This window comes from Atractosteus spatula, chromosome 3 (assembly GCF_055471065.1).
Source record: "Atractosteus spatula isolate fAtrSpa1 chromosome 3, fAtrSpa1.hap1, whole genome shotgun sequence".
Taxonomy (NCBI): domain Eukaryota; kingdom Metazoa; phylum Chordata; class Actinopteri; order Semionotiformes; family Lepisosteidae; genus Atractosteus; species Atractosteus spatula.
The window spans coordinates 48,030,983-48,103,071 of record NC_142708.1 but is presented as its reverse complement, the minus strand read 5'-3'; the positions used below and the strand labels follow the sequence as shown (position 1 = coordinate 48,103,071).

Below are 72,089 nucleotides of genomic sequence, written 5' to 3'. Positions count from 1 at the left end.
CTATGTGCATACTTTGATGTACTGATATCCCATCCAAGGTGTATTCTGCCATGTACCTGATGCTTGCAGATATAGGTACCAGCTCTGCCGTGACCTGGTACTGAATAAATCAGTTAAAAAATGGATAGAATTCAAACTATAAAAAATGATTTTGTATTTGTGAATGCAAAATCATTAGTAATAATAAAACTGTCATTAGAATGTTATTTTTTGCCATTGTAAATAATGAAAAATAGACCTCTTATAATTTGGCTCAGTATTTCATAATCAAGTTTATAGGATCTGGTGGCAGGTTGATTTACGGCAAGAAAGTGGTTACTCAGAAAAGAGAAATAATAGTGGAAAATTCAATTAAGATAATACAATATATCTTATTATTTAATACAGCATTAGCATTGGTAGTGATGCATTGCACATGTCCCCCTTTAAGTCTCTGGTCATTATGGGATAGTGTGAGAATTCTCAGCTTGTTCACTGCAGTAAAAGAACGAATAGTGTAAAATGAAAAGCTCCTTTATAAAAAAAGCCTGAAAGCCCTATATTCCACTAAAGAATTCCACTAAAGTCAGAATGAGACCTCCAGAAACATTCTACAGATTAATGGTTTAGGGGGCCCCTTTTCCCTGTAGAGTATGAAAAAGTAGATTAAACATTTGTGTATCAAAAAGGGGCCCACTGTTACATACATGAAAGCTCCAATCTGTTCTAAAGTTAAATCCTGCGCTTCATTTGGTGTGCAAAGTTTGGGAGACTTCTAAATGGGAATTGATGAGGTCATTAGAGGCTGTGTTCAATAAGGATTGAAAAAATATTGCAGGTTAAGATGATGCAGAGAATTACGTTGATCAACGTTACTTTTTCCAGTTACGTTGTTAGGAAAAAAAGAAGTATAGTAATTGTAATGCAAATTAATTATTTTTCACAAAGTGCAGCTGCATTTAAAGTTCAAGTGAATTCAACTTTATGGAGTATTGCCACAAACATGAATTGCTTTGTGACAACATGCAATACAGCAGGATAAGGCTTTTTAGAAAATATCACTTTACCTGAGGTTTGGCACACATTTAAACATCATGGGTGTTTATATTACATAACTGTTTAACGTTATGGTTGGGTATAAATGAAGCACCTTAAATTAGGACTGTACTGTACTCTATCTAGGGGGATTTCTGTCAAGGTTAATCACTATCACTTTGAAGATTTGCACTCCAAAGTTAGTGATCTTCATTGGGATAAAAATGAATTGACTCTTCTTCCACATGAAAATGATGCTTTGATTTAAAGCAAGCCTACATACAGTAATTCTGCTTCAAATTTGTTAGATACCTCAAAAATGACAAAGAAAAAAATATAGATATTGTATATACACAGGAGTATATATATATATTAAAACATTTTCTCTTCTGTATGTTTTCCTCCGTGCAGCATTTTGGCACCTGGTATTGTGAGATACACGGTTTGAATACTCTTAACTGCAAAAAAATGTTATTGCATCTTTTAAAATAATTCTTATTTGTGTGATGGTTATTGTCAGTCTTGATTGATGTTTGTTGTTGACAAACATTTTCCACATTAAATCTGTAAAGACATGATAGCAGCATGACAATGTAGGGGTGTTTTTAATACTGATTTGTAAAATATGTTTTGGCTAAAGTCACAACATCTAACATTTGGTTACCAAAATACTGTAAGTAGCGGTGAAGGGCAAAGCAGTGTTTATGTGGTTGTCACTATCATTCTTTTTATCTCTTTTCATTTTAAAATGAAATGAAAATCTAGAACTGCTTTTTCATTTTCTTTTATTGGCTGTATGACATCCTTAACATCCTAGCTTATGATGTTTAACCATGAATCTGAAAAGAAAGAAAACCATCCTGCCTCATCACTGTGTAGTACTACCATTAAATAGAAAAAAAGCAGAGAGTTAAGATTAAACACCATAAATCCCCTTTCTTTACTTTATCTTCTTTCCCCTCTCTAGTGTTTGCCTATGAAAAAGACTTATTTTTCCTTTGGTCGTAAACTTTCCATTTTTTCATTTGAAACAACACAACGATATTGTTTATAATATTCGTCATTCAAATTAAAGTGATGCGAGGAACCCAAAAATAGAAAAAGAAAAAAAAGAAAAAGAAAAGAAACTTTGCATATATCAGTTGAGGTCTATAGGAATTACAGCAAGAGAAAATAAAACTGAAATCAAGGCTGCTTTCATATTTTTCCACTGGGGAAATTGTGTATGTTTTTTAAACAGGGGAAAGCCCAGAAATAAAAAGAAGGAACTGAAAGGGTTCGGTACACGGATTCAGGGTACTGCTACTGTGTATCAGTGTAAGCACTCCAATGTGTCAAAAAGAGAACTTTAGAGCTGCATTGTGCAATGATCAAACACAATATAAATGAAAAAGATTGTGGCAGGATTATGATCATGCAACATTAAGGTTATAAAAGGCAAGAGACCAAAGACACTTTCTTTTGAAACAAAATGATCAGCTGCTTCATAAAATAGTCAAGTAATCTTCATGTTTTATGAAACTATTTTAAAATGAACTTTGTGAAAATTAATGAGTTATTTATTTTAAGATTTCCATATTTCACAAAAGACACTGGTTTATGGTTGACGTCTGTGTACACTTTATGTTTTAATATATTCCTATGCCAGCAGAAAAAAAAGAATAATTCCATAGCTAGGGTCTTCGTTGTGAAGAAAAAAGGAATTAAAATCCAGGGAGAAGGCATGATACAGTAAACTGTAGAGTGCCCTCTAAAAGTACTGAGACTGCAAAGTCACAACTGTTTTTTTTTGCTTTGCAGCCATAAATGTTGTATTTGTGATAATAAGATAAATATTACTGATACCTACAATATAATGTAGGTTATATTTTGGAGTATTTCACTGTATACATTTGTTCATATAAATGTCATGCTTGCCCAGGCTGCTGATCTGCAATGGCCTGGCAGCCAGCCTTTGCTCCACCCACCTTCCTCTCAGTTGTCTTGGACACCATCTGACAAGAGACCCTGATCATCTGGAGACAATTATCATCTCGCCTGTCCAAGTGGTTCGGGGGGGATATTTAAGGACTGCTCAGACTCTGCTCTGAGCTCCATTACAGAGTCCGGTCTCTGAGTCCCTCAAGTTTTGTACTCCCTAATAGCCAGCTTTTTGACTCCTGTACTTTGTTTTGGATTCCTGACCTTGCTTTGTCCTCTCAACCTCAATATCTCCTCTTGGACATCTCCCCGTGTACGACTCTGATTGCCCGACTCCTGAACCTCCAGTGAAGGACTTCTCGCCTGCCTCACCATCCCACTTGGTTTACTACAAGGTGCCTTCACTTGTTTTCCCCTCCGTGGCTTGGCTGCCAGCCGGTGATTTTGGCTTTGCCTCCTGCTACAGTTTCTCACCGGAGGAAACCCTGCCCACGTACCTATCCACAGTTCCCCCATGGTTTAATTCACCTTTTGCCATGCAAGTGGGATCCCGCCTACTGTATCAATCCCACAGCTTGGTGGATCTAGTTTCTGGAAGACTCAGCATTAATTCTGCTACAATCACTAATTAGATCATGAACAAGGACATCCAATTGCAGAGATGGTCATGAATATGTTACAAGTCTCATGCCTTGGCCAGTTACAGATGTTACTTCACCAACCCCACCCCCCACCCCACGAGCTAGTGTAAAATTCTGCCACGGCAGGAGACAACCAGTTCTCATGACTACTAGAATCAAACTCCAGCTATTGGACATGCCATGGTCAACCTGAAGGTGTCCAGCTGCATATCACCAAATTTTAATCCAAAAATGTAATTCATTTTCAATTTAGCAACTTGTGCCAATATTAAAATATTTTTGGAATGCAATTGAACTTCAAATATCACAGACCCCGTCAAAATCTTGAGTATGCATTGAAGAGAATAAAAACTGAACTTCTCCTCCAGACGTTTCAAATGCTGAGAATTCAATTTTGCCAGAAAACTGTTAATTGGATCTGTAGAGTTAGGAGCCTTTTTCATACAATTTGTATGAAAAAGAACTAGCTTAAATCACTGTATATCCATGCACTTTCTCAGTTCTAGAGAGAAGATTTTAATTTCATCCTTGCATTTTCTTGTCCAGACTGTTGAGGTGTCAGGAAACATCAGTCAGGTAAGCAAGCATTGTGCACCCTTCTGCATGATAAAGTAGACAGATTTATGCCAATTCCTCTCTCAGCATATACTGTATGGTATGAACATGATCAAACTTTTCCATGGGAAAGCAAGTGTACCTACATGTGCAGTAACAAATTTTAATGTCCCACTTCTCACACAAGGAGAAAAGATTACTTTTCAAAGGCACTGCTTTTATGTACTGTATAGTAGGTCACAATCATTATTCTTTCCAGGACTACAGAAAAGTCTTGTTTGACTTTGTTTGAATGTTTGAGCCACAGATGCCTCTCAGTGCAGGAAAGTGCGGTTCACTAGCACCTGTCTTTGCTTCCGAATTTTTTCAATTCCCCGTCATTGAAGTGACCTTGTCAATGTAAACAGTTTCCAGTGTATTTCTCCCAGATACACTGTACTGTAATACTTCTTGTGCATTCGATATTGTCTGTTGTCACCCTAACATTTCTTCTCCAATTGTTGTACCTGTCAGGTGTGTGGAAAATGTAAAATTCTCTATCATACAGTACTATTTATTTCATCAATGAACCTGACATCAATCAAAAGCTTTGCCTTTGGATTTTACTTTGTCTTGACCAACAGCTGTCATCAATGCAGTGATGTAACACGTCTGAAAAGTTTCTTTGCCTGCATGTGGATGTAACATTACTCTCTCAGCGCCTTTGCAAGCTGGTAAAATGAAAGGCTCTGCATTTGTTTGCGGCTTTCTTGTCTTCGCAGCCAGCTCAGCGACCAGGTAAATTGCTTCCAGCACTACATCAGACATTGTTATGCTGTCATTCATTGTTCACATGTACTTTTCGTTTTGATGCTTCAGATACTTGAAATAATCATTATTCTTGCTAGGAAGCAACGGGTACTTGGGTGTCAAATGTTGATTCAATTTATCATGGGATATTGTGGAAGCTTCTACTCGTACAAAAGACATAGTGAAAAGGGGCAAGACAATTCAACTGCAAATGAAAATCCATATAGCAAATAATTCTCCATTAGTACCTGTTTTATTTTTTGTCCTCATATTCAGCTTTGTCACTGCAACTGAGTTTCGAAGCTTCCAAATATTTTCTTTCAAAAAATGTGGTCATTTTCCTTCTTACTTTGCTATTTTAATGACCAGAGATGTTTCAAAGATAAGAAGACACTGAACATTGGCCCTTTTGGTCTGTAAATCATTTGTTTCTTTGTGTTTGTTTTTTATTTTAATTTCAGATTTGCTATAGCCATCAGCATTGACTAATACTATCAAAACTTTAAAAAAAATTATCCAATCTCCACCACACAGAAAGCAAACCCCTTTTGATGGAATGCCATTATTGGCTGTGTACTGGAGAGATGAAAAAAACTAATTTGCTGGATTTCACAGCACAATTCATCATTAGCATCACAAATGATATTAAAGAGATACATTGTTTCTCTTTAATAAGATGGCCTACAGCAGGGAATTTTAGCTATGTTGGAGATCTTGTAGAGGGGGGTTACTGAGGAGGCTTAGTTTTCTCAGTGTTTAACACCTGAGATTAACCTTCCTTTTTGGGAAATGCATTAAGTGCAATTATGATTTTTCCATCTAAGCCATTTGTGCTGCCATTTGCCAAGTTCTAGTACTCACCAATTAATTAGTTTTTTGGACCTCACAGACAGACATTAATCACTTTCATTAAAATACTTCAAACCTGAAGACTTAAACATCAGATCTTCACATGTACAATTAAGGTGTCATCCATCCATTTTCTAATCACTTTTCTAATACAGGGTCATGAGGAAGCCAGAGTCTGTCCCGACAATCAACGAATGCATGGCAGGATACACCCTGGAAGGGACACCCGTCTATCAGCAGGCACAAACAGACACTAAGACACATGCTCACACCAATGCACATTTTCCCAGAAATCAATTAACCTACCAGAGTGTCTTTGGAGTGTGGATGAAAACTCACATGGATGTGGAGAGAACATACAAACTCCATACAGATAACTCCCTGGTCCAAAACTGAACTCAGGGCTCCAGTGCTGTGTGGCCGCAATGCTGTAAGGTTATGATGCCCAATGAATTCATTTTCTATACGTATAAAGCACATATCCAGTGCTTGCAAAACTATTCAGATCCTTCCTATGGTATCCTGTTTTGTGAAATTACTAAATGATGCAAACACGTTTTTTCAACTTAATATTTTATCCAAATCCTGAAAACCTCTAAGGTTAAGCTTAGTATACAACCTATTAGCAAAAAACTAAAGTTAAAAAATTAAATACAATAGCTGCATAAGAATTCAATCAAAATGGTGGAAACACCTTTGGCAGTAATAAGTATTTTGGGGTAAAATTCTACTAACTTTGCACACGGGCTTGGGATAATTTTTTGTCTATTCTTTTATTTGCTCAATATCTCTCAGGTTAATTGGGATCTTTTATGGACAGCGGTTTTTAAGTATTTACATTCTGTATATTATGAATAACTTTCAAGTCAGGACTTTTATTCAGCCACTCAAGGATATCAAAGATATGCACTTTCATAATTCATATTTCTTATCTATTCACCCCAGCCTGACTTTGACCTTATGTGTTAAGTTATTTTCATGTAACGATGAATTGTTGCCTCTGAAACAGGTTTTTCCCTAGTATTTGCATACATTTTGCTCTCTTCAATCCTAACAAGCCTCCCAGTCCCTGCTGATGAGAAGCAGAACAATAATTCTGGCACATGTGATTCTGTCACCACCACGCTTGACAGTAGGGATGGTGTTGACTGTGTGATGTTGGGTTAACGTTATATGTAACTCTTTTCATTTCGACCTAAAGGTTCTACTTTTGTATTGCCTTTTTCTACATGTTTGCAGTATTACTTAAATGCTTTGCTGCAGGCTTAATAGGGGATTTGGTTTTCCACTCTGCCATACAGTCTTCAATACGAAAACCTCAGTTTTGTGGAGACTTTAGGATATTGGTGACTTATTCCCATTTTCTGCTATTACAGGCATTGAACTCTTTAGATCTTTCAAAGTCATCTTTGGTCTCGTAGTTTCATCCCTAACCAGTTTACTCCTTGCCTAGCTGCTCATTTAGAAGGGGAAACCAGATCTAGGCAGTGTCTGGGTGGTATGATTCACATTCCACTTCATAACAATCAGCTTCCCAGCACTCAAGTTTTGAAATTTTGGAAGAGTCTTTGTGAACAACCTCAGTCTGTCTTTGAGACTTTTGTGAAGACTCTTAGAGAGAGATTTGTATTTCAGAGACTAATGTATTGGAAGTCAGTAAGCAGCTTACTGCTCGGTGTATTTAGTAAGGGACTAAACAAGTCAGTAAGAGATTCCAAGAGGAGCTTAGGTTGTATTTAGTTTTTTTCCCTCACTGTAAAAAAGCACTGGTTCTCTCATACTTTATAGCTGCATATGTACCTCTTTTTCCTGGGCCCTACTGTTCGTAAAACAGGCACCCCAACCACTGAGTGTGTTTTTTTTTAGTATGACTAACTAAAATTAAATGTTTTTGGATTTGCATATTATTATTTATACTGTAATAATATGTATTGTATAATTATTGCTTAGACATACTTTGAGCTTTACCTTTCTTAGAACCAGTTTACCATTGTTTTATCATTTATAGTCAAAGACAACCACTGCATGACAAAAACAAATCATTAAAATCATTGAGGTATTGAGAGATTTCCCTTCTGTAATGGCCTGAGAGGTCAGGAGACAAGTAGAAAGGAAATGTTTGTGACGGGTTTATATAAAATTTTTACGATCGTTTTCCATCAAAGGCCTCATCACACCATGAAGAGCTCTGCTTAGACGCTGCCTGAAATTCAGTAGCCAAGGTAAATCTTCTAACTCGACTCCTTGAGTGGACAGATGCCTGGCTACACAGAAAAATTGGAAATTGCTTATTTCTCTTCAGCCTGCGCAGGTTGGTACTACAGCAGTAGAAAGATATAAAATGAGAACTACATAAAAACAATTGGTTACATTCCCTTTTGAGAAAAATAAATACAACAAAAGATGTTGATATCCTTCTTTGGACAAATGTAAATAACAGGTTAACTAATCTAAGACAGGTGTCTCTTTCCCAAAACCAACAAGGTAAGAATGAAGTTGAATTCCTTACTGGTAAAAAAAGGGAAAGTTCAGAGAAAGGACAAGAGGGCAAAAACAGAATGAATGATTCAGAGAGATAGGATAGTTTTACAGAAAGGTTTGTGTTTTTCCATTTTTTTACTGTTTGAATAACCTGCAGTATATGTGAATTACATAGTAATTTGTTTTGATAAAATTAGAAATATTATTTAAAGATCTTCATGTTTTATTCTAACATACTGATACTGCGAAGCAACAAAGTATTGGTTGTGCTTTTTATGTGGAGGGGAATAATGAAAAAGAGTTTTATTACTCAATCGGAATCGCATTGAAACAATGTATTAATAGTCTAGTCTCTCCACACAGAACAGGAGCACCATTCTTTTCTTTTTTGTTCCTCTTGTCTAGTTCCTGGTGAGGTTTGGTTCCTTACTTTTTTCAGTATCTGTTAACTCTGCATTTAGTGACTTCTATAGCCCATGGTAAATTCCCACATGTTTTACATTATATCAATGAGCAGTAGTTCTTATGTATAAAAATATGAATATGTGAATTTGCATTTTCATGCTTTTCATGTAACTGGGTACATTTAGATAAAAAAAACTTTAATAAATGTTGAATAATGTAAAAGAATGACTAAAATCCTAATGTGTCTTTTATTATGTGACAGCCTCTATTGCTTTATGATACATAGTCTTTCCACACCATATCTCTTGACAGAACCACTCCTTATATAAGAACCTGCTATTTGTAGTGTCCCTGAGGGTAAGTATTGGATGTAAGCCGGGATCAGTGTGCCAGCAGTACTAATAAGAGTGTTGATTGGCAGGAACAGCCACAATAGGTTTTTTCACTAAACGGACTACATTTTAAAAAGCTTACAGGGACATACTATACAAAGAAGAAGCATTTGTACAGTAAAAGAATTATTTTTAGTCCAACAGCTTTATTTTAGTTATCTTTTTTTAGGTATCTTTTTTTAATTGCAGTACCGTACTACACACGGAAGGAAATTTGTGATAATGTTAAGCCAATGCCATCGGCTATATTTTTGTAAAGTTCATAATTTTTTATTCATGAACCTTAGTTGTATTTTTAATTACATCTGAAATTCTCAGAGGAACTAATCAAGGATAAAGAGGCTTATTAACAGCAATCTTTACAAAATCCTGTAGCTCCTCTGTGACTTTTAAAGTGCCCCCTACAATAAAATAATACAGTCTGGATAGTCTGCTTACAGTATATGCTGCTGGTACAAACAGCCATCCATTATCAGGAAGGCAAACACACCGGGACAATTTGAAGACAGAGTTAAGCCAAAATGTTTTCAACTTGGAAAAAACCAAAGCACCCAGAGAATAACCACATGAACATAGTGAGAACATACCAACTCCACATAGATGGCACCCCATTCTGAACTTGAATGCACAACCCACAAACTGCAAGGAAGCACTACAGCTATGCTGCCATCCTTCACTGTTCAGTAGGAAGTACACCCGAAGGGAAATGCATTCTTTTTTAATCAAATTCCCATTTGAGACATTCATATTCTGGGTCATGGGGGAGCCTACAATACCTCAGCAGGCAATGGGCACTAAGGCAGGGTACACACTGATAAGGAAATAGGCATAAACACAGACACATTCAGGTTAGGGTCAATTTTCCCAGAAGCCAATTAACCTACCAGTATGACTGGAAATCAGAGCACCCACAGGAAACCACATGAACACAGGGAGACCATACAAACTCCACTCCAGGTCTGGAATTGAATGCAGGACCCCAACACTGCGAGGCAGCAATGCTAACCACTGTGCCACCATGCTGCCCTAATTTACTTTGATATCATTTTAAGTTTGAAAACTCTAGCAGCAGTGAAAAGCAGCTGCCAAGCTTCATTGCTATTATTGAAAGTAGAACTTTACAGAGTTTGGAAATAGTAATAATAACAATTATTAATAAATAACAATAAATGTTATATACAATTATTAATGTATCGATGATACATTACATATACAGTATAACAGATCATATAAGAGACATAAGATAATAATATCTTATAACAGCTATCTTCGCCTTCTTATTGGGTTCTTGCTTGTGATCGTAAATTATTATAATTTAGAGTGAAATAAGCAGATTCTAAAATGACCGAATGTTTTTAAACAATTGTTGACAGAAAAAAAGAAAAATTGTCAATTACTGCTCCTGAGTCTCATGATTGATTTAATGGATGTGATTAGTAAATGTGTGCATGAATTTAACTGAATTGAAGAACCCATACAGCCTGAAAGGGTTTATAATTCTGTTGTCTAGAGATGAAAGCCTTTGAATTATGTTTCATAGCACATAGCTGTTTACTGAATCTAAATTTAACTTGATGTAAAACAAAGCTAAATGTTACTTTTTACAATACATAAATGTAAAACAATTAATAACATTTTTCTATAATTTTGTGTGACTTGATTCACAGGCTGCAGTACTGGATTCCCAAACATATTTAAAAAATACCAAAAATAGAATGTTTAAAAAAAACAGTAGATTCATCAGAAATCATAGAATATACAGTATGTATCTGTTATTAGGACTGCTGACTATCGTGATTGATTTGATAATAAAGTGATATGAAATATAAATAAATAATCAGTAATATGCACATTCAAAAAGAATAGTACCTTTGACACCAGGTTACAAAAAGATAGGATAACTATCTTTTATTTTTATTTTTTATTGTATTTATATTTTATATGATATATTACACATATTATATATGTTTTATTTTAGAAAATGTGCCTAGTTGCTTGTGTTGCAAAGTACAATTCCTTTTTGTACACTGGTATGCGTCTCTGATATTTCCACTTTTAATGGTTGGGGTCTAATAGGATTTTATTTCAAAGTGTAGTTGTAGAAGAGAATGGAAAAAGAAAAATTCAAGCCCCACTGTCCCACAAGTTCAGAATACACCTCATCCCAAGTGCTCAATTTAAGATTATGCTTGACTCATAATAAAATTTGTGAACTAACAATTTTACTGTTGTTGTTGTTGTCGTTGTTGTTGTTGTTGTAAAACAAATGTAACAAATACATTTCTTGCTATCAAGCTTAACCACTTCTGGCTTCTTTTTATGATATTACATTGCAAAGCAGAACTAACTGAACATAAAAGAAACATGTGGCCCTTTTGGAACAGTTTACTGTACATTTTGTCCACTGTTGGCACATCTGTAGCCTGGTCAGGTTACTGTATGTTTGCCTTCACTGAAGTATTCCACCATTTCTGCTTTAACTTTAAAATTACTTTCAATTTACTGCTCTTTTATTATTCTAGTTATATCTCGTACTGTATATGTGTTCTTCGAAGTCCTAAAGTAAAGTCCTCTTCTCTGCAATGTTTGATTTTTATGACTGTGTTTAGAAAAAATTAACATATTCTCTAACATTTTATGTGAGTTCTCGCTGTAGTTTCAGAAGTGAAAATGGGGAGTGCTTTATCAGTGCCTCCAGCCATCAGCAGTCAGATGATTGAGATACAGATAAAAAGTCTTGCTACCACATGTTCCATGATACACAAAGTTTTCATCCGCATATGCCAGATGTGCTTAAGATAAACACATTTCACTTAGCAGTGAAATAGGTTTTGTGATTGAGAAGCAAACTGTTAATTGTGTGATGGATGGACTTTTTCTTAAAGAAGCTCATCCTTTCATTATACCGCACTAATTAAATTGATTTTACTTTTGTTTTAAATTACATGTTTCTTGACTGTGTTTCTGAAAAGGTTTCATATATTACTTTGAATGTAAAATCATCAAATAGTTTTCCTCTACTTTTCCGCATGCAGTGTAGTCACAAATTGTTATTCAGCTCACTTTATTTCTGCACGCCTACATCAATCTAAAACACCCTCTTGCATATTCCAAAATATGTTGACTAGCAGGTCTTTCTTGCACGCAGAAGAAAATAAAAGGATTCCACCTTATCAGCTGGAGAGTAGATAGTTTCATTTTACAGTACACTTTGATTTGATTTTACACAAGCACCTACGTAGTCTGTACTGCATTTCTTCAGTAAAAACTGTTGAGTAACTGCTTGAGTATGTAGATTGTTGGCAATGATCATAAGTCAAATTAAAGTTTCCTGCACTTTCACACATGCTGACACCCAGTTCATATGAATTTGTATGCATGTGAACTATCTGCTCATTAGTACTTACCACTTGTTCCGTACTAGACGGTCAGCAAACTACTTAACGATATCTAATAATGCAAACTTTGTACAGTATTTAAAAAAATACTTCTGTTATTTGCAAACATTGCATTTGAAATTTTAGTTCTGACATGCCATGCTTGGTAATAGTTATTCTAGTTGTCCTAATTGTCAGTGGGTTGCCTGGGCCAGTGACAATGTGCTATGTCAATATGATGATGTTTCAGACTAATAGTTGCAGCTCCAGTGTGAATTAAAGAGAAAATTATGGTGGAAATCAGTGTTTACATAGAGGTGTACAGTGACAAAGGTGACCTTTACAAGACTCCCCCTCTTACAATGTACTTACAATGTACAATGTACCCCTGTAATGTTTCCTGACTTTTCCTGACTTGACTTCTGGAAACACCTACCACATCAGACAGTCTTAAAGACATCCTGGTACCTTCTTCATGCCTGTGTACCCTGTCCAGCATAAGTCTCAGTGCCAAAACCTGAGTGAATGACCACAATATAATGTGTTACTACATAAGCTACCAACATACAGTATAATATATACATTACAGTATATATCCACTTTTTCCTTTCTTTTCTTTACTTCCAATACTGTGTGTCATGAGTTTGATATAAATTGTTACAGCTATTGGCAGTGAAAACATTTTCAGCTTCAAAGCAAAGGGGATGTATGCTGAGATGTAGGGGTTCCAGATTCAGTGATCAAAGCAATCATAAAGTTTACCTTAATTTAAAGTTAATTAAGTTCTTGGTAAAAGATTAAGTGTCAAGTGTCTATCACCAGTCCATTACGACCCCATAAAAGAACATGAAGGATGGGGCAAGAGAGATCTGAAGTGAGAGTTCCTTGTTCGAGATCATGCGGGAAGGCAATATTGAGGCTAAGTATTTGAATCTTGTTAAGAGAGCTTACTATTCTGTAGTTTCTAGGGATTTTCTGTGAAGAATCCCTTAGTTAAAAATGGCCTCTCCTGGTTATTGAGTGCATTTGAGAATAGGGATATAGGTCAGAACATAGGTACTATTTAAAAACTCTTATATTCCCGATGGAAGGCCCATCTCAATTTTAATTTTCTACATTTATAAATTAGATTAGAAATCTAATCTCCATCAAAAAATGTTATTGTATTAAGTATGTACTTGCTGAATATAACTTGGGCTATTAATATATAATATTTAAATTATTTACTATCTTCCAATCTTAAAATATTAAAATACTCATGAAATACTGTGTACAGTTATATTTTAAGATGGGAAACCCATTTAAGAAATAACCCAAACCCTGTCTGAGTTTAGGCTGACAAAGTTCAAAGGCTCAAATGCATGAGAGCTAAATCCGTTTTATTCATCCCAAACTCAGTATGAATCCATATTTGCACTCTCTCACAGTATGTTGAATGAATACTCTAAAGCTATGCAGCACAGAACAAATTTAGCACAGATGAAACTCCAGGCTGCTTTATGCTTAACATCTCTGAGATTACAGCCATTCTTATATTGACAGAAAAAAATCCATTTAACATGGAACAGTTTGTCCGTGGACACTTTTTAATACACTTCATCAAATTTATCACCCTTCTGCTGAGAAGATCCAGGCCAAATTGGCTAACAAAATTCTGCTACAGGGAATATCTTAACTATGTTTATGCCAAGTCAGCAGATGGGTTATGGCACTCTGACCCGCAATTTAACTGAAGGCCCAGTATAGGGATTATATGGTCTAATGGTTCAGTCACAGCTTTTCATCACACAAATATAGGTTCACACTCCATTTCTTCATTTCTATTCTAGTAATGAGCTCTAATTGATGGATCTCTGCTTTAAAAGATGACAAAATAATAAATATGATAAAATAGTAGATCTCCAAACAAAAATAAAGTAGGGAGCTAAAAAGGGATTTAGTGAATATTTTAAATGTGAATATCCAGTAATGCTTAGCCGCTTTCCAAGTTTATTGCAGAGTAACTAAAAACAAAAGAAATACGGTGATACAAGTCTGTATCTCATGCATGAAATATGTAGTATCAAATAATTATTCCTTGTTCGTGAGCTGGTAATGGAAACTTTTCAGTTTGTACACAGATACTGTTGCTATTTTGTAACATCTTCAGAAAAGCACTTTGAAGAAAAGCTTCCTTTTCCTTTAAAATATTTTTGAATCAGTTGTCAGATACATATTTCAGTCTTTCATCAGATCTTGGGAAATGAGCCAATCCTTTATTATAAAAATTACAGAATAATGTTAATCATCCCATAATACTTTACATTTTCGTGTGGATGGACTAAGGTAATAAACTTAATAATACTTATTCATGGTTGTTTAAAAAAACCCAAATAATATTGATATTCATAATTTCTACATAGCAAATTCTGTACATCTTTACATTGTATATGATATTTGATTTTCTTGGAGCTCTGCTGAGATAGGATGGTTTTACAAAAACACTAGCAACCCCAGACAACTTATCTTTATGTGAATACTAGAACGTTCTGTAATCAGGTATTGCATCATAATCTAGATGATGCAATACAGAAGATCTCTAGACATTTCAACTGACAGTTTTGGAAACCAAATAAATGACAGTACATTCTTTTTTAAAGGTATGTCCTAGGATTTATGCTGAATCAAAATACAATTAGCTAGGATTGAAGAAATTGGTAATATAAATGCCTTCAAAACTAATCAAGAGTGAAGCATACAGTTACAATGCACCAGTAGTTTTGCAAAACTGAAATACGTAGACTCTCGCATCCATTGTTACAATTTGGTTTCACAACATATACAATCATTTCATACTCTATATTATAATATTCTTATATATTTATAATTATATGCCGCCTTTGACTTACATGCAGACAAAAGTACTGTAAATTGTGCATTAAAGAATGAAACAAAACCTGACAAAATGATTTCTATAATGGTTTTATCCAACAATTGAAATCTGAGATTCAGTTTTAGAACAAAACAGGAAAATCATACACAATATATTATATTATGAATATATTCTTAGCAACTTTCAACCACCACAGATAAAAGGTCTGAAAAGCATTGCGTAAAAGTCATTGTCTTTTACTGTGGTGTGGTATTATCATTATTCAATGTATCTACCCAAGCTCTAACAGGATGTTTTTGTGACCTCACAAATTTCAATCTATTGTTCATCAGTGACAGAAAGATCAAGATCACTTCTGTATCAGGGATGATATTGTAACTATTGTAGCTACATCTTTCTTATATGTGTATGTTTATACTGGAAATCCATTAATTAGGTCCCTCTATAATGTGAAAAACTTCCACATGAGTTGTTCTGCGACAGTCTTTCTTGGTGTCCACTTTCATACAGTACCTTGTTACATAGCTAAGAAAATACATTTATTTAGAAGTCCTATAAAGTGTTTTGATGCTTAGTTCTGTTTCCTCATAGCTCCTGTGTTCAATGTCAGCCAGGAACATCTCTTTCTGTGGAGCTTGCATGTTTTCAAGATGTTTGTTTTATGCTCTGGTTTCCTCCCACCTCTCAAAAGCATGTGGCTCATCAATCCACTACCGCTTCTTTAAACTGCCCATTTTATGAGGAAGGGAGTTGAACACACTACATGATTACTTGGCCATGATTACTCTGATGTCTTTCTGCATTATGCTCAGACCTGAGTATGGGTAAAAGAAACATATAATGTATAAATAAAATGAAAAGCAATTGTTAGATACGGCTGTTTATCTAATTTAGACTCATTTAGTCTGAGATTTGGCCATTTTAGTTTATCTAATTTAGCCATTTTCACGAGCCTTTAGTGTTCACATTTTTTAGACCAATGTATAATTGGTTAATTTTATTTTACACACTAAAGGCATTGATTGACTAATTTGGGGAAAAATGAACTGTTAATTACTGGTCAGAGCAAACATTTCAGTGACATAGTCGCACACTATTTTGTACAGTTTGAACTGCATTAATGATACAATTTGTATTATACCAGACAGCATTTCTCTCTCCTTGAGACTTCTGACAAAGGAAAAAAATCATGCTGTGACAAAAATGGTAAAACTTGTTTTGGTTTTTGAACGTTAACCGATCCACTGTTTCTTTCACATATTTTGATGCAGATTTTGACTGCATTTAAATGAAAAATCCTCATGTACAGTTCAGCTATAGAAATAACAAATCATGATGTTACAAGCCCCATGTTAAACAGCAAGCACTAGATTTTTTTTATTATTAAAGGCTGTGCTGGATTTCCTGTAAATATATCATTGCTGGGAAAAAATAGTTTTGTCTTGACAGTTGTACCTAGGAAAACTGTTCATTGTTCAAAATAAGTAATCACTAGTTTTTCACATCTGCTAATTACAGAATCTTCTAGCTTATCTCTTCACAACTGTGTGTGTTGATTGAAAGTTTCCTTAGACTTTTTAAATATTTCGTTTTTCTCTTTTTTCTATGACATTTTTCCATGAAATTCTGCAAAAAATTGGCACAAGACTTGAAAGAAAAATCTCAAGTTTTAGAAGCTGTTCAGGCTTGTAGTTGGTTAATAGTGTACTAGACCCATGTCAACCTTCTTCTAAATCTAAATCTAGGATTTAGGCTAGGACTAAGCAAAAGCCAGTCCAATATCTACATATTTATGTGCCAGCAATTTGTCAGGGAAAGCTGCGATGTGTGCTTAGCATTATTGTACTATAAATCAAGACTATCAGATAATGACAAAATGAGTATTTCAACACTATTTGTGATACCTCTACTCTGTCCTTGATCTTCATTCTGAAAGATGTCAGTTGCACACAGTGTAACAGAGAGATGGTATCTCACGCCATAATGGCAGGTCTTCTTCAGTGGTCTATTTCTATAACACAGGCAACATTAAGATGTTGCATATGTTGTCTTCATTCTAATGACATTAGGTTACCTTATACCTACATGTTACCAGACGCTGGTGCTGTATGTATTAAGAGACTCTAAAATCTGATGTGTTCTTAGGTGCAGCACAGGCTAGTAGAAACTAAACACAAATAAAAGCAGGAATGGGTGTGATCTTGCCACAGTGAGCACCTATCTCAGGTGATGTAAAATGGTGCTTATTCATTGATAACAATATACTTTCAATACATATTCAATAAACAGTAGAAAAACTGCGGAATGATTAACTCTAACAGCTCTGTTTAACTGCAAAGTATTAATTCTCTCCTTGTCTTTCCTAAATCTCTTTCAAGGTCTTCAAAACAGAAATGAGGCGAGGACCCTGGTTTTTAAAAAGTTGGTTAAAGGTCACTAGTAGTAAAACTAGATTCAATCAGATTTACCAATTTTTGCAGTATGCAAAATGCAGTGGTCAGTAAGGAGGAAAAGCAACAAATCTAGGCTATGCACTTGGACTCCAATCACTATCATTAACATACTTCTGAGTACCCAGTCTGTACAGTTCAAGCTGTCCCAGTTGTGGCATAGCGCACCACACCCTCTAAGCCTACAGACTATGGCATCCCACAACAACCAGCCAGTATAAATAAACAATACAACATTGTAAAAGAGCTGACCACATAATGCCATTAACTATGCATAAGTTTACTGTATCTCCATAAATCCTATAATTGTCTCATTCATGATACTCAGTCAGAACTTTCTATGTCAGTGACGTATCCAGTCTCAGTACCATTTCAAAGATCATGGATCATAGAAGGGTTTGCAGTGATCATAGTGCAGTGTTGGAAGGGAATCAAATAAGAAATTATTGCACAGCATTTTGATGTATTTCAGGTTTTAAGAGCTTCAAGCTGTGGTGTTGTGAAGCAGGTGTTATCTGTCTTGAGTAGATTTGCACATACAGATGTGAGCTTAAGCATTAGATTCATATCATATATGTTTTTGTTTTTTGATTGGGAATATGGTTTGGGGTTAGAAATTGTCATATACTGTCCAGAAACGATCATTCCAAGTAAAATAAATTAAAAATAAATATTTATTAATTCTATAAAGGATATAGTATCTTAAAATAATAAAGTTATTAAGTTCTAGTAGGTCCTTTTGGATCTAACATTAAACATACAGCTGAACTGAACCTCCATTCATTTTCTAGCCACTTCATCCAATTCAGGGTTGCAGGGGAGCAGGAACAATAATAGGCGTGAGGCAGGATACACCCTGGATGAGACACCAACCCATTGCAGGGCAGACACACAGACACAAACACACACATTCACACCAGGGCCAATATTTCCAGAAGCCAATTAACCTACCACCATGTTTCTGCACTGCAGGAGAAAACCAGAACATCCAGAGGAAACCTGCAGAAACACAGGGAAAATATACTGTATAAACTTCACACAGCTAGCATTCCAGGTCTGGAATTAAACCCCGGGCCCCAGCACTGTGAGGCGGCAATGCTAACCATTGCACCACTGTGTTGCCCTGAATTGCTTGAATCAGATAGAAGAGAAAAATGTATTAAATTGGTGCATTGCTCTTGTCAGTTCCCAGACCTTAATGCCTATGAAATGCTATGGGCAGGGTTTGACAGACTGAAAAAGATTGTGATTAGCATACTGTTAAGAGACAGTTGGAGATTATTAGGAGGATGGAAAATATGCAGGGACCATTTTGTCCCAGGATCCACAGAACATGTTTTTTTAACACTAAAAGAAAAGCGCACAGTTCCCTCAGCATGCCCTTCTCAGAAGTAAATTAAGTTAATTTATCAGCAAGGACACACCCTCCCCAGTAATACAGCTTCCCCAGTAGAGACTGCAATTACTCTTATTACACAACTTCCTCATCATTTTCTGTAGTGCTGTTTACTTTTAAGTAAGAGCTACTCTAGATGTGTCCCTCTTAATTTATTCCCCTACCTAACTTTGTTATTGCCTTCACCGTGATTTGGATGTTTGTTTTGCTCATTATCTCTTAAATACTTTAGGAACTGATTGTTATAACATTTCCCAGTGCAGTGCTTTGGAAATGCCAGAAGTTAAATATGGAAGTCTCCTTCAGGAATACAAAAATATTCTTAATGTGATAGCAGCAGTACTATCTTAAAGCCCGATCTTTCTTCAAAAGCTTAAAAAAGTTGGGCCTGATTTGAACTGTAATAGGAAATCAGGTTTCTGCTGTGTGTGACGTGGGCATTCTTTTCTCAGGACCTGAATATCCAGCTCAATACCTGAGTACTGTGACTTGGGATGCTTTAGCTGAGATGTTAAACTGTGGTCCTGACTACTTGGTCATTAACAAAGTCCCCTGAATTGGGCTGTTACCTGGCATTTAGGCTGATTTCCACTTTGTGCATGCACAATCTGGTCAATCTCAATTTCTGATTTAATTCAATTAGTGAAGTGATTTCCCACTTCTCAGTCTGACCGGTGGTGTTTTGTGGCTGTGTATCACCCAGGTGGTTGCTACACTTCATTGGCTAATGTGGAAAATGCTATGTAATGTTTTAAAAGGTGCTATTGAAATGCAAAGACTGACTTATTAGTGGTTATCATTGCTGCCTTACAGCTCTGCGGCCCTGGGTTCAATTCCATGTTTCTGTGGGTTTCCTCCTATAGTCCAAAGACATACAAGTAGGTTAATTGGCTTCTGGGAAAAAAAAAACGTGTGAGTCTAAGTGTGAATCTGTGCATGTTTGTGTCTCTGTGCCTGCCCTGCGATAGACTGGTGTCCCATCTAGGGTGTATCCTGCCTTGTGCCCATCGCTTGCTGGAATTGAATTATAGTTATTAATCCATGACTGAAAGGGAATTTAAATATAAATCATAGTCCTTACCCCCTGACATTCTATAAAACATTTACAATTATGAACCCTAACTCCAAGACTTTCACAGTTAACATCAAAATACATAAGGTATAACTAATAGTCGTCTTCCAGGTCTAAGACCTTTGCATGAAAAGAGCTTCTTATCTTCTATGCAATCCTTGTAGTCAGCAATTCATAAGAGGGATATAAGAAGGTTATTTTAGTGTTGCCCAAAGAACGGGTTAAATACGGGTGTTTGCTGCAGTTCAGCTATAAAGGAGTCCAGAATAGTGTCCTTTTCAAGAGCTGTGCAGCGGGGGCTGGGTCTGTTTGGCACGAATGTGCCACCGCTGCTCCCACACGAGAGGCTGGCTGGATTCGTGCTGGCGTGCGACATCTCTGCTGAAGAAAGGCGGAGCTCAGGCTGCCATGTAGGCGCGGCCTCAAGCGGGCTGATGCTGACGGTGTTTGATGGACGTGTCTCATTGTGCTCGCCTCTAGGTTGAGGAAGTTGGGCTCTGGGCGGATAATTCTGGTACTGGCCGTGTGTTTGCCGAAGGGTTTACCAAGCGACGGCGACGTTTCGGTCGTCTGTCTTTTTTTAAAAATAAAAGACACCTTCAGCTCACGTTCTTGAGAACTACAAGGGGAACTGCAACCGGTTAGTCGCTTTTAGTTTTTCGGTGGAGTCTTCAGGTTTTACTCCGTGGCGATCTTATTTTTATGTGGAGCTGCAAGTTGAAATCGTGGCACTGTATCGCTTTACGGGAAGGAAGGAACATTCCGCTGGTCCCGGGGCTGCTGCGTGCGAGTGAGTTTCAATGTGGTGTCCCTGTCTTTCCGACTGTTGCCAACCGAAAGAGCGGTTTAAAACCATAATGAGTCGAGTCGATATCATTTCCCCCTGTTTTTCTCTTAAATGTGTGTAATTCTCTCACCTGTAGTGACCGATGGCAGTTCATGAATGTTATTTTTGTGAAGCTGTTGGTTAAGAAGACTGTTTTAATGGAATGTTGCACATGGAGTACAGCTGCACTTAGCCGATGTGTGGAGAAGGATTGTCGGTGGCCATTCATTGTTACAGTATTTTGTGAACCAACCGTGCTCCGCTCGAAGGTTTCGAATTGTTTAAATATATGTATTTTGTAACATTTGTATTAGTCTATTTTTACATGACCTGAAGAATAAAGCCGGTTGTTTTAGAGCAGGTAGGTTGTTTGGGCTGGTCTGCATCAAATAAACTAAAAATGACGCACTGGCAGGTAATCTGCTTAATTTTAAATCCGTCTCTGAATTGCGGAATTAGTCTGTTTATATGACGTTAAGTAGGTATGTGTCTTTCAAGTTTTATAATAATGTCATTTATTTTGTTGTATTGTGTAAATGCCTTCCAGTTATTGTTCCAAGTCAAAGGCGGGTACGATGCAGTGCCATGTTTTATCGATATTGCATTTTAAATAATGCTAAAAAGAAAACAAAAGCCCTCAGTTATTTGTGAATTACTTAGTCATTAGGGTTTTGGTATGAAAGTAGAATTCCTCAAAGGAGCTATCTGCTACATAATGTAGGAAGTGTATGATACTGTATATGTGTCTCAGCTGCTGGATGTGCAGTGTACTTCAACTTAAGTGTAAGCTCGACTGATGATAATGTTTCCTTTTTACTTTTGGGATTTGTATACTACCCTGTTGGGGAGGATTTGTGGTGGTGATGATTATGATGATGATCATACAATACATGCATTAGTTAAACTTCCGTTAATAGTGAAACGTCGTACGTTACAGTCGTTTCAGTTGCATTTTCTTTGCTCGGTATTGGATTCTGACTTTCCGAGTCTCAAATGAATGGACTTGATTCGCTAACACTCAGCGGGGGAACAGCACTACTCGACGTGGCCTGTGCTGCTAACGTCTCTGTAGGCTTTGTGCTGGGGCCCGCAAGGCGAGTTGGAATTCCCTCTTGTCTGTCGAGGGTATTACATTTTGCATAGGACATTCTCCAAATTTTTGATACTATATGAACGGTGAAATCTCCTTCAGTAATGGGAAAATGGACGAAAATATAATCGACGCCGCTGTTCAAAAGCTTACTTCAAATTGTACTATTTGAAGTAAGGGCATCCAAATGTCTAGATGTTTACATAGTTCGATAGATAGAGTGCTAATTTATCAATTGTTACAGCGTGCTTTTGAGGGCGTTTGTGTTATAATTTCCAATAGAAAAATATGGACCCTTGTGAACCAGCTTTAATTACCCGTTCTTGCTTTTGTTAAGGATATGTACGGGATGAAATATAAAAGATGAGACAGGTTTTCTCGTTTTAAAAAAGACCCTGGTAATAAAATCAACAAGTTCAAACATTATCCACAATGTATTATTATACTTGTTTAACCATAACACATAGACGGATAAAAGGAAGCCTGGATAATGTTAACATAAAACACATACGTATTTATGGCCTTATATATAAGTACTGAACCGAGCTTTATAACAATACCAGTAACCTCTCAGAAGCGTGTTTAAAATGCTGTATCTTGTTTATAACTTAAGTAGCTCTGGAAAAAAGCAAAGTCAACTCTTAACACTCAGTTTAAATTTTCTAGGCCTTTTTTAATTTTATAGTGTATTGAATTATAATTATTCTTTTAGTGTCTGTTGTACATGCTGTTAATTTTGCATTACTCTTAATTTTGTTTTGTAACATCCATTTTACTCATATTTTCAAAAATGTGTTATCTTAAATGGATTCTATTTTGTGCCTGTAGATAGGAGAGCAAAAATTTTCTCAGGAGTAGGATGCTGTTTTTTGGGAAAAAAATGTTTAAAGTTTTAAGCACTTTTAAGAAAAATCTTAAATGTAGGAAATGTGGAGATTTGTGTTGGAAATAATAAAATAAGTAATCCCTAATGACTGCATTTTCTTTTCCATGTTTTTAGGTCAAGGGTGAGATTATGGTTTCAAATCACATTGGTCACTTTGTGGTAGCACCCTTGTAGATTAGAATTCCTGGTGGAATTAAAGTGATACACAGGCTCGTCTTTGCATGGGTGTGCTGTGTGCCGTGTGTCGATCAGGCGTTGATTCTGCAGTTGCATTTGATCTCTAAATGCATTTTATGCCAAAAGAGCAGTTTTAGTTTTAATTTTTTATTAGTTTAATGAGTGGGTCGCATGTTCGATAAGCCCAAAATAGCAAACAGATTAATATAAAAAATATTGCATCTTTAGCATAATTTAATGAAAATGCTTGACAATGAAAAATTAAGCATGTGTGTTTAGGTCATGTATATCACTAGTAATGCACATAAATTGTATAAATCTGTCTCGCCCTGACGTTTTGTTCTTGAAGCACGTACTAAGGGTCTTCTGGTCTGTTTTCTAGGTCAGGGATGCATTTGGAGCGCTTCAACCGAAGTCATTAGACAGATGGGCATACTGAGTCTGAAGCACCATGAAGGTGCAGCAGATTGCAGAACTTTAAAACGAAGTGACATTTTGAAGCATTGAAGAAGAAGACGGAGGGTACAGAGGTGAGAAAAAAAAGGAACAGCTATCTTAAGAATCAAGAGAGGACATTTGCGAAGAATCTCACAAAACAACGGACTTCCATGCTTTAGAAGAACATCAACACTGTTTTTGTGCTTGTGTTGGATTTCTTGCTTTCAGCGAATCCTAAAAATTCCCTATACATCTTACTTCAGGGAGTATAAGAAAACAAAACAGCCTTGCTTTGTAAAGCTGACAGAGGTTTGTTAATTTTGGTACATTTGGATTAATAATTTAAGTCATCAACATGAGTGCAGAAGGATACCAGTACAGAGCACTTTATGACTACAAGAAGGAAAGGGAGGAAGATATTGATTTGCATGTGGGAGACATATTGATTGTGAGTAAGGGTGCGTTACTGGCTCTTGGGTATGGTGATGGGTTTGAAGAGAAGCCTGATGAAATAGGCTGGCTGCATGGCTTCAATGAAACAACGCAGGAAAAGGGTGACTTTCCTGGAACCTACGTTGAGTTCATAGGGAAGAAGAGAATTTCACCTCCAACACCAAAACCTAGACCCCAAAGACCACTGCCTGTTGCACCGGGGCCAACAAAAGCAGATTCAGACTCGGAACAAGGTAAGTTTGCATGAAGCTTGTATTCTACTAAGAGTGTCTTTGATATTGTTTTTAAGAAAACATACGGTATCTTGAAACGTATCAAGACTTACCTTACTTATTTGCCATAACTTTTCCTATGGTCTTTTCCTGGTAGAGATGGGTAACTTGTCACCACAATAGTAAAAAGGTTCCAGTCTTCGATTGAGGAATATTCTGTATTGAAGCAGTTTCATTTTAAAATAGGTAGTATTACGTTAGCATGTGATCATTTCAATGTAACTTTTCTTTAAAAATCAGTGAGGTTTTTGAATGTTGTTTGATTTTTACAGTTTACAGAATCTCTTGAATTGAACTATTGATATGCCTTCAAATACTTCAGTCAATGAATTCCATTCCTTTTCTATGTGGAGACGTAATTTGCAGAAACATGCAGTAATTCAGATTGTCTGCTATGTTCACGTATGTTCATGTTTTAATTGGACTGTTGTATATGTAAAAGAAATTAAAACACTGAGCTTTGTTTTTTGTAGACTTCCCAAATGTCATTGGATTCTGTTTAGTTCTATGAAGGGAACCTGATGTTTGTCATCATGTAAAAATATTCCCCGTTAGGAAGGCTGAAACTGAGATACCATCACCCATCCAGGCTTATGCATACAAAGTGTGGTTAGCCCATTTTTCATTTCTAGTTTCCTTTTATTGATTTACAAACCAAACATTTCTTTTTTTATGTGTTAGAAATGTAGGGTCTATTCTGACAGAAAGGTAGACTTTATATTGCACATGGCTTAGTCAAACGCATGAGTCTATGCTCATGTAACATTAGGTTGTTCACCTTGTGTGATGTGGTACCAGTTACATCTCAGAAGCGTAGTTTAAGTGTACTTGTTTATGGTGTCAACAAATATGTTTCACCATGATGTGTTGTTGCACTGCTTATTGTTAATTGATTGCTGTATTACACAAATTTGTTTTAGTTCAGTTTAATTTAACAGGAGCTGAAAGTGAGGTAGATCTAGAGCCTGTAACATGTTCTGATTTGCTTGAGTATTAAAATCTCTTTAACAGCATGATACTGAATTTATCAGAGATGAGATTGTGTAGAAGTATAGTGTTGTGTTTTCAGCAAATAGTCCATGTCAGTGACCAGGTTTTGATGCCCAAGATCTAGATCTCCTCAAGCAGATATTTAATAAGAGTTTCAGCTCAGCTGAAATCTGTGTAGTCTCTGTCACAGTTGAATAAAATGCTATGATTGTTTGACAAAACTGTGATGTGAACAAAATGCCACCCTTTAAGCCTACAAAAACAACTTGTGTCTTTAATTGTTTGACTGTGGCAAGCACCGAATGTTCGGCTTATGGTAATGCAAAGCAACAGATGTGAGAAAGAGGCTGTGCAACATTCTTTGGCTCCCCACTGCTAAATTAATAGCTATGAGAATCTGTCCTAGTTTTTCCATCTTTCCTCTTCCTGTTGGTTTCATGATGCTGTGAATGAAACCAGTTGATTCAGCTGGCAGTGATTTCTTGCTTTCCCATTATTCCTTTACTGCCCATATTGTTTTTAGCCATGACTTACACGGAGCACTGTGATATGTTTATTTCTGGTGATTTAAGTTTTCTGTAATAGATCAGCGTATTTCGAATTGTTTTAGAAAGTAAAATCTATTTTGGGCCTCGGAAATACACGGTTTGTGCCGTGCTGTGAATGTCACCTCACGTCATTTGCCAAACCGTTTGATACCATACGGTGTCGCGGGAAGCCGGAGCCTACCTGGCAAGCAACGAGCGCAAGGCAGGGTACACCCTGGACGGGGCGCCATGCTGTGTATATGTTAAGGACAATTCAGTTAAGATTCAGTGTGGTCACAGTATGTGAAGAATGTAGGAAAGCATGTACAAGGCACCTGTTCAGCCTATAATGCAACAGGATGGATCATTTCTGTCAGAGAGGAGTAGCAGGGAGTCTCATTAGATCATGTCTCAGGCCTGTATAAATCCATCAGGGACCAGAGTTACTTCTCTGTTTTAATAAACCACCTGTCTGAACATTTTTCCTTCGGTACCACAGAATGGGCACTGTTAACCTGTTTGTGTACCCTTGTACTTTTAATCAGAACTTAAGAAAATGGTGGATGTCCCTCCGTTTCATTAATGTGCAGGGGAACTCTTTTTTTATAGTGTAAAATAAGTCGGCATTTGTCAGAACCTCAGAACCAGCCACCTTAATTAGGCCTTACACATTTTGTCTAGTTACATATTTGTATTTCTTTAATTACCTTCATGATGAAAAGTATTAAACGTGGGCTGGGAAGTGCCAGTATTATGGTTTATTCTGAATATCTTAAATTAATAAACATTTCTGTAAACTAAATTCTATCTGAATATAAAGCCTCCATTGATTGATATCGGTATGTGAAAAGCTCATTCATAATTCCAGAGTTTAATGGAACATTGTCTTTTAGAGACTCTATAATCCCGTCTACCCAATTTTTAAGCATTTTTAAGAAGCTCTAGAGGAAAAGCAAAAATCAGATTTTAATTTTATGAATTTCACGATGCGTGATGGGCGTTGGGTGTAGTTTATTTGTGTGACCAGATTGCACTTCTGTGGAAGATGAAGGAAACTGAGCAAAAGTGTCAAGTTTTTTTGTTGCCTTCCTTTTATTTTCAATAAATAACTTCTTAGTTCCATCTTGATGTTTTTTAAATATGTATATACCATATATGTATACGAGCACATCTTTTCCTGTCTGTTCTTCCCTAGTTGGCAACCTTTCGTGTTTAATCGCCTCTGTTTTAGCTGTGATCCTCATACGCTTGAGGGGAGATTTGATATCTTACACAATCGTCTGCAGACAGGGCAGTGTCATATCACTTCTCCATTTTCATGTTAAGGCTCCAGGAGTGCTCACACTAGCTACAAACATTGAGTTTGTCCCCCTCAGCTTTGCACTACTGCTTGGGGACTCCAAGACCCAGTTGGCTAAAGGCAAAGCACAGACTCAAACCAGCAATGTCTAGACTTACTGGTTTAAACTGCTTCTTGGAAGCACCTTTGCTGCCAGTTAAGAGTCCCCATACGTTACTATTTTTATTAAATTATTTGTGTGACTAATCATCCGCCTACAGAAAGCATCTTTTAATGAAAAATACACTGTAAATTGATATCGTACGAGGCCAGTCTTTGATTAGTATGTCTTTAGGTGTCTAAACGATACCATACACTGTATCACAGTAAATGCCACTGAAGTTTATTAGGCCTGAGCCTTTTATTGCTTGGCTTTTGGTGGTGGGATGTAGCCTGGACAGTCCCATTCATATTGGTACTGACATTGTGCAAAAAGCTGCAAGAGCCAGACAGTATAACAAGTGCATCTCTTGGCAAGAGCGATTCTGATGTTTGGGGAGAAATCTCTGTTTTGTTTTGCTTAGTTATTTGATGCAGTATTTAGGCTTGTTAATGCAGGAAATGACTGCAGCTTAGAGGAGCTGTATTTTATTGGAAAAAAATGGTAGAGACTAATTTGGCACCTGATATGTAATATGTAAGGAGGCAAAAATACATGAAACATTTTTCTTTTGTGGTTAGGAAGTGGGCAAAATGAAGTTCTGGTTAGAAGCTTCACTATTTAACAGCTGCAAAATGGCAGTTATGTTGAGTGATTATTCCTCTGACACAACCAAATGATCCTACCACGTTAGTACCCTCTGTAGTTCCATTCATGTCTCCTTTTCACTGGCATTTTGAAAGGACACAGTTGTTGGCTGTACAACTGGTCAATGAATCTTTCACATTTGTGTAAGTATTACTCTTCAGCAAGAGTTCAAATAAGAACCATGAAGTTGCCCTGCAGGCTTGTGCTGTACAGTATATGATAGTTGAATAGCTGAGTATGAGAAGGGTGAGTAGTGATTATGCATTACAAAATAGTGCAGAATCTCTATTGTTCAATTTGAATAACACACATGCACTGTTCTCTTTTTTGGTCAGCAATGAAAGTCAGCGAGGAAGTTTAATTTAACCCTATTTTATTCTTGTAAAGGGAAGATCTTTTAGCTTGAATTTCCTTATTGCTCCTGCTTCTAGTTACATACAGGACTGTATGATTGATCAGGACTGACTGATTGAGAAACAAATATAAAAGGAATAAACTGACTTAAACTTGTACTGTCTTAATAAAATGTTTAAGATTTGTGAAAGCCTGTTTCAATGGATGACTTATCAAATGAAGAAACAGGATGTCTGTTTTTTCTGGCTCAGAAGAATTTGACGCTTTACAGTTGACTTAAACGATGTGCATTTTAATAAATTTGCATTTTGGCTAAAATGGTTTCAGAAAAAGAAAGAAATCTGAAGGTTTGCTAAATGTTTGTTTTAATGTGTTATTTGCAAGAATGTGTTATTAAATTAAAAACCTAGCTATATTGATAAGAATGGTTTCACTCTGTGGAAGGATGTTGTGATTTTCTTTTTCTAGACTGTCTAGAATGATGGAATGTATATTAGAATAAAATGTAGGTCCAGGCTGATCTCCTCTATGTTCACCAGTTTTTCCCAGCTTCATCTTGGTTTTAACCTACATTCTCTGTAACTCCAGTCCAGCTCAGCTGAATGCTAACTGGCCACACAAGACAATACAACTGGCACTGCTCCAGATCATGGTGCATTGTACCCCCAGCTCCAGCCCTGGCTGGCTGAAAGTGCATGTGGTGTACAGTTCCTCTTTGTTACAACTGCATAAAAAGGAGATAAAATTGCATTTCTTTTAGCACAAAGGATTTTGCACATCTCGTGAAATTTTCTGCCGACTAATCTCCATGTGATGTAGATGACCAGCTTACTGGGGACTTATGTTGACAGAACAGACAGATTCCTAGGAGCAACTACAATACATTGCCTAGTTTCTCCCTAATATATCACACTGTATATTTATCTTGGGTAAGAGGGCATTTTGTTTTATAAATGGAAGAGAAACTGTTGTAAATCCTTCTCTGGTTAAATTAAATGCTGCCCTTTTTGTTCAGATTCCAAGAAGCAAAGTATGGTTTTATTTATGGTAAATGGTTTGTGAAAATAGAAACATACGCAAATATATTTCATCAGTACTGGCATGTTTGATGTGGCTGTTGCTAGAGAATTGCAAAAATGTTATTTTCTGTACAAGTGATGATTTATGTAGACTTCGTGAAGTTTCTCCAAAAGTGCCTTTAAAATATATAATACTGTGACTTTGTGCATTTCAGAGATGTCACATTTCAGGTGTTTTTTTACAACTCATACTATTTTATTTTTAAACATGGTACTTACCCTGCTTTATCAGTATCTCATTGATGTGTTTTTCTGCTTACTGATCTGCATGTAAATTTTACTGTAAATCAAAATTTGTTGTGTTTTTATATCTTATTTTGCTATGTCAAAATTCTGTTTTTTTAGGTGCAGTTCTGAATGATTTATAAAAATACAATGACATCGGTCTTAAGAATTACCACTATTAGCGTGACTTCTGAGTGGTGTCAGAAAAATGCCTGTTGTCAGTTCTGCTGTGGTCTGCATTTATAGTAGCATTCTGGAAGTCCCATTATGGCAGTCAGCTAGACAATGTGAACCTTGACCATAATTCCTTTAACACATTTCCAAGCAAATCAGATCAAACTCAACCAGTCTCAGGGTTACACCTTAGTTGTTGAAGCAATTGAGTTCGAATTTAAGGAAAACCAGCAAATTATTTGATTAATTAATTTGAATGTCGTGGGATCACGGGCTTTATCGCTGGTCTTTTTTTAAAGAAAATCTGAGATCATCTTTGCGAGGCCGTATTTGGGATTTCGTAAAACATTTAGAAACAGTAGAAACAGTTTAGAAACAGTAGAAAACTTGTGATCCAAACAAATTAGTTTTTTGAAAACCGTGACAAAATGAATGTATCTCACGAGTTCCTTCTCGCTGAATTTTGTATCGTCAGAATCCTCAATCCGGTTAGAGCGTCTCAAACGCCAAGTTGAAGGGGTCAATGCTTTCTTCTTTGCTAATGAACTCGAGATGCTTTGAGGTATTTCTTTGAGTGTAGTGACTTTTAAAGTGATTTTTTTTTTGTATTGGTTCATATCCAGTTCATTACTACACTTGGTCCAGAGTAGAAGTCCCTTCATACATCAGTTATACAAAAAAAACTTCCCCAACTCTTCCATTTCTTTTCTTTTTTTCGACAACAGGCACTTTCTCTGCACTATATAATATAAATGGGTACATGCATTCTTAAAGCTTTATCTGTTTTTTGAACTGCTTGAAGAGATAGGAATTTGGTCCCAGGGATAAGTCCTTAGAAGGCATGTACGTTACAATTACTAGTTATTAACTTCTACAGAACTGACATTCAAGAGCAATGTGCAAAAAATAATTTTGAACTATATCTGTTTTAGATGGTATCATCTGATATGTTTTCCTTGCCACTGCTTACTGTATCAATATCATAAAACGATATTTAAAGGGATTAATTACTGTATACCTTTAATGAAACCCTCATGACTGAAGTTAACACTTGAAAATCAGTAGAAGGTGAGGACTATCGCTGCAGTTAATGCCTTTTCTTCCAGTGCCATCAGTCACCATGTGAAAAGGTTAACACCACGGCAAACAAAAGAAAGCCAGGCTGTTGTAAATGTTCTGCAATTCTGGTAAATGGCAAACAATGACTTAAAAATTGACAAGTTGTTTTGAAATTAAAACCAACTGTGGAATACAAATAAATCTATATAATGGAATTAAAAAATACTGTCTGTAAGAACAATTTGTCTCGGTTTGGTAGTGATCACCCTTGAGTCTGCTGATGCGCTTCACTGTATTTAAAAGTCAGAATATAGTGTCATTCAGCGTCCATGGGGCCTGATTTATTTTATTGGAAAAGTCTTATCGGGTTATTGCATATTGCGAGGTGACAAGAGTAATAAAACAAAAGCAGTACTGAAGGGTGTTCTTCCTCTCATGAGATTCAGAATGCATTTACAGGAAATGCTCAGCTGCATATCTGTGGAACCAGCAAATGGAAAAGGCTAACAGATTCAGAAGATTAAGCACTCAAGATGAAAGAAATGCAGAGGTGGGGGGGTGGGGGGGGTGAGCTGGAAGATGCTCGTGTAAGACCCGTTGGCACTCTTTTGATGACAGCTCTTGTTTATTTCCTTCAGAGTGATTTCTGTGTAGCAGGATGGTAGAATGCTTGTCCTAGTGATTAGGAAGGCGAAGTACGATGAAGGCTTGCAGTGTTTTGCCGGCGGTCAGCGGTGGAGCGAGGGCATGTAGAGAGTGTAAATGTAGCATCAGGAAAAGAATGGGCCTCTGTTCACTCACTGAGAGGCCCAGGACTTGGGGGCTGGGTGTTGAATTCTCTTCGCCTCAGAGTGTTTGTGATTTATTGCTGGTCACTGAAAGATCTGGCAGATCTCCCTCTCCCCTTCCTCCTGTCCTTTTTTTGCAAAATGTTTTGATAATGTTTCTGAAGTTCCCTCCACTTTCAGAGTGTGCAGGGGTACGGCATGCTTTGAGCCAGGGGTTTAACATCAGAGTGGCAGATGTTTGGGGGGAAAACTGGCAAGAAATTTAACCTGCGCTTCCCAAGACTGTTGTGTGTCAGCTTGCTTTCAGCTGGGCCTCTGATCTGTACAATAATCTGCTTCACTGTCCTGTGTTTATTATGGACTGCAGTAGTGAAACTAAGGTAATGTTTCATCTTCTTGCAGGGGGTGGAAGATTTTTAACACCTCAGAGAGCATTTTGGTCCTCTTTTAGTTTGGTAGTGAAACGTAGATCCAGTTTGTTACACAAAGAGGCTTTGGTGTCTGCAGCGAACTATCCAGCCAGTTGCTGAAGCTCATCCCCTGCCTTCCTCCAGGAAAAAACTGGATGGAGCTTGTGAATTGGAGATATCTGACCAAATAAGTGGAGTGAATTGTAAATCCCTCGTGTTTTTAATTTTAAAAATAGCAACTCTCCTGCATTCAATAATAATAGCTACTGTACATCTTTTTCTATGTTTTTTCCCCTAAAATTTAAGTTTTAAAGTTTTGGGGTCCTTTTAGGTTAATATTCAAAAAGATATGAAATATTATGGAACGTCCCCCCCCACCGAAGTGTATATTATAATGTAATACCAGTGATATGGAAAGTCCAATCAGCATAAAAACAGATCCCTAAGAAAATACTGTGAGACGTAAACATTTATTTTAAAACATTTACATGGTTTGAAAATTTTAAAGCTGTTTACAGTAGAACAGCCAAGTGGAAAACTTGCCTAACCCCTAAACTGCCCTTAATAATTCCAATCATCGCCTGTGAGAATACTGCTTCTTCTTGGAAAGGGCTGCAGCATCCCAGAGCCGGCCTTGGATATATGGGCTATAAGGAGGTAGTACTCCATGGATGGGACTCTAGTCCGTGACAGACACACAGGCAATATAGAGACGCCAGCAAATCTAGCCAGTCTTTCAAAGGTGGGAAGAAACTTAAAGCTGTCTATAATATCCTTGTCTACATAAAGAGAATATGCAAACACTACCAAAAGGTGCCTCAGTCTGCATTCAAGCTGAGAGACCCAAGAGCTGTGAGACAGCTGTGGCAGTATGCCTCCTACCATTAGTAACCAGACCTCTTGTGTTTCCTTTATATTTGTATGATATTGCTGTGGGAGATGATTAGTCCCTTAGTATGAGCAGTACTGCCTTGTGCTGAGGACAGTGCAAGTGGTTTCTAGTCTTGAATGGAAACTTGGTGTGTCAGCCATTAGATTTTTTTAAAAAAATGAAATTTTCAGTATTTACTAGCATTGCACACTTTGAGCTTCAGTCTAATTGTAAAACAGGTCACACTTGGCTGGCTTTACACACAATGCAAACACCCATTAATTAATTCCCATCTGAAAATGGTTTGTAAGGATCGATTATGCAGAAAGGTTTATTGAAGACATTCAAGACCAGAAGCATTAAAAAGATATAACCTGTCCATTGTCCTCGGCAGAAAAATGGATACATGGAAAAAACAGTATTGCAAAAATAACCTGCCGCATCTTTAAAAAAATACAGACTAATTTTCGTTACGTTTTTATATGTGCATTCCCGTGATGTCACTATTATGTTTCTGTAGCTGGTCTTAGTAAAAACACGTTTGGGCTTGTCTGAAAACTACTTTTCCCTTTTCTTTTATTTTTAAGGTGTTGATCCCTGAGCATATTTTTAATTCCTTTCTTTTGTGATGCATGGTTACAACGGCAATTCATAATGAAAACAGGTCCTTTCATACTGCCGCAGTGCTTCAGATTCTCTATTCCTCTTTCTGAAGGAGTTCTCTTGACATTCAGTCATGTGGAAAAAGACATTGCATCAGTCTCCTGTTTTGTTTCAGAGTTTCATTCAGGTTCCGCATTTACTTGATCTGAGACATTGGCTTTTTTCCAACAAACTTCACAGTGTTATGGCTTCTTTTAAAACATTCGACCTAATTGAACTTAATGTACGTCATTCCTATTTCCACAGAGTCCTTAGTGTATCTTTGGAACCCACAGTATCATTTTTCTTCATTCCTCCCTGCTTTTCTTGTGAGAGTATTTCAAAGTAAAATCAAATGTTATTCTGCTTGTTCTGTTATACTGTAGCCTATTTTAAAACCATACTGATAACAATTTATTTTGTTCAGTGATTTAAATCGGTCATCAATAGAGCAGTTATATTAACATGTATGTGTAATGTGTAGTATGCAATTGTTTTATTTAATTAATTCTGGTATTATTATGAGATTGCTTAAATCTTGTTGTAACATCAGATAAATATGCTAGTACCAAATGCTAAAGAATGTCCAGAACAGACGTGAGCATGTACAGTATGTAGCTTTACATGTCCACAGGCATATAATGCTTAAACCCTTGTGCAATATGCTGTAGCACAAGCCGTTCTAGACTGCTCTTTGAATATGTAACTGAACTACACATGGGGCCTACTTGAAAACATTGACAAAGCTGCCTGCTGCAGTGCTACAGGACAAGTTGCATAGCTGGAGTTTGAGATAATGTCCCCTGCTCCTTTTCTGGGCCCCATCAGTGCTCTGACTAACATCTGCAGGACTGAACAGTGTTATTAAGGAGATTCTGGTTGCTTGGCTTCAGGAAGAATGCAGGGCTTCTGCTTACTGGGAAGGAAGCAGAGTACTGACAGCTGTGTAGACCACTGGTGAAGGTCTTTGACTTCCAAGTGAAAAACACAAGAATATCATTGATATGCTGTAGGGTGTTTTTTTATCTCCAAAAAAATAAAACTAGAAAATAAATCTGGTCATGTTTTCGCTTTCCTGTCAGATCAAATAGAGCAGCAGTCTCAAATTGGATGGTCCAGAAAGGTGTACTGCTGATTCGGATGGTACGTTTGGCTTACTGTTGTGATTGCTCTGGATTTTGCAGGGCTGTTTCTTTCAGTTCTGATGGCGAAGGTTTTGCACCAAGTTTCAGATGCCTGATTCATTGATTCAGATTCCTTACGTTGTGATGAATCGGGGCAAGTGTTAAAATTGCTGCAGCTTCCTTCACAATGAATTCAGACAATCAATGGCCTTTCTAGTCGCCTGCATGGCTAGGACTTGTCCTCTCTGTGGCTCTCAGACTTATACATGTTACAGTGGACATGATGCTGTCATTAAAAAGTTATTTATATGTTTATTCATATAATGTCTGATTTCATCTACGGAAATAATTTCATGAGTGATAAGTTAAATGGTGTGTTGAATAGTGAACAAACCTGCTTTGTTTGTTTGCCAAATTATTTTTTTGTCAATGCATTAATGACATTTACTGTTTGCTTTAGTGGCAGATTAGTTCCTTTTTACTTTTCTTTTTCTTGGACTTGCTGTATTACAGAGAAGAACTTCATTAAGGCAACAATTGATTGTTTTATCAACTTTGTGAGTATATATACAGTGCATTGCAAAAGTATTCTGACCCTGAACTGCAAGTCCTACATTGAAATTTAGTTCTCTGTGATATTTTTATTTCTAAGCACTGATACTCAAAATTAATTATTTTAATGTGACATTGTTTTATGTTAGAAAATATTCTTAAGAAAAATAAAAAACTCAAATATGCTAATTGCATAAGTTTTCAATCCCCACATTTTAGTATTTTGTAGAGCCACCTTTTGCAATTTCATTGTAGGATTTGTAATTCAGTAAAATGAGAGAACTGGTCAAGGGTCGGAATACATTTGCAAAGCACTGTATAGTGCCTTCTGTATGGCTTTTAGGGATTGCAAATGATGGTTCATAAATGCATAGCAACTATTAATTCTAAATTGTCAATTAAAACATGAGACCAGTAAGCTTTGTTATAAAATATTATTGATCATTAATAGGGATCAGTTACTACATGAATAATTGACCACTTTGAGTTTTCTTTGAATTCTGCAAACTACAGTAAAAGCACAATTATCCTACTGTGATCTACATGCAAGAACCTTTGTTCTGTACTGGAACAAAGTGTTCATATGGAGGGGTGGTCTGCTCTCTGAGGGAATGCAGTGTGTGTGGGGGGGGGCTCTGCTCTCTGTGGGAATGCAGTGTGTGTGGGGGGGGGCTCTGCTCTCTGTGGGAATGCAGTGTGTGGGGGGGGGGGGCTCTGCTCTCTGTGGGAATGCAGTGTGTGTGTGGGGGGGCTCTGCTCTCTGTGGGAATGCAGTGTGTGTGTGGGGGGCTCTGCTCTCTGTGGGAATGCAGTGTGTGTGTGGGGGGCTCTGCTCTCTGTGGGAATGCATTGTGTGTGTGTGAGGGGGGGCTCTGCTCTCTGTGGGAATGCAGTGTGTGTGGGGGGGGGCTCTGCTCTCTGTGGGAATGCAGTGTGTGTGTGTGGGGGGGCTCTGCTCTCTGTGGGAATGCAGTGTGTGTGTGTGGGGGGGCTCTGCTCTCTGTGGGAATGCAGTGTGTGTGTGGGGGGGGGCTCTGCTCTCTGTGGGAATGCAGTGTGTGTGTGGGGGGGCTCTGCTCTCTGTGAGAATGCAGTGTGTGTGTGTGGGGGGGCTCTGCTCTCTGTGAGAATGCAGTGTGTGTGTGGGGGGGGGCTCTGCTCTCTGTGGGAATGCAGTGTGTGTGTGGGGGGGCTCTGCTCTCTGTGGGAATGCAGTGTGTGTGGGGGTGGCTCTTCTCTGTGGGAATGCAGTGTGTGTGTGGGGGGGGGGCTCTGCTCTCTGTGGGAATGCAGTGTGTGTGTGTGGGGGGGGATCTGCTCTCTGTGGGAATGCAGTGTGGGTTTGTGGTGGGGGACGGCTCACACGACTCTTTGGCAAGATCCTGTATAGGCTAATGCTTGAACCGAGCACTCCTGCAGGAGCCTGAGCAGCAATGAGCCCAGAGCAAATGTCCAGCAGGAATGCTGAGATCTATGTTTTGTACTGCAGAAATAGTTAAATGATAGTGCAATATTAATTCATATTCGCTTTATTAATTAACATTGTTAAAATTCACTGTGGTAAGACATTTCATAGATCCCAATTTTAGCATTTTCATTTACTTTTTTCTCCTGGATGGCATAAATGGGTCACACTTCATTCGGTTTACCTTATTTTAGTAGATTTTAGAAGAGCTTAGTTGCTACCTATCTCTGAACTAATGGGATTGTGCTTCAACATTTTTTAATGGTTTAAATACTGTGAAACACATGCAATGCTACTTAAGTTTTTTTTTCTGCTTTAAGAACTGTGAAGGACTTTGGGTGAATCATGGTATGATCGACAGAAGCACTTCTGTTCAAACTGTGAGGATCAGAGTATGAAAAAATGTTCTAAAAGGAGAACAGGCCGTCTTGTTTCATGTATAAATTAAACATTTGGGGAACAAAAACTCTAAGAAGTCAAGTCTTCCGGGGGGAAAAAAGTCTTGAGGGTACATGCCGCACTGTCCTCTAATTTGATTCAGCTGTCTTTAGTTTACCAAGGAGGAAAAGTACCCGAATACCATGTGCAGTGTTTTACCATTGAATTGACTCTGAATTTTAATTTAATCTTGTACTTATTGAATGTAGTATCACTATTGTATACTGAGCTAATCTGATCTAAGTGCATTTCTGTCATTTGTGTAAAAGACTATGAAGTAATTGGAAACATCATTCTGTACAAGACTTTAAGGGAAGTAGAAAATGCCTTCTGTTTGAAACCTGTTTGAAACACTTTTAGCTTCTAGGTTTTCATTGATGTCACTGTAATTTAGGTGCATTATCCAGAACTGTGGTTCATTGTGTTATTGTGCCTTGTCTTTTATAGTCACTGTTTTCAAATTTGAAATGCTAATTGTTTAGTTCTGCAGCATTGTTCATAAGTTCACAATTGGTCAAATCAGGGGGGACACGCATAAACCGAAATTGCGTTCTTGACCGTAGGTCTTAACAATATGTTTCGAATACCAAAGTTCTTAAGCTGAAGTTCAGTGCATACAATAATAACTTCACAGGTCAAGATGTTGTATGTTAGCCATTTCTTTCCATAATCCACATCATATGCCTTTAAAAAAAAAAAGAACCCAAGAAAAATGAAGAGTGTCTGGAGTGTTTCTGGAACCTGCTGTTTTATTGCGCTCTGTGTGCGTGAGAGTGTGTGCATGTGTGTTTCATTACGTGCCTGCCTCAAGAGGCTGCAGTTTAGATTGGCAAATCTTCTTATTGCAGGCAAATCGTGTCTGCTGACTGGATTAAAAGATCGCCAAGTGTAAGGAAAGAACGCTTAAATGTGCCTTAGAATGTGTGTACAAGTTGTGCAGAAAAAAGAAAATGTGGTTTTGATTTATTCAGCTTAGTTGTAGATTAAAGACGTTGCTGCCCATATTACAGATGAGCAGATTCAGTTCCTTTTGCAGTTTTACTTGCTTTATTAGCTAAGCACTTCTGCTCTGATATCTTTCAGTTATAAACCTGAATCTTGAAGAAAAATGTTGCAACTGCCCGAGTTGGAGAATGGAGTGTCTAAGCTAATACTGCAAGCTAATCATCTAAACAGAGCAAATTGCTGTGTTAAATGAAGAGAAGTTAATTGAGTACTGATCATTGAAAACTCAGGAAAAAAAAATTCTCTAGGCTAATGCAACCCGGGGGCTTTACTTTTCAAACTAAACATAGCAAAGAATTCTCAGTCTGACTCAATCATTAAATTATTCTAATTTTAGAGCAGTGGGAACATCTTCTTAACCTTAAATAAAGTTTTTCCTGTTTTCATTTTAGCAGAAGTAGTTTTTAGAGTCCTAAACTCAACAATGTTTGATGCAGTTCTGTGCAGTACTTAGGCTTTACTTTTTAAATTGGGTAATTAGCACTTAATATTTCATTTTATCTGATTATTCGTTTAGATGGCATTTAAGATGAATGATTCTTATAGAATACCCATGATAAATGGAAACTAAGTTGTAACCTTATGAATTTTTCGTAAATGCCCTTTCTATAGTCGACATCTTAGGTAGAAGTGTTCCTAGGAAATATAGATATCCGCTTATATGGTGCATCAATTCGAGGTGCATTATTTAATAAAACCAAGACAGGTATACAGTTACTTATACGGTAAATTAAGCAGAATTAAAAGTTTGAGTATGAAAGTGATCTTTAAGAACAGATTTCAAAGTATTGACTGACTTGCAAGATCTAAATCAGTATTTAAAGAGGATGATTTCAGCCTTGGATCACCAGAGCAGAGAGGTGTCTCGATGTTCAGAGCCTTGTTTTGGGAACTAATAAAGGCTGGAGTTCAAAGAGTTCAATGAGGTGTAGGTGTATATGGAGTTAATTAATGTATTTAATGAGGCAAACCATTCAAAGTCTTAAAGTTGCACAACAATATTTGAATTTTGTGAAATTCACTGCAAATGCAATGAAATTAAAACAGGTGATTTATGGTCATGCATTTTAGTTGAAACTAGGGCTGGGCGATATGGCCAAAAACATGATCACGATAAAAATTTTCATATCAGTCGATATCGATAATTATCACGATAAATGTCAAATCATTATTTCTTTCAAGTTTAAAGGCAGATTTTTTCTCCTGAGTGAAAGTTGAAGAAACCAGACAGTTAATTGGTAAATTAAACAACTCTTTATTTTAAGAACACAACAAACACTTGCCAAACAGCAGAAACATTAAACAAATCTAAGGTAGAGAGTATTCAAGTCTTTTTATGTCAAAATATGCATGAGTAAAATTTACAAAATAAATATCTTAATAGAAAAATTAAATACTGCAGTGTGAAAAAACACACATAGAAGATGCCTCAGACATACTGCAAAGTTTAAAGTGCTTTAAAGGATCATAACAGAAGAAGTGGCGAAGAATGGCACCGTTTGCAGCTGCCGCTCTACCATCTCCCTACACTCTGTATACAGCCGAGGAAGTGCAGTCAGTGGAAAGTGTTTCCGACCAGGTAGCTCGTATCTGGGGTCAAGGACTCTGATAAGCTTCTTGAATCCCTCATTTTCAACAGTGCTAATGGGAAGCATGTCTTTTGCAATGCAATATGCAACTGCATTTGTGATGTCTTCATGTCTTTTCATTTTTTTGTCGTAAGGCACGGTGCTCGAAAATGATGCTACTATAGTTTGCTGCTGTGTAGTCGCACTGAATACTGGCCTGGTGCTTATAGACGGTCCCCTTCCACTAACAACACTAGTTTGTGACTGTAATTTTTTACTTTCTGCGTGTTCTAACGGATGATGTTGTTTTAAATGGTGAAATATGTTCATAGTGTTGCCTGTCTTTGCTGGCACGGATCTGCGGCACAGTTTGCAGTGCATGCTGCTCTGTTTATGTCTGATCGTAAAAAGCCAAAATATCTCCAGATTACCGAAGTTGAATGACCTTTTCTGTCGACGATGTCATCGTCCTTCGAGCTGGTTGTTGGCAGCACTACACTTGCTTCAGTGTCGCTCATTTCTCCACTCTAACTACAATGCTGTCAGCCACCACCGTGTGGGTAAACAACACCACGTTAGCTGCCCGGTCTGCAACATGCACGCGCACTCGCGCAGTATTTTGTGCGCATACGCATATCATGCGCAAAGCATAAACATATATATCGAACTTTTGTTTAAATTATATCGAGAAAAATTATATCGCGATAATTATCGTTATCGAATTATCACCCAGCATTAGTTGAAACTAAGATCTGCGAAGCTGGCCTCTGAACCAGTTGAACAACAACATGTTTAGATACACCAGCAGTGAACCTCTGAAAAGATGCATCAGATTGGGAGAGATGTGAATGGTTAAGAAGATGGAAAAAACAGCCTCGTTTGTAGTGTTAAAAACAAAGCCTTCTAACACAAGGTTGAGAACAAAGATGATATCAGAATTCCTGACCTGAGTACCTGTTATTATTTTGGGAACATCTCTTCTTATTATCTAAGAAGTGTGTCTGGGCAGATGGTACATGATTAGCCTTAAGCTTTGTTCAAACATAAATTTCATCAACAGCAGCATACAAATAAAAACCGATACCATACCCATGAAGAAAATGACCTAATGGTAACATAGTTACTAAAAAAAAAATGGAACCAAGAACAATGCCCTGTGGGACACCTTCTAAACTATGCGTTATTATTAACAGTACCTTAGACACCACTGAGGTCCTGCAGGTCAAGAGTGTTAAAATTAACCATAGTCAGAAGTCATGGGAAGATCATTAGTAACCCTAACAATCTGTTTCTGTACCATGCAATGACCTGAACCCAAACTGAGATGACAGCTTACTTGCAAGGTAAGTGATTTGCAGATAGCATACTCAACAACAACAAACAACTACCTGTTCTAATGCTTTTGCCAAACTGGTTAGGTACAATATTGGCCAATATAAACTGAGCTGACTGGAGTCTTAATTTGGGCTTTTTTAACAGATGGATAATATTTGCAAGTTAAAGAGCTTAGGGAACATTTCCATGTCTTAATGCATAACAATGGGACATGAATTATCCATCCCTTTCTTGTTACCACTCTCTTGCAGTTTTTAAAATTTGAAATTGTCCATCTTCCAACACCTAGGACAGAAAGACAGAAAGTGTCCAGGACGTGCTTTACCATAATTGTCTTTGCATAATTACATCTGACATGTTGTGCTTTAAATATTCTAAATATAAATACACAGAAAAAAAAACATACTATTTAGACAATGGATGTATAGGTTGTAAATGCAATCCAAATGCCATCAAATTGTTTTTTAAAGCAAATTACATCCATAACGTGGTGTAACAGCAAGTATTTGTGATACAAATTAAGAGAGGTCAGTATTTGACATGATTCGTATGAGCAAGACTGGAGAAATAGAACTGGTGCAAGAAATCAAGTTGAAATATACAGTACTCATGAAACCAAAAGTACAGTGATTATTTGGAAAAGACAAGTGGCTATAAATGGCACTGCAGCAGACTTCTCTGTCACTGAATAAAAACAGTTTACACTTCTGTAATTGACATAAAGCTTTGTTCAAATTCTCGCAGCTGCAGGTTTGTTAAGGTTTATATTTAAATGTGATATTCACCACCACGTGACAGTTTCTAGTCAAAAGATTATAAAAAGTTATATGTACGTTTTGAATAATAAGATTGTAAAGAAACTGGTAGAGGTCTGTAGACGTTCAGCCTAATCTCAGTCTATGCTGTGAGCATAGTATCATTTAGTGTTGAATGAAAGCAGTTATCTTAAGACTTTTTTTAATTCTTTTTTATGGAACAGTGATGTACATTCTGTACGAATGGCAAGTGCAAGCAAGTTCAGTTGTACATCTTTGATGGGTCCAAGGAACGGGGAGTGGAATTAAAAATAATATTTAGTGACGAGTTCAGATCTGCAGCTGAGCAGAGATATTAGGAAATTCTGCATGGAATTCTTCAGATGCACTAAGCTTGATGTACTAAGCTTGAGATAAATTAGAAGTGGAACCACATAAATGATGCATTTAGCCTGATTTAGGGTGTTACCATTTTTAGATTGACAAAAAGATAGAAAAAGGTTTTTATAAACGGTTAAAGAGTAATGATAATGAAGGAATTTAAGCGATGATAATGAATTGTGGGGGAAAAAAGGATTTAAGGTCTTAAATTAATGAAACACCTTGAGTTTGAAATCCCATCCCATTTTCTGTCAAGGATAGGATTCATATGTGGAGGTTAGTGTGAGGAGCTGTATCAGTGTGCATGTTGCAAAGGAACAATTATAGCTGAGTTGGAGCTGAAAAGGGGAAATGAAAGGAAAATGCAACAGTTTGACTGTGGTGTCATCTTCAGATGGGTGAAGGAGAGAGGAAGAGAGCAGAAGAATTAATTAAAGGGATGGGGAGGGCGAGATATGAGTAGTAGAGAAGATGAAAATGGAACTAACAAGTTGGATATCTGGGTGATGAAATCTTGTGTAAGTATGGAAAACAGCAATCTATAAATGCTGGGGCAATATGTGAACCAATTTAAAGTTTAAGTTTGTCTTGTGATCCCCATCTTCTTTTAACCCTTGTGAACTGACAAAAAAAGATTGGAAAAATCGTGCTTGAAAGAGGTGAATTGTTGAACTGTTGGCTTTGCCAAATTTTGTCACTGCTGTGATAGCTGTATATGTACATACACAGATATATGGTGGTAAGGCTAACAGTATTTTTGACAATGTACGTTTTCCTTTGCCTTACATTGACTATCTTTGGGGGAAAAGACATCTTACCTTGACAGTTTACTTTTGTTACTGTTCATGCACCATTTTTTCTGTATAAAGTAATTTTAAAGTTCCCAAACCTCATCAAGCTACAATGTGTCCACTGAACTGCTAGTATGCTGAAGAGCTGCACATTCCCTGTAGAGGGAGACATTGCTTTATGTTTCTTACGAGGCTTTCCATACTCTTATTACTGCGGATAATAGAGAAATTAAAGCAAAAATAAAATGTCTCAAATGAAACTTTAAAGGTTGAAAGCCAATTTCTGTTTTCGCCTTTACTTTAGTTAAAATGAGGGGAAGAATAGTTGAGAATAGGCGTGTACTTGTGGAGGATAAGCGGATAATTCAGAGAGTGATATGAACAAAAATGTTAGATTTCCACATGGCTCTAGAAACATTCACAGTAGGCACTTGAATTTGTTTTCACAGAGCTGCTTTGTGGAGACTATGACTGCTTCCTTATTGCGGCTCAGAAAACCATCTGCTCAGCTGTCATATTTATAGAAACCTTGCTAGGAAACACACTTTTGTATTGCTGGATCACACAAAGAAAAAAAATCAGTTGACTAATAGCTTGAAGAATGACTTCACCATCATAACTGATGGGAGGAAATCATGTTCAGCTTCTGTATTAAAAGTATCATTTTCTGCAATGTTAGTGTAACATTGACACAGACACAGCACTTGTGATTCTCACTGTACTACAATGCACTATAGCACCCCTTGTCCTGGAAAATCAGTCCCTAAAGACATCAGTTTGTAAAGATTTGGAACATATACTGTAAGTTATGATCAATTTACTAAGTTAAATCAGTATCCAGGCACTGCAGTGGCACAGTGGTTAGCATTGCTGACTTGCAGCATTGAGGCCCTTGGTGCAATTCCTGGGCTGCTATCTGTTTGGAAGTTATATGTTCTCCCCATGTTCGTGTGGTTCTCCTCCGAGTGCTTCAGTTTCCTCCCACTGCCCAAAGACATACTTAATTGGCTTCTGGGAAAATTGACTCTGGTGTGAGTGTGTGTTTGTGTCTGTCTGCCTTGCGACCCATTTGCTTGCCAGGATAGGTTTTGACTCCCTTACAACCCCGAATTGGAAGTAGTGGTTAGAAAATGGATAGATGCATTAAGTCAGTAATGGTCAGCTTTGGTGCTTTGAGAACTTGGGGCATGTATATTTTCATTTACATCTCTTAATTACATAATTGCACAAATAGCAACATTGTTCCAAGTGTTTAGAAGCTGACGATTTGAGGGTGACTATAAAACCCACTGGATTGTGGTTCTCCAGGACCAGAACTGATTACTTCTGCACTAAAGACTCTTCACCTGCAAGGAAAAGTCAGTGGTGAAGTTTCACAGTTCTATAAAATCCATTAGAAGGGATTTGTGTGCTTGAAGTGCACATAAAATTAAGTTTCAAATTATTTTTTTACATATGTTACTGCTAATCATTTTGTGTATTTGGGCTTGAAGCGTCTTTTAAATGAAAATGTTTTTGTTTGGAGATGGTGGCATGGTATTTCTTTTCCATGTTTTTCCTCAAATTAATTTGGGCTTCAGCAGGGCCGCGTGAAGAATGTGTGTCGCATACACTGTGCGTGCTTGAGCCATACCAGTTAGTCTAGCCTTGAGTTACTCAAATGTACTGTCTCTGCTTCAGATTTTTCCATAGCAGCTGTCTCACATCCTCACCTTGTAGCTTGCTGCTATATTAGTATCGGGTGTAGTAAGCTGCCAAATTAAAGGTACTTTTTCGCCCTCCCCTTTGGGCCTAATTCCTGTCTCGAGTTGCCAGGGAAACGGAGGCCAGCGATTGGCAGAAAGTTCAGGAGCGGATTTGTGCCATTGGTTGATACTGATGCCTTGATAAAAATAGACGAGAAGGCTGCCTAACCTTGTAATTTACATTCAAAAGCTTTAAGACATGGACGGAACCCAAGTTGCTACAACTTATTAGATTTGATTTAAAATATATATAGAATGACACTTATCAGGTATTTTCTAACAGAATTATAATATTGGGTGTTTTTCAAGCATGGTATCTATCAAAGAATACGTGATAGATGATTTCAGAGAAAGCATGTACCAGCACTATAAGGCTATTGAGGAAGTCTTTGAAGAGCACCATTTATATGCAGCTTTTCATCATTCTTCAGAAAAAGCTTACTTTTTAAAACAAGGTAGGTAATGCACTAAAAGCTTGTGGCATGTTTTTTTTACATATTCTTCAATTTTCAAAGTGATAGTTACAATAAGGCAAGTCTAGTGAAGTACACTTACATGTGACAGCTAAACCTGAGTGGAAGATTTGTTACCATCTCTGCATTGGAAACCTTTACAACATACTTGTCCGTGTGAAAGTGCTTTTTTTGCATTGTCAGTTTTGTATTCCTCCTGTAGGTCCTTTTCCACTATTCAGTTTTGCTTAGAATGCACATCATCTCACAGCAGAACGTATTGTCTGGAAATGCAGCTGTTAAAATATAAAAAAATTGGAAATGTGTATTACTGTAAAATATAGATATCTAAAATAATATAGAGAAACACTGGTTTCACAAGTGGTATGTATGGATACTCTTCGGCATAAGGCTTGTGCAAATGTTGCCAGTTCTCTTTTTAAATACTGAGTATGTGACTAGAACTTGGGATACATTCAGTCATTAAAGCTAATCATAAAAAATACAGTTGTACAGTAAGTCAGTAAATCTTGATTTTATAGAGCCTCCTAATTTGTATGCATGAATGAAGAAGCACTTCTAAAAACTTGTAGTGTGATGGAGTCTTATAAACTGTATTAGGGTAATACATGTTTAAGTAATTTATATTCTAATCTTCTATAAACATTATTATTAATCTATTACTTATTGCCTATTTCCTTCGTCAGTATCATCTTTTTTAACTCTATACGCCGTACACTGTAAATCGTAGGATTAGTTTGATTAAAAAAAGTACATTTTGAAGTTTACTAAATGGTGTGGACGCAGGCTGTGCCAGTGATGCTTGTTCTACACATTGGTAGTATTCCTTTTTTGAAACAAATTATTACCTAGTGAACAAACAGAACATCAAGGTAGGCTCCTGTGCAGTATTTCGATTACAGTGTGGCCTTTAAAATCCAAACCCTATGCTACTTGCTAAAGTATGAAAGGGCTAACTGATTCATATTTTCATTGCTCTTGAAGGTACATGGAAAGGAAAGTGTAGAATATTAAAATCTTTTAAAGAAATCTACTAAGGATAAAATCTGCTTTTCACCTCTTATCCTTTTGGCAATGGACTATAGTACACTATTACTTATAGTACTGCACAGAATGTCTTGAACCTTTGAACACTTGGCAGAATCAGGTGCTACAGATGGAGAGTTGGATTTCTGCTATGGTAAATGACATTTGAGCTTTTTTTTAAGTGTTTCAATTCTTAAGGCCCATGTGTTTTTAACATATTGTCTCGGAGCAGTTGGATGGACTTGTTTTGGCACTTCATTTCTCCGTTACTGGCAGTTGCTAAGCAGGGATCGGGAGATTTAAAAAAAAAATGAAATTGCTCAAGTTGTCAGTTGCTAATATTTCCTTTCAGGCTTTCATGATAAAGGGCACCATGAGGTCAGTTTCTTCTAATCTTGCTAGCACTTCCGGTGGGGAGAAGCCAACCAATTCCCTTATGACACTAAAATGACCTGGATGGCTTTTTTATTCCAAAACGTGAGGCGATATGATCATGAGTGAGGCTAAATGATGGTCATTTTGCTTTGAATGGGAAATAAATTCTATAACAAGAAGTGGTGTTAGCTAGGAAATCCTGCCATTGTTGTCTTGGGTGAAATTGGTACCAGGTCACATCTGTGTATTATTTGGTTTTAAAGCTTTAGTTTGACAGCTTCTCCAGAATGTGAAGAAAAAGGCCATGTTTGTACGTATCCTTGTGCCATCTGTGCGAACTCGTGTACAGATGGAAAATAAGATGAGAATGTGATGTTAGCTGATGCGGTTGAAGGAGTGGCTTGACCGTCAGACTGTCCTGTATGAAAAGGATTAATAGTTGCGCCAGCCTTAAGGCTGAGGCCAAGTGATCACAGCGATACCCTTTGTGTATTTGATCCCCTGTCGCATGTACAGTATTTCGGCGAAATTGTGTACCTGATAGGTCCAAACGTGTCTGTCATTTTCTGTATGTCACCTAATCCAGTACTGCTGGTGCCAGATGTATCAAGTCATCCCATGTTACCAAGAAGCAATTTAATATCATCCCACCTCTTGTCACTAGTGTAGTAAAAAAAAAATGATTTGCAGTTGAAGTGTCAAATGTCCCCCTCACCACCAAAAGAACTAAGGATTTGTGGGACCACAGTATATCAGTACTGCAGAAGAGTTCTATGCCAAGTGCTTAAGGTATTTAAAAGATTTGCAATTGCATTTCCAATTAAAACACAGTGTGTTGCATTGATGCTGTTTCAACAGTTTTTGTAGTTTACCAAGCTTCTGCTTTCTAGCATCATGGGACCTTGGTAAATGCTGTAGAGTGCCATAGCTAGAGCATGACAGAGACCTGCCTTACAGCTACAGAAAAAGGTGACCAGTAATGATAAATGCTTGTGTGTTTCTGTTTTCCACCAACCAGTCATCTTATCGGTCCAAAATAGCATTGTACTGTTTGTCTTGGTTCTTAATTTGGGGGATTTCTTTGGATGTTTTTAGTTTCCTTCCATTGAGATTATAAATCTGTACTTTATGTAGCTGAGCCTGATAGAGCAATAAAAAATACACCAAAATACTGCTGAATTGAAATATATGCTCCCTAAAACACAGAACTGCCCGCTTTTTCCAAGAGCACACACTAAAAGAATTTTCCCCAAAGTGCTTAATTTCTGAATAATAGCATTCTGATTGACACTCTTATTAAAGGCTATCATGATGCCCAAGGCGAAAACACTAGATGTAGATGATTCGTTTTTTTCGTATTATTTTTATTTGGTATTTTATAGGAGTCATTATGTCTTAGGTCACTTCTGCTCATTATAGTAAAACGGATCTTATGTTTTTTTTTTTCTGTAGTGCAGAGAATAATAATCTCTATATCTGTTCATTGGTCAGATTAAGCTAGTAGGAATGATTACTACTAGTGGGATGAGCAAAATATTTACAATTTACTTAAGTTAATTGTTAAAAAAACACTACATTTTAGTAGTGTACTTATAGTTTCAATTATAAAAAAAATATTTTAATGATTATTGAAATGGCATGATATTCTAGCTCGATCAGAAGTGCATTTTTTTCTCAGTTATTTGAAAAGGGAAGGAAAACTTTTCAACAGTGGTTCGACTTTCAGTTGTTTGAAATTGTACAGTTGATAAATGAGTTTCATAGTGATATTTCTGAGGGAGATAGGCCTTTAAAATAAAACCAGGCAGGAAACAGTTTAGAAAAAGCTTTCTAAGTAGTCAATTCAGTTTCCTGGAACTTGGAAGCAGAAGATTTTTGGCAGAATTACACTAGTGTTGAATTTCTCCCACTGTGTGAAAGGCTAAACCTCTTGAGATTTGCAAGCGTGTCACTTCTTTGATAATTCCACAGTTCTTTACTTTTCCTGTTCTAATAGCTTTGTGAATTGGATGCTGTTAGTTTTTAGATTTGAGAATTTTGTGATCATGCTCTTGGACTACTGGAATATATTAAGAGTGATTTTAAAATACATCTGATAGCTTTTATACTCTCCCAATTTTCACTACTTAGTGTTTCATTTGCCCTTATATGGTTCTCTGCCCATTCCTGGAAATAAAAGTAATAGTTGTATCTTGGAACATATCATTTTACAATACAAGTTTCTGTTATAAGACAAGTCTAAAGTAATCTTAAGCTGAGTACTGTACAAAGAGATGGACTGTCAATAAAATGGATCTCTGTAGATCTTGGTGAAAGATGGTGCAGAACAAAAAACCTGCTGTTTAAACCGAGATAGCTTTTATACAGTGCAGTACTGATAAGAGCTACCAGATGGCGCAATTGCCATTTCTATCTGATATTTAAAAACATTTTTCAAGACATTCGATGTATTGCTTTTTTTTTTACTAAAGCAGTCTTGTACTTATCAAGTCTCTGTTTCTATTTTGCCTGTATGACAAGTGGGAGATGGAGAATAGGGTAAAACTATAGTAATGAAATGGTCTTTATGCTTCCAACGGGAACATTATATTAAAGTCTGTGAATGTTTAAATCTAGGGGAAAAAAAATTAATACTGATCAATTATGAAGTAACAACATTATTTGTTGTTACGGTAATATACTGTGTTGAACACTGTGTGGTGTATTTGAATAAGTACAATCCATGGCTGTGACAGTGCACACCGAGAGTCTGAGGTTGAGCAGGGGGGCACATGAAGAAAAACGCTGCCAGATCAGGCTAAACTGCTGTATTTTTTCTACTAAAAAGCAAATGAGGTTCACATGGTAGTACTCTGCTAACTAATGTTGCCATTCCAAAAAAAACACTGGAAAAAATTAATTTAAAATAATAAAAGCTGTCACTTTGTTTCTTTCCAAACTTGGCTAAGTAGAGCCTCAGGAAAGGAGTACTTACAGCTCTTAAACAGGGAAACCATTCATAGCTTTAATATTTCAAACATTAACTCCCACAATTTCGTTCTTTGAAGAACACTCCAGTTAAATGCCTCTCCCAAGGAAAATGAAGCACATGTCCAGACTTAGATGTTTAGTGTACACACCTGGAGAGCTTAGATCTCAAGTATCAAGTCCAAACTGGCAACAGCTCAGAATTACTGTCGGTTTTCATAGCCGATCAAATACAGATTCATTTGGAAGGTTGGTGCCTTGCTTCTGTGAATAGTTAACTAGCTCGTCTCTGTAGTTAATTTATTATTGATTGAAGTTGTTACCCCAAAACAATTTGTTTAATAGAACACAGAATGAATGTGAAATCAAAATCCATCTAATAATGCAGTACTTCTCACGTGTAATAAATGTGTATCTGTGTAAATGTATATCTTTAAAAAATATTTAGGTATATTGTTGATTCTAATTTTGTTTCATAACTATTCTTGTCTTGTGGGAATATTTTGTTGTGCAGTTTTCAGAGGGGGTACAAAATGTGACCTCAAAGCTAAATGTGAGTAGATGCTAGAATTATGACACGGCACAGTCTTGACAAGTTCTCTTGACTCTGCCCTAAACAGCAGACAGTACAAATGCTGTTGACATAGGCTCAAAAGCCAACACGTGTAGTTTGTTTTCTGATTAAATATTAATTGATCACATTGCATCCTGTGATCCTTGGCCCATGAAGTCTTTTTTTTCCCCTTTTCTTTCCAGTTTCAGCACTGTTGGATCTCACGGAGCAGTTCTCCCCACCTGAATTAGCTCCACCCATTCTGGTGAAATTAGTGGAAGCCATTGAGAGGAAAGGTAAGAGGTCTGATGGTAATGAGGAGACATTGCTGTTGGCTTCCCGATGGTTTTCTTTGCTCAGCTTTTGTAAAAATACTCAACGACCGCACATTTTAGCTCACAGGCATTCTAATAACACATTATTATAATGGTCAGATTACTATAATTAAAATTAAACTGCAGCACGGTGGCATATAGTTAGCATTTCTGCCTCGCAGTGCTGGGTCCCTGGGTTCATTTCTTGGGGATCACCTCCTTGGGGTCTCCCCATGTCTGAACGGGTTTCCTCTCTCAGTCCAAAGACATACTGGCAGGTTAATTTGTTTCCAGGAAAATTGGCGCTTGTGTGAGTGTGTGTGTGCCCTGCAATGTACTGGCATCCCGTCCAGGGTGTACCTTGCCTTGTGCCTGTAATGGTTAGAAAATGGATGGATGGCTTCATGGTCTGATGTTACAAAGTGAGGCTTTAAAGGTGTTAACGTTACAAGCTCAAAAAGAAAGATTAATTGGGTCTCATAAATTTAGGACATTTTAAAAAAATTGCAATCCTCAATAATATAAGCTAGAGAAATAGCATATTGTGAGAAAAATTAGCTCTTCATGTCGCAAGTTGCCTCCAGAATGTTTTTAAGTTTTTTAGTTTTTTAAGAACCAGCAAAGGCAGCTCATTGTGGAACAGAGGTCTAAAAATAAAATAAAAGGCAGTGTGAATGCACAAAAAATCTAAACTGGGAATTAAAATGAAGCATCTTTTTTTCTAATAAAATTAGGATCCTAAACGTGTCTTACGTGATGCTACTTATTTGCATCTGATGAGACAGATTAAGATTAGGTTTGAGCAGATGTTCACTTTTGATGCACACATTGATCTTGAAAAAATGCTTTCAGCAGGAACTTTTTTTTAGATAATGATTGGCCTATGTACCTGTATAGTTCTAAATTATAGGGTAATCCTATACTGTTTTTGGTATATTTTTTGGCCCTTGTTCTTTAAAAGCCTGTGCTTGTGTTTGTAATAAAAGGACAAATCTAAAGAAGATTCAAAGACTCATTCTTAGTAGTTACTCCAACATTTTTCTTCTGCATGTTGTCATCTGCAGGTTTGGATTGTCCCACCCTTTACAGAAACTTTGGCTCATGTAGTGGACTTGAAATCAGGCAATGCTTCGAAAGTGGTAAGTATCACCATAAAAAAACTTTAATGGCAAATTTATGTACGTTTATGAGACTTTCTCTTGCATGTTATTATTCTGAGACATGTGTTATGATGTGTATTTTGGATAAATTAGCATTTTTTAATTTAAGTTTAAAACTTGAAATATAGATGTTCTGCCACTTTGTGGCTACAGTATATGTGGGCTAATACCAAGTTTCACCAGAAGATGTAGTTGTGTTGCACTCATATTTCTCTTCGCCACTTTTTGAAACACAAGCTCTTTATAACCTTCTTGATGAAAAACATTTCATACATAAAACCATTAGTATTTTATCCTTTAACTGTTCTTTTATTTTAAAAATACATTCAACCTGGGATTTAGTTTTTTTTCTTAGTTTCTGATTATTGTAGAAGTATAATTTTTCGTTTTGGTTTAGAAGTATTTCCAGGCTCCATCCCTGTTATTTCTGTAATATTAATGTGGATTCACGTGTTCGTTTTTTCATGGTTTGGTTATTGTAATGCCATAGTAACAGTCTCTAAAACTATACTTGTGTTGGGATATGTTCAGAATCCTGACAAATCAAACGCAAGTGATCACATCACTCCTACTTTAGTGTCCTCGCACTGGTTTCTTGTCAGGTTTTGAGATGTTAAAATGCTCTACATGATATCGCTCCACAGTAGCTGATCTTTTATCTGTTTTTATTTCAGGGCGCTATGTTCTTTTTAAGTGGTGTAAAGTGCTTTGAAATAACTGCTTTTAAATGTGTTGGATAAACTTTATTATTGTGAAATGTACTATGCCTAATGTTCAACTCCTTATAGCACGTTTTCTTTTAGATTACATCTCTTACCTTCTGTTATTTCTTAATGAAGGTCAATAAAGCAAAAGGTCAGCTACTTTAAAAAATGGACGTGCTTACTCTTATCACATGCGCTCTTGTTCTTAGTGTACAATTCAGAAAGCTAGGTACATAAGGTGCAATATGAAACATGGTTGTTTTCATATAAATATTTTTTGTTAAATATGCCTGAATCCAGATTCCAGACTGTTTTACACCTCAGGTATTTTAAAAGTATTGCCTGAAACAAAAGCTGTTTCAAGTGTGTTGTGGTCTTGATAAAGTGTTAAATGCAGACTTACACAGAGATTCTTGCATGGTCTGTGCTGACCGGGGTATGTTTTTATTTTGTGCATTGGTGACCTATTAATATATTATAAATTAGTGCCAACAACAGCATAGGTGTCGCATGACAATGGACTTGAATATTCCTTTCCAGAATTTTATATTCCAAGACTGAGTTTCTTGAAAAGCACCTATAAATTGTTTATAAGCTGTTTAAGAATGGAAAGAAACCTGTAGCATCTCCTAGATGATATGACAAACCCCGTCAGTATTCTTATTTTACTGTTCCATAAAATGCATTTAACCAGAAAATCTGATAAAATGAGTTCTGTAAAATGAGATTGCAAAACAGACTAGATGGACCAGTTGGCCACCTCGTCTGTAACCTTATGTTCTTATGAGCAATTTGTTTTCTGCAGTCTTAACGACCAGCTTGCTGGAAGACTAAAAGCACCTTTCCTCTCTAGTTTTGATTGATACATAGTGGGTAGTTTGTTTGTGCATATGTTAAATGTAATAGAAGGGCAAGCAGGTTAAATGGGGGAATGTGCATCAAAGTGGAACTATTCTTTGAACAAGACTGAGTGAGTAATCAAAATGTTACAGAGTCATGAAAAAGCTAATTAGTTGACATACCTGTTGTTCCAGCAGATCCTTCTGCCCTAGACTGGGATCAGTTTGACCTGCAGACCTTGTGTGATGGCCTCCGAAGGTACCTTCAGGATCTGCCCCATCCTGTTGTACCAGCCTCTGTTTACAGTGAAATGGTACATGTAGCCCAAGGTAAGATGGCAAAGTAGTAGGATTGTAAGTACAACTAAAACTTCTGCTTCAGCCTCCAGTTGGTAGAGCCATGGGGGTACCTGTAACTTTATGAAATCTTCAGTTGTTTCTAAATTCAGAAGGTTGCTGCTGCGAGCCAGCAATTGATACTACAGCCTTAAAGCATTATGTAACTGTAAACGTATAGCAGCCAGGGCTGTTGCCAACACATTTACTTTAGGGAATCCCTACATCCATACTTTAGGAAGTACAATGGTTTCTGTTTGAATAATGAACAATGTATATACATATAATAATCTGTATGATTTCTGAAAGTGAATAAATGTATTAAATCATTTAAATTAAAATCTGTTCTATTATTAACAGTGAGGAGAGTCAGACATGAAGAAATGTTAATTTAATGGCTTTTTGTGACAGATTTCTTCATTTAAAATTGGCTCTTTTTACAACAATGTATTACTTTAACTTTCCAGCAGATGACGAAACACATAGACAATCATTTCATCTGTAGTGAGGATTATAGTTAAACATTATCCAAAAAAAGCATGTGGAATAAAACCCTCAGCCTTATCTGTGTGAAGCTCATGTACATTGTGTCCTAAAGAGGTTGCACCAAAACATGTGATTGTGGTTTGTATATTCGTGTATGTAAACCCTGTTCATGCTCTCTGGCTTATAAAATTAAAAAGAACAGACCTTTCTTGCAAGTGTTTAGACTTGTTAACCTGTCACATGGTCAGAAACAGGATACTGTGGTTAATGGCAGCTAAAAAGAGCATGAGGGTGTTTGTAATCTGTCTACAGCATCTGAAACTGTCCAATCATTTGCGAGTGTACATTGAGCGTAGACCTATAGAATCACCTTTTGTGTATCTTGTGGTTAAAACCAATAACATGCACAATTTTCCATCTGGCGCAAGCAGTCATTTTGTTCGAGCAAAAGTAAGTTTACAAGTCTATATCTTTGCAAGGCAATGATGCATTTTAGTTACGTCATAATTGAAGTTTTTTTTCCTTGCAAGAGAACACTTAAGACTCGCGTGTCGTGGAAGTGATATCTACAGTGACCCCTCTCTTTATCACTACTTGCAGAGGTGCATAACCCAGAAGAGTGTGCTCTGTTGCTAAGGAGAATTGTCCAGTCACCTAATGTGCCTCATCAGTATTGGCTCACACTTCAGTATCTGATCAAGCATTTCTGCAGAGTTTGTCAAAATACTAGCAAAAATCTGCTTAGTGCAAGAGTTCTTGGAGACGTTTTCAGCCCTCTGGTTTTCAGACACCAAGCAGCAAGGTAAGTTGTTTGCTTTTAAAAGTGGTCTCTTACGAGGGTTTTGGGCATTGTTTAGGTTATATCTGTTTTGCTGGTGCCATATATGTTCATATGTCAGTAACAGTTCAGTTAATAAAAGTAAAAGTTAATAAAACTTTGCTACACATCAATTAAGTGTCTGAAAATATGTTAAGATTTGCAAGGCAGTTTTATTTATTTGGCTTTACCAATTAGTTAATCCGGCTGCAGTTTTTCTTTCTAATGCCAGGATTATCTGTTATTTATATAATCTTTGTCAAATTTGCCTTTTTAATAGCTGTGATGCTAGCCCAGAATACCACATAAGGATCATAGAAGTCTTTATCACCTGTGAATGGAATGAAAGTCAGGCTGCTCCAGGTAAGTTGAAAACGAAAATCAGTATTTACAAAGCAGTATTCGATTACTGGCTTAGAACTACTTGTTCTATTGCTTGTTTTATATGCTATTTAGATTTTTCTTTTCAGTGTGGTCTGTTTTTTCTTTTGAATGGTTGCCTGAGGTTTCAGTATTACACAGAGGGAAAGAAAAATGTATAGACCCTTGAGATCATTTTAAATGAGTCTCCTAAAAAGAGAAAGTTTTGTTTTTGTGTCTGTACATCAAGTAAACTTCTGTAACTGCAGATTCCAAAAGGGGGCACTGTTCTTAGCAGCTTTATGAGCAGCAGGGTCTGGATAATTCTGCTGCTGCAGCTTCACTGCATTGAAGCCAGCGCCATTTTTCAACCCAGCTACAGTGCACTCTGAAATGAATGAAACAACTTCATGTAAAGCCAGAAATTGTACACATTGCAGAACTGCTGTGTCCCTCTTGCTTGCTAGGAGGAGCTTGCTTGCTTTTGTGAAGTGATTGTGAAAGCTGTTGTGTCTTATAATTAGGTTTCTTGGATTTTGTGTTTTTGCCATATTTTGTGGCCAAAATATCATTTGTTTGTTCAGTTGTCTTGATATTGGTAGATGGAAAAGAATTAAAAATCTGCTGGCAAATGCAAGCAGTATTTACCAAAAGCTGAAAATGAGTATTTCAATTATTTTAATTGCTATGTTAAACAGAGTAAATGATATGTAATCTGTTCTCTTGCACTGTCATTCAGGTTTCTCTGGTACTTTCCTGATCTAAGTGCAAAGACTTGAGTGTGCATGCTTTTTTAGTTTCAGTCATGGCTCTGTTTATATGAGAGACGCTATAAGAAGCCACATGATTTGTCAGTTGTTCTGCTTATAGTTTCTTTCAGAGAAACTCCTCTGTAAAATGTTGTGTTTTACATTTTCACTTAGCTTTTTGCTAATGCTTTGCATTTTTGTAATTTGCCAGTTATTGGCTTTTGGTCATTTGAATTTAGGCTTTCAGATTGGTTTGATGTTTCCTCCCCTTTTGACTTTCTTTTTGTATTTGTTTTTATTGTTGGTCCCCCAATTAACAACATTTTAGCAACATCAACTATTAGCAACATCACGGATCAAAGTGCTAATGTTTTATCTTGCACTCACAGCAGTTGTTTATATAAATTTTTTATATCTTAGGTATTTTGAAATTCTTCAGTTCTTAAACACGTTTCAGGTTATCTGCTAGATCACTGAAATTTTATTTTATATAAAGGCAATGTTTAAATTTTCTTTAAATTGGGATATTATATATAAAGCCTTCCTGTTAACAGGAAATGTCAGTGCTTGCCTATCATGAGAAAAAGTTTTAGTTATACAGGAAACCTGGCTTGAAACTGTGGTTAGAGTGAGTTTCCTGTGTAAGATTAATAGATTTATGTCTCAAGGTATGTAACGAATGACTTTTACTTCAGTTTTCCCATGTAAACGGAATCATCTTTACATTTATCTTTACATTTCGAATCAAGGTCTGTGTCATGTAGAAGAGTGATAAAAGGTACAGATTTCTGTTATAGCTTTTTGTTACTTTCCTACAGCCCTGTAAGTCCAATTTGTAGGATAGCCTTCCTCTTTGTTTTTTATTAATTTTGTAGTGGGTAATTTTACATGAAGATAATGGCAGTAAAATGATTTGTGTGGATTTGTCTTTTATCTGCTCTGTTTTTGCATGTTTCATTTGTCTGAGAAGTTACTTTTGTTTTATGGGATTTTGTGGTAGCTGGGTGACAGTATTCTTTTCTCCCAATCTTATGTGGCTGCAGTTATACAAGTTATACACTCTAGCAAAGCCTTGTATTATACCCAAGATTGTGTCTGCTTTGACTTTAATTCTAGTAATACTACATCCAATTAATGAAAATTGAAGGTATTTGTACTGTTTAATGGTTTCAGTGATTGTTCTTTGGTAAATCTATTGAGTCTTTGAAACAGGTTTTGCTTTTGAATTCCAACACTTCAGAATCTGAATTGACATTAAATGTACCTCAAGTCCAGAACCTGTAAAAAGCCCAATAACTGTTAATTTAATTAGTATAATTACAGCTAAGCATTTAAAGAAATATAAATGTATCAGAACACTTGGCTAATCTGCTCTTCCTTTAAGTTTTATTTAATTTGAACGTACTGTGCTGTTACAGTACTTCAAATACAAAATATGTCATTTCTATGTAGCAAAAAGAGGACCAGCTCCATTTTTTGTATCCGGTTTTTTTCAGTTAGAGTTACACTGCAAAATTCAGGGAGCTTTTGAGACATGAAGAGGACTCTCTGTATGAACTGCAGGGTCTGTTGGTGTTTAAGCATTTTATTACCTGTTAGGACCTATTTATAACGTTTTCTGGCATTAACTGCACTCAGCTGTTACTGACCCGCACCTGTACTCTGATCTGGGAAAGGGAGACAGGACATGAAGAGCTCTTTACTGCATTAGGCATCTAGGAGAGGCGGAAGAACTTAACAAGGAAAGCTTTGATTCATTTTTTTTTTGCTGAAGTAGCCAGGCTCCTTCCTGTTCGTGCCGAGTAAAGGCGATTTGTTTGACTTTTAAATACTTTCTTAATCTGATATATGCACCTTTTACTGGGTGTGCGCTCATGTTTTAAACATGTATTTGAGTGTATATATAAATCACCATATGTGTGTGCGTATTGCACTACTTGCTCATTTGCTGGCTATTTTAAGAACGTACCCTTACACTTTTATTGGGTCGCAATTCGAAAGTCTTTTCTACAGTGAAAACTTGTGAGGTGGTGACAGCTTTCACTTTAACACACTTTGATTCCCTCCCCCTGCTAGCGCCTACCTCCCCCACTTAAAATCCCCTGCTCAGCAAATATTTGAACCTGTGTGAGTTAATCATAAGACAGAGATCTCTATCAACAGTTAGGAGACGTGCAAGTCCTTCTCTGTACACTCTGGGCTGACACCAGGTTCGCACTTGTAATCATTAACTTTCAGACCAGTCTTTGGAAGCCTCCACGCAGCCAGTTTTGAAGGTTTATATCATAACTCAAGGAGCAGGACCTGCAGTCTCTTGCACGTAGCACCTGCTGTGTTACTGGATTATAGTGTTTTAATTAGAAGCACTTTGGTTGCCTATTAAGAACTACAGAACCCTGTTCCAGATTTCTTCAGCAAACCTGGGGAAATAGCACTTGGATCTACTTTTCATTGCTTGACACTTTTTGGGGAGTGATTATGCCTTTCTTCAGAACAGAAAAGTGGTATTGACATTTTAACATTTTTGTGAAAATTATCTCAAAAGATGCACAACTTGCAAAGTAAGTATGTGTGTTCATTCTGAGTAAAGGTTTTGATTTAAGAGTTTTTCAGTGTTTAATTACATAGATATCGCAATGCGATCAGAAAATAACTTGTGTGTCAGTTGTCTTGCGCGTTAGAGCAAACTAGCCTGGTTTTAGCTACAGATCCTGCCGGTGGAGCTGTCTGGGAATAGCCTTATTGAAATACCCCTAAAAGATTTCAAATTCTTTACGTACCTTGTTATATTGAGAGGGAACATGGTTCCTGACGCTTACTGTTAACTGCCATACTTTTTTGTTACAGTGTATAAAATTTCCAGTTTTTAAGTATTATACCATCAGATGTTTGTGTATATATGCACCTACAGTGCTTGTGGTGTATATGTTTTTCATTTGGTGAACATGACTATAGAATGTTGTAATCAGAATACGGTCAACATTACAATTTGAATATATAGAACCTACATGTTTTCCAATATGGTATGGGATATTTTCCCACTTAATGAATTACGTATGTTGGTCATGACCCACTGATCTCTTCAGATTTTATGATTTTTAGAAGGCTTTCTGTTTTTTTTTTTCAGAATTAAGACATCTGTTTATTTTTTTAGTACAAAATAATTTTCTTTAAAATGTAATATAATGTGTGTACACAGATAAGTTTTTTTTTTAATTAAGTAAGTCTTTTCTGGGGAGGTCCTTATAAGGCAGATGTGACTAAATGTGTGAGTTTTACTTCGTTTGATAAGAATACTTATCAATATTCTAAACTTCAACGTTGAGGATACTTATAAAATCATTTTACATGTTCTGATTACGTGGTCTTTTAAATGATAGAGTGGAAGGAATAAAAAACAAGCTGGCGAGACATTTCCCCATTCAGTGCATATATATATTGATCAGCCTGTTATTTAACATCTCATTAATGTTTGCAGTGTAACAGTAAGTAGTGTTAACTATATGCTTGTGCTGTTGATGGATGTTGTAAGAAATGCAAGCATTTCTGACTGAATAAAGCTTTCCACCATTACATGTGAGTATTTTGGCGAAATAAAAGAACAGATGAAATGTTCCTTTCGCTCTCTCTGTGAATTTTTAAATGTACAGTGAGCTATTTTTGTGCACTCGACTTCTTTGTAACAGTCCCCTGGATTTGAAAACCGTCACGCTTATGGATTACAGTAGTATTTTAAAGCCTAGAACTGACCTGGCTGCCCATTAGACGTAGAAGCCTACGTGCTGCGGCACATCAGCTTTTGTCCGCGTGCCAGCAGTGGGACTGAGAGAAGCAGCATGCAGTCACAGGCAGAGGGAGAGAGAGGCTATAGCTGGGCCGACGTGTTCTTTCTCCCTCCTCTCTGAAGAAAGGTTTCAGCGGTTATTTGTGTATGCATGCAGGATGGCCATCGTGCCACATTCTTGTGTTCTGCCTCCGGTGCTTTGCTTTGCATGCAGTTTTACATAAGGCTCTTAAAAAGGCTGGAAAAAAAAGTAGTGTGCTTTTTAAATGACATCATTGTTCAGAGGAAATGAAAGATGCAGCAGGCAGTGAAACGGGAGTGGTCTGGTGACAATCCTCCGGCTCTATTGGCTGAGGTATGTGATGTAATGTATTACAGTGCAGAGGTCTATAGCTTTTAAAATGAATTCCAAGACACCATTACAAAGAAACAGTGATTCTTTTCTTGTTACTGTACCTGACTGGTGATACTTTTGATACCAATGTACAACACGGTTTGGAATATGGAAGATTTTGAAATAGAGTGTCCACGATCTGAGCTGAGTTATGGGACAGAGCTCTTGTTTTACATAGAAATGGATCCTCCAGGTAACACTGCAGTGTTAAAGAATGCCTTTCTTGGCAACTCTTTGTTCCCTCTTGGAGCTGAAGCAATTTATCTCAAACTATAGGCTGTTAAAATACCTTTTAGGAAAAGTTTTTTGTTAACCCCAATCTGTATCTTGTTTTTATTGCTTTTGAAAGTCTTAAAATTATTATTGCTTCTTGGTTTAGGTGGTGTAGTAGCATATGTACAAGTGTTTGAATGTTTGTGTACATTGTAGCATTTTGATATTGTGTGCCTAAGCTTTGACTTGTTGTATTTAACCACTGGTAAGTGTATACTGCACCAGTGACCCCTTGCAACAAGGCAGAATGATTTCAGACAAAGGAGAAGAGATTACTGGGTTAAAAATACCTTCGGATTATTATTTCTTCTTGTGTTCAAAAAGATTTGGCTTGTGGCGTGCTAATTCAGTCGTTTTATATTTAGTTTTGACCTGCCATATGAATATGCTGTACAAAATTTTAAAAAATAAACCTGTGTTAATAAAATACTTTTTTTCCATCTTTCATGATCTGATCCGGTTCTAGCACATTCCAGTGAACCAGTTAGAACCAGTGCAGTATCTGCTGTGGCTCAGAGCTGTTCATTTTTGGATGCTTAGCTGAAAATTACCTTATGTGAGATTTCTATTAAACAGATTTGCAGTTTTGTCCAAATTGTCCTGCAGAATGGTGGAGATAAGCAGTTTGTTTTAATTGGGCAGCAGATGTATTCCTTGGAATGTTTTGCTGGCTGCATTGCTCTCCGGATCCAAGATAGTGAAAGAGTGGTCATATTTTTTATTCAATGAAACACATCATTTCTTCTGACTTACTGTTTTTATAGCTGTTTCACTATTGGAGAGCAGTACCATTCTTTCAAACTGATTAAATCAAGTGGAAAGAAGCTGGCTGGAGATGGGGGGGGGGGGGGAGTCTTTGAAACTGCTGCAGATGTTTTATTTCATGCAATTGCTTGAAGATGGGTATCTCTTTTGTGGACAGAAGCATTAAATTCATGCTGCTTTCTATTTCTGTAAAATCATGCCCTTGCACTTTTCCACAAACCTTGCATCTACGGCTATTGTCGCATCACCGTTGTTAAGTGCATGATGCCACTGAGGAAATACCATGCATTGCAAGGGTGACGGTTAATTTCTAAACCATTTTAATGTGTTATGTCCTCTATTAAATCCACATTCAGTAACACTTTGTGAGCTTGAGGCCTCTTTTTACGCAGAACTTTTTACGCAGAACAAAGCTTATTTGATGTGTTTTAGAAAGTGGAATCCATTAAAATTTAAGGGGTATCTTAATTTAAGACATTTTTCTTTTTGTCTTCCAAACAGCACTGCCTCCAAAACCGCCGAAGCCTGCCCCTGTCACAAACAACGGTATGAACAACAACATGTCTCTACAAGACGCTGAATGGTACTGGGGAGATATTTCAAGGTAAGTCAGCCTAAATTGCAGTTTAGTGCTGAATTTAATCCAGTTTTCCTGTTTCTCTTTGAATTGGAGATCTGAGCCACATCTGCTGCTGCTTTTTACTGGCAGGCTTCCCAAAAATTAGGAAAAGATCCAAAAGGACAGAAAAGGTAATAGGCAGAGTGAGGAAGTAATGTGAATTGGCAAGGTGATGAAAGAAATCCAGAACAAAAAAAGTTTTGTCTTTTTACAGTGTTCTTGCCAGGGCCATGCCATTCTGAGAATGCAGGGACCTAAATGAAAACTAATGAATCACTAGAGAAATATTCATTGGAGTTCATGATAAAAATGTAGAATATTTTTATGTCTAACAATGAATTAGATGCATGTTTTAATGAGACAGGAGTCGTGGGCTTAATGTGCTCAAGTTGAATCAAACTATATTGCAGAAATGCCTCTTCTTTTTTTAACTTTTTTTTCTTTCTAGCTTAATTAAATGCATTTCAAGGAATACTAAATTTGTACTTATACCTTGCCAAGCCAGATTGCTGTAAATAGCAGATTTGAGCTTTAAGCTTAAGGGATATGGTCATAGCTAAACCTACAAATAGAATGTTGAACTATTTAATAAACATGACTTCAGATTTATCAATTTCCCTACGGGATTAATAAAGTATTATCTATCTATTTAACCATTATAGGGATAGATCTTATAGAATGTTTTTTCTAAGCTCTTAAGGACCCAGGTTTCAGTCTGTTGGATGAGCTCTTGTGGGTAAATCATTAAAAGTGAATTAGTGCTATCTTGGCATGTTAGCTTAGCAGAAGGAATTAATTGTCCTACACAAAAGGTTAGCATACACATTCAATTTGGTGGATTTAAGTTATGTTTAGATTAGTTCTTATCAGTTTTTAACAGCATATGTTGACTTAAAGAATGTCCTGATTGTTATTTATTTTACATTACAGGGAGGAGGTCAATGAAAAGCTGAGAGATACAGCTGATGGTACGTTTTTGGTGCGAGATGCTTCTACGAAAATGCATGGAGACTACACGTTGACATTGAGGTATTTGTTGTTTATCAATCACAAATGCAAAAGGTTATTTGTAAGTTCTGAAAAAATCTAATGGTCGCTTTCACTTAATTTACAGGAAAGGAGGCAACAACAAGCTTATTAAAATCTTCCATCGGGATGGGAAGTATGGTTTCTCTGATCCCCTGACTTTCAACTCTGTGGTCGAGCTTATAAACCACTACCGCCATGAGTCGTTGGCCCAGTACAATCCCAAACTCGATGTGAAACTGCTTTATCCAGTGTCTAAACACCAGCAGGTAAACGTCTATGTTTATCTTGATAGATACAATCTTTCAGTTGTGTAGAAAGGGGCAAGCCCACAGTAGCCTACTGAAAATATTCACAAAATAATTGTTTATCCAATTATTAACAGGTTTCTGAGTGGTTACCAAAATTATATTTAGAGCTTCAGTGGTATTTGGGTTCCAGTTACTTAAATAATTGCTAGTTGAAAAGCAGCATGACCTAAAAAACAGAAGTATGTGCAAATAGCTTTAAAACAATGTTTTCTTCCCTGTTAGATTAGTAAATAATATGGTATGAATCTCATTCTGTATGTGCAGACATTTGTAACCCATTAGTGGTATATTGACAGCATTCCCTTTCTCTCTGTTGTACAGGATCAGGTGGTGAAAGAAGACAACGTTGAAGCAGTTGGTAAGAAGCTGCACGAATATCACCAGCAGTACCAGGAAAAGAATAAAGAATATGATCGACTTTATGAAGAATATACACGAACTTCACAGGTAAGACAGCAGAATGTGTTTTAGTAAAATTGTACTAAATTGGGAAGACAGTAACTTATTGTGCACTGACATTATATGCAGAAATGCTAACAGGTTGTTTTCCATGTTTTAAATAAATTGTTCTTTTTAAGTTTGTGGAAGGAGAGTATAGGTTGTTTTGGGAAAAAAAATAGTCTTGGGGATATCATGTGGAGTGTTCTAACGTTTGGCATCTTTTTGTTTGCTTTTATTAGGAAATTCAAATGAAAAGGACAGCGATTGAAGCCTTTAATGAAACGATCAAAATATTTGAAGAGCAGTGCCAAACACAAGAGCGGTACAGCAAAGAATACATTGAGAAATTCAGAAGAGAGGGAAATGAGAAAGAAATCCAGAGGTAACTGAAACTGATGGAGCCTTTTCATCATTTAAGCAAGAGTTCATTATTAATACAAAAAACCGTGGTCAGATAAGTGTATTTTTACCATTAATGATACTTAACAGAAGTTTCACCCATCTGTTTCCTTAAATGGTGGATGCAGTATTTCCAAGATGAGCCGTTTGCAAAGGGGGGTAGAAAGTATACTTGTTTACATCCTGTTTGAGTAGTAAACAGAGTCAGACTTTAACACAGACCTTTTTGCTCTGCCTCCCAGGATCATGGTGAACTATGAGAAGCTGAAGTCTCGCATCAGTGAGATCGTCGACAGCAAGCGGCGCCTGGAGGAGGACTTGAAGAAGCAAGCGGCTGACTACCGGGAGATTGACAAGAGGATGAACAGCATCAAACCAGACCTCATCCAACTCAGAAAGACCAGAGACCAATATCTGATGTAAGAAAATATACCTTATCTAGTCTTTTTGCCTCTGACATGTCCCTTTCAAAGGTTACTAGCAAAATTATTGGAATTACTAACTGACATGCATCTTCTCTTGTGTTTCAGGTGGTTGACCCAAAAGGGCGTTCGACAGAAGAAACTAAACGAGTGGCTGGGAATCAAAAACGAAACGACCGAAGAGTAAGTACAATTTAGCGCACGTATTTCAAGATGTATCCCCTTTGTGTACCCGTAGTTTTTTTTTCCAAGGTTAGAATTTTACGTCCACTCCACTGAAGGCCTCCTCTCTCTTCTTTCCAGCCAATACTCTATGGTGGAAGATGACGAAGACCTACCTCATCACGACGAGCGCTCGTGGAAGCTGGGAAATATTAACCGGGTCCAGGCGGAGGCCCTGCTCCGCGGGAAGCGGGATGGAACATTCCTTGTTCGGGACAGCAGCAAGCAAGGCTGCTTTGCCTGCAGTGTCGTGTATGTGTCATACCCTTTCTACATTTCTAAATGAGAAACCACCAGCACAGATAATAGCATTCATTATAATGAATTTGTAGCTGTGTCTATTAGGTTTTGATGTGTAGCTAATTTAAAAGTCTAATTTCCTTTAAAGCTTCTCATTTTTTAAATTTGTTTAGCTTGGGCACCAAGTTTTTGGTTCAAATTTACTAGCTGAGTTGTACATCAGAAACAAAGCAATGTAGGTACAAATTAATCACCCTGGTACTCTTTGCTTTCAGCGTCGATGGAGAAGTGAAGCATTGCGTCATCAACAAGACACCTACGGGATATGGATTTGCAGAGCCCTACAACTTGTACAGCTCACTAAAAGAACTGGTTCTGCACTACCAGCACACATCACTTGTACAGCACAATGACTCTTTGAATGTCACGCTAGCATACCCTGTGTATGCACATCAGAGGCGATGAACACTTTGTACAGCATCTGGGACTTGAGAAGGAAGGAGGGCCTCTAGGAAATGCATTGCAGAATCAAGCTCTGGAGTTGCAGAGCTCAGTTTGTGCTCTACAGGACTTAACGGAGCATTGTACACATTTCAGTGGCAGAAAGACAATGGGCAGTGTTGAGCTGTGAATGTAATTTTCTTTCACTTGTGCTTATGGAAGAAGCACAAATCACCTGGGGACTGCTAAACTATCTCCTGCTCGGAGGACAGAGGCCTTTTCTTAATGGTGCTTGTTTACATTCTTTTCAAAGCTTTACCAGCTGGAATGTCAAACGCTGAAACCCTAGGGTGCATCTTTTTTGTACAGGTCTTTTTCTTTTGTGCATTTGGCTTTTTATTTTGTGTGTGTGCGCGCGGATGCGTGTGTGCGTTTGTGTATGTGTGTGAGACCTGAACACCCAGGTTCAAAGACCTGTGTCGGTTTTGGGGGTTGCCCTGTACACTTGGTCCATACACTCTTGTTAAGTGTTCGTGAACAATCCTTGGATGAGCTGATAATGTAGCAAGATGGCACTTTTTCCCAACTGAAAATCTTTCTGGAAAGGACTTTCATACAAAGGTATTGCAGCAGAGAAGAAGACACTGATTTGCAAGATCCTTAGCTTTGTTCTCCTTGGGAAGCATTAGAGTTGATGTAAGCTGGGGTTTGGAATACAGTGTGAGGAGAAGCGGGACTTAACGAAAAGGACACAGTATATCATACTATATTGTACATATTTAAAGGAGGACGTGCATCAAAAAAGTGATGAAATCTACAATACCAAACTAAGTTTAGTTCCTTTTCAGTTTAATGCTAATTTCTGCTATGCAATGCTATCATCTTTTGTTTTCTTAAAGCTGTTTTATTTTACATGTACCAATAATATAAGCTTGTTTTTATTGCTTGAAGTTTTTTTTTCCTCCATGTTGTCTATATCCAAGGGGATAAGTGTCCAGTGGCAAAAAATGTAATTGGTTTAAATATTTTAAGTAAAAATACTTAATTGCAAAATTACAATATTTGAGAATGGATCTGTAGTCCAGAGTAAAGCTTAAGTATTTTTTTTGTTTGTTTTTATTTCAAAGTTGTGTTCTCTTAGGCAGAGCCTAATGAGTTTTTGAAAGCTGCTTCAGTCCATTAAATATAAATTTTGTTTCAAAGAGCCGCCCCAAATGATTCTCAGTGATTCAGTTTTAAAATTATAGTATATTCCGCACTGCTGCGGATGGGAAAAGATAAAATGGAATATTCTAATTAGATGTTTGTCTGATGTGACAAGCTGCCTAGTTTTCATGTACTGTATGACCTGTCAACCGAAGCATTTTTAATTTTTTTTAAGGTTTGGACTAAAAAAAACATGTTGTGTTGGAATTTAGCAAATGTAAATGATCATTTAGTAGATTAAATGTTGCTTTCTCATTCCTAGTTCACATAGTATTTTTTCTGTATCAGAAAATCCCTTAAGAGTGTTTACATGGATGGAAAGAAATACTTTATTCCTGAAATTTGTTGTTCAGTTCCATGCTATGCTTATACAAATTAGTTCTGTTTGGAGAAAAAGTACCAAAATTTTATGTAGCTGCCAACATAATATGGTTTTCCGTTGCATCAGTGTAGAGCAGTGGTTAGGACATTGGACTCATAACTGGAAGGTTGTGGGTTAAACTGGAAGGGCCACTGCTGTTGTACCTTGAGAAAGGTATTTCTCTCCAGTTGTTTCAGGAGAAATTCCTAGCTCTGGAAATGGGTGCAAATGTACTGTATGTTGCTTGGATAAAAGCATCAGCCAAATTATAAACAAAAATATCACTGCAATGTTATTATTGATAGTATTTTGATCATTTTCATCCAACACATGGTTTCTTTTTTGTTTAGCCAAACTTAATAATACGGAAATTCTGTCAAACTTAGCTGAATTTTTCTTGTCCATGGAGTTTACCTTTAATACTTTATACTGTTACATTTTATTAACAGACCTCTCGAAACTTAATGGTTTCAAAAGAAGCTTTTTGTTGACATGGAATATCTATTCTGAGAATTAATTCATAACATCAGACAGTCAGTCATACAATGTGTGGAGAGCTAAAGAATTTATTTCAGAAACGTTTTAATTTTGTCTTCAGTGTTATAAAAAATCTCTGCTGTTTTGCTTTTCACCAACCTGTCACAGATTTTACTGTCATGAATATCTGGAATTAAACACTTTGATTTTAAAATTGTGTGCTGCTGTTGAATTCAAATCACTTTTAGTTTTGACATTCTATGTTCTAGATATTTTTGTCTTGTATCCATGGTATTTGATAACAAAGAAGTGCCTTGGTCATAAATACAGAAATCAGACATCAGAGACGTAATCTATATTTTTCTGGTTTTCAGCTCTTCCTTATTCAGTTATGGCCAACAAATGTAACTGCAATTTGACCCATTCCAAAAGCTACCAACAGAAATCATTATCACAAGTGTGAGGGCTATTTCAAGCTTATGTTGTTCCATCAAAGTTCCTGACTTAATGATGTATTTTTAAAGTACAGCCTAATGAGTATTTTAGACATCCTCAAAATTATCTTATCTTAAAATTATCTTAAAGCAATGCAAACTTGTACTGTATATCTTGTGCAGACTGAAGCTAGAATTTCCACATACACCACCTGAGCAGTCAACTGCTCAAATGCATCGAGCTGCATTAAGGACTTTCTGAAAGGCCACATGCAAATGGCGATACTACAATGACGTCATCCTTATTCTGCCGTCTGGAAATAAGATGTAATGGGTGACCCAAAGCTGACATTGCATATCTTTTTCTTTTGTTGCAAAATTTCCCTTCTAAAATTTAAATTGTATCTTTTTAATGACAGCTGAGTCCACTTGAGTCATCCAGTTGTGGTAATTAGTGAAACCTGAGACGTGATGTGAGATCACTAATTTCACATGACTTTTTTTTTTGCTGACATATTTGTAGAAAAGGACCTTTTCGGTTTTGTCCACAGTAAAAGGACTTCTATTTTGGGGAAAACTTGAGATTTTAAAGAGCCGAGGTATTAAATAGGCCTACGTTTTAAGAATTCATACTTGATGTAATGTGATTTTGGTTGTATTTTTTGTTTTTTCTTCGAGCTACGTAACTGTTTTTTGCAGTAAGGTGTTACTTTGCCATTGTGCAAAAAACAAGACCATGGTTGAGGGCTAGTATTACGGATAGGACATAAATTTGTCTTTGTGAAAGAAGTTTTTCACATTTCTTTTAATTTTTTTTTTTCTTGGCCAGTTTATTCTGATTTAACAGAGTAGGCTTTGTGCATCTGGATTTTTCTTCATATAAAAATGCATTTCACTTCCTCCTGTGTGGCTTTAAGTTTTTTTCCCTCTTTGGTTCCTCATCTACAAACTACAACCCTGTGGCTGTTGCAACAATATTTCTTTGGATATTTTAATTTTTCCTAAGTCGATTAGGAAAAATTAAACTTTTACCACTTTTACCTGATCTTGATAGCAGAAGTACAAGATATTTGTCAGACTGGTGTACTTAAGATCATGATTTGGTGAGCCTTTAGTTTAGAAACTGCTTAAACCTATCAAGAGTTTTCTCAAAATGTCAAAATCAAAGAAACAATAATCATTGAGTACATAAGTGGTTAATTGCAAATAGAAGTGTATCCCCTTCCACGAAATGTTTACAGTTTTATTTATATTTTCTTTAATGATTAACTAGAATGACTGGTAAGCACTATAGTTTCGTTTTGGTGAAACCATATGTGAATTGATTTAGAAAGATGTGTAGCGTGTTCACCACAAAACTGTTATCAATCACTTTGAATATTGCGCTGTGCCTTCTGTACATTTTGTAAACTTCAATTTGAGGTTATGCAAATTTAGTGGTATAGTATCTTAGCACTGTATGTAAGTCATCGGGGTGACTGGAACATTTTGAGCAGACAGAACAGTTTGTACTAAATTAAGAGCACCGATTAGTCTAGTTTTAGAATGTCATACACATGTTTAACAGATATAAACACACGCTCCCATATTATAAACATTTTTAGTCCTCTACCACTTTTGTACAGGATGGAATTTGCATTTATTTGATGTTTTTGATTAATTAGTGCAGCAGCTAACTAATTTCCAAAGAAAACCTAATATGCAAGTCTATTAAGCAAACCAGTTGTTAATTCACCATATTCTAGGGTATATCCACATCACCCAAAGAGGATAAGTACCATTTGTTTTATTGTGTATTTTGGGTATTTTCTTTAGATAATTGCAGGGTACAGTATTATACATTTTAAAATGATAGGTGTGTACTTCAAGATGGATTTAAGGGCGTAATTGCTTAGGTAACAGTCAGAATGTCTGCTCGCACTTTTGGTTCTTTGCCTTTTGTTCAGACCAGTGTTTACATTGCATTTCAAGTGTTATCTAACCTGGGAAACTTGAAGCTTAGTTAACACATTAACGTATTGGATTCCATTTCTGTGGATCCACACAAAGCTAAAATTGGAGATGTCCCAACTTGTCAGCTATACTGCAGGTCCTCAAGACTGTCAGTTCTGATATACAGTACATATCTGGTGCTGCTAATACTTTTACAGCTTTGTAACCTAACTGACCACACCTGATATTATGCTGCAAGACCTCATTACATACGATGTACAGTGCCTATAGAAAGTCTACACCCCCCTTTTTCACATTTTATTGTGTTACAGCATTTAACTATGATGTATTTAACTGAGATTTTTTTGCCATTCATCAACACAAAGTACTGTTACAATGTCAATGTAAAAAAAATCCAGACATTTTACTAAATGAAAAATAAAAAAACAAAAATAATTTAATGCAAAAGTATTCCCCCCCATAGGTAATACTTGGTAAGACCACCTTTGGCAACATTTACAGCTGTGAGTCTCTTTGGGTAAGTCTCTATCGGTGTTACACATCTTGACACTAGAATTTTGGCCCATTCTTCTTGGCAAAATTGCTCAAGTTCCATCAACTTGAATGGGGACCATTGGTGAACAGCAATTTTAAGTCATTCCACAGATGCTCAATTGGATTGGGGTCTAGGCTTTGACTGGGCCACTCCAGGACATTAACCTTTTTGGTTTTAAAGCACTCCAGTGTGGCTTTTGTTGTATGTTTCAGGTCATTGTCCTGTTCTTGTGCTCTTGTGGATTGCAGCACGTTTTCCTCCAGGATTTTTTTGTACTTAGCTCTATCCATTTTACTTTCTATATGAGTTTTCCAGTCCCTGTCGCAGAGAAGCATCCCCAAAGCATGATGCTGCCACCCCTATGCTTCATTGTAGAGATGGTGTTCTCAGTGTGATGTGCCGTGTTAGGTTTGTGCCAAACAAAGTTCAATTTTGGTCTCATCAAACCAAAGAATCTCCCTCCAAATTGTTGAGGCTCTCACATGCCATTTGGCAAACTTTAGCCGAGATGTGATAGGAGTTTTTTTTCAACAAAGGCTTTCTTGCCACCCTTCTGTACAAGCCAGATTTATGAAGTTTGCGTGCTGTTGTTGTCTCATGTACAGTTTCTCCAATCTCTGTCATGGAGGACTGTCACTCATTTAAAGTTGTCATAAGCCTCTTGGTGGCCTCCATTACTATGGCTCTTCTTGCCCGGACACTCAGTTTTGGAGGACAGACAGTTCTGGACAGATTCACAGTTCCATATTTTGTCGCCTTTTTGATGATAGACTTCACTGTGCTTTGAGGTATATTCATTGACTTCTGAAATTTTCTTATATCCTTGCCCTGACTGGTATTTTTCAAGAACTTTGTCTCGGATCTGCTTGGAATGTTCCTTGGTCTTCATGGTGTAGTGTTTCCTTGGAAATGCACTAAGTGGGGAAGCTCCCAGACACAGTTGAATTTATTCTAAAATCATGTGAAACACCTCAACTGCATACAGGTGGACTCCAGTCAAGAAATTATGTGAATTGGAGAAGAGAGTTGATTACTTCAGAGGTAATTTATGTGTGTTAAAGCAAGGGGTGAATAAGTATGCATTCAGTAATTTTCTGTTTTGTTTTTTTCATGAATTTAGCAAAATGTCTGGATTTTTTTTTACTTTGACATTTTAACAGTACTTTGTGTTGATGAGTGGCACAAATTCTCAGTTAAATACATCATGGTTCCATGCTGTAACACAATAAAAAGTGAAAAGGTCCGGGGCGGGGGGGGTAAGAGTTTCTATAGGCACTGTTTATAATAATTATTAATGTTGTAACGAGTGCATACTAATAATAAATTTTCTAACCACATATTCCTATTCATGGTCATGGGGGAGCCAGAGCCTATCAGCAAGCAATGGGTTGCAAGGTGGGATACACCCTGGACAGAACACCAGTCCATCACAGGGCAGACAGACTTGCAGGGCACACCCAGGACCAGTTTTCCCAGAAACCAATCTCCCTACGACTATGTTGTTGGACTGTGGGTCCAGGAACCTAGGTCCAGGATTGGTGAGCAGCGTATTTGTAGTATTAAGCACAGTTATACTATATTTTGTATTCAGTGTGCATTATACAGTGTTTACAACCTAGAATCAGCATGGTATGTAATTAAAAACTCTTTATGCATCCTTACAATGAGTTTAGATAAGTATTTTATATTCTACTCATTTGGGTGGCGTTAGGCAGAAACAGGATCTTATTTACTCCACAGAAAGAAATGACAGGATACTACTTTAAATTACGTTTAAGACTTTTGTTTTTGCACCTGGTGTGAAATACCGTTTGCTACTTATTTTGGACTAACTATTATTAGCTTAGGTAAAGCTTTCTGAGTAATGATCAAAATCAGTTAAACTCGCAAACACTGCATATGTTCTA

General features: G+C 36.9%; 1 protein-coding gene across 5 annotated transcripts; it reads left to right on the top strand.

Moving 5' to 3' along the window:
• The first annotated feature begins 20,679 nt into the window (after positions 1–20,679).
• pik3r1 (phosphoinositide-3-kinase, regulatory subunit 1 (alpha)) lies at positions 20,680–67,474 on the top strand. Of its 5 annotated transcripts, none has more exons than XM_088910301.1 (16): positions 20,680–21,003; positions 23,575–24,316; positions 50,318–50,410; positions 51,493–51,567; positions 53,327–53,461; positions 54,554–54,755; positions 55,051–55,133; positions 61,597–61,699; positions 62,645–62,743; positions 62,829–63,009; positions 63,373–63,498; positions 63,732–63,874; positions 64,134–64,310; positions 64,422–64,496; positions 64,617–64,787; positions 65,051–67,474. In XM_088910301.1, exons 2-16 carry the CDS (start codon positions 23,986–23,988, stop codon positions 65,238–65,240), a joined length of 2,184 nt encoding a protein of 727 aa, XP_088766427.1. In that variant the 5' UTR covers positions 20,680–21,003; positions 23,575–23,985; the 3' UTR covers positions 65,241–67,474. The 5 variants fall into 5 exon arrangements, with proteins under 5 accessions (XP_088766427.1, XP_088766428.1, XP_088766429.1 ...); XM_088910302.1 differs by having other exon boundaries at positions 20,692–21,003; positions 53,330–53,461; XM_088910303.1 differs by lacking the exons at positions 20,680–21,003; positions 23,575–24,316 and adding an exon at positions 44,980–45,175.
• The last annotated feature ends 4,615 nt before the right edge of the window (positions 67,475–72,089 follow it).

Bases quoted from the DNA above. Each gene is read 5' to 3' on its own strand.
- pik3r1 (XM_088910301.1), top strand. From the start codon at position 23,986: ATGAGTGCAGAAGGATACCAGTACAGAGCACTTTATGACTACAAGAAG. The intron at 50,411-51,492 runs GTAAGAGGTCTG...TGTCATCTGCAG, and splicing joins GGAAGCCATTGAGAGGAAAG to GTTTGGATTGTCCCACCCTT. The intron at 64,497-64,616 runs GTAAGTACAATT...TCTTCTTTCCAG, and splicing joins AAAAACGAAACGACCGAAGA to CCAATACTCTATGGTGGAAG.